The 58877-nt window shown below is 37.5% G+C and overlaps 4 protein-coding genes across 4 annotated transcripts; 3 read left to right on the plus strand and 1 right to left on the minus strand.

Annotated features, from left to right (window-relative positions):
* The first annotated feature begins 12396 nt into the window (after positions 1 to 12396).
* On the plus strand, positions 12397 to 20186 carry LOC136241331 (solute carrier family 35 member F6-like). The gene is made up of 3 exons (XM_066032524.1): positions 12397 to 12670; positions 18958 to 19030; positions 19090 to 20186. The coding sequence occupies exons 1-3, from the start codon at positions 12477 to 12479 to the stop codon at positions 20026 to 20028; spliced, it is 1206 nt and encodes a 401-aa protein (XP_065888596.1). The 5' UTR covers positions 12397 to 12476; the 3' UTR covers positions 20029 to 20186.
* Positions 20187 to 22027: 1841 nt separating this feature from the next.
* Positions 22028 to 49018, plus strand: LOC136240921 (uncharacterized). The gene is made up of 10 exons (XM_066031986.1): positions 22028 to 22209; positions 25527 to 25709; positions 37520 to 37641; positions 38476 to 38589; positions 38862 to 38933; positions 38986 to 39054; positions 39852 to 40002; positions 40835 to 41020; positions 41077 to 41181; positions 47722 to 49018. Exons 2-10 carry the CDS (start codon positions 25550 to 25552, stop codon positions 48690 to 48692), a joined length of 1950 nt encoding a protein of 649 aa, XP_065888058.1. The 5' UTR covers positions 22028 to 22209; positions 25527 to 25549; the 3' UTR covers positions 48693 to 49018.
* A 1735-nt stretch (positions 49019 to 50753) lies between these two features.
* Positions 50754 to 54363, minus strand: LOC136241542 (protein NLRC5-like). Its single transcript, XM_066032770.1, has 3 exons — positions 54239 to 54363; positions 53920 to 54171; positions 50754 to 53156 (listed from the first exon to the last, which is right to left on the minus strand). The coding sequence occupies exons 1-3, from the start codon at positions 54288 to 54290 to the stop codon at positions 50839 to 50841; spliced, it is 2622 nt and encodes an 873-aa protein (XP_065888842.1). The 5' UTR covers positions 54291 to 54363; the 3' UTR covers positions 50754 to 50838.
* A 2667-nt stretch (positions 54364 to 57030) lies between these two features.
* On the plus strand, positions 57031 to 57903 carry LOC136241115 (ficolin-1-like). The gene has a single exon (XM_066032287.1). It carries the CDS (start codon positions 57079 to 57081, stop codon positions 57814 to 57816), a length of 738 nt encoding a protein of 245 aa, XP_065888359.1. The 5' UTR covers positions 57031 to 57078; the 3' UTR covers positions 57817 to 57903.
* Positions 57904 to 58877: the final 974 nt, after the last annotated feature.

A 58877-nucleotide genomic window follows, 5' to 3' on the forward strand; every position in this document is an offset into this window, starting at 1 on the left:
GAGTAAGTGGTGGCCAAAATCGACTGAGCTAAGTAAGCTATGCATTTTTAATGTTTTAAGGCACAGATGCACCAATTTAATACCAATTATATTGGTGCACGGCTGTGAGCACTGGTCACTTTCAAGCAGTGGTGACCACTTTGGCCACTGCTGACCAATGTGGGCAGAATAATTATACTTTTCTAGTCTTTTGGTTCAGACAAATGCAATCAATTTTAGCTACATGCTGAACAACAGCAACATACTAACAATTTTAAAGGATAGCCAAATTACCTTTTTTTTGTTTAACTCAGCAAGTTTGATACAGCCATTGTGTCTGTGGCTGATACATTCTGTTAGCTTTTATGAACAGGAAATGCTAATTGTGTCTAGAAGTTAATAACCCACAAAAGTGATGCATTCTGTTAGCTTTTGTGAACAGGAATTGTTAATTTGTCTAGAAGTTCATAACCCACACAAGACTGCATGAGGAAACATGATGGTGCAATTCTATACATTATTATAGGTAGCAGAGACAGAAATTCTGGAGCCTTAACCTTCTCCCATATTTATAATAAAAAATATGTAAAGTTCATAATAATTTTCATAACGTATGTTACGTATGTTTGTAGCAATACCAACAATGGCTCTAACTCAATACATATTGGTCTATATAGCCGAAATTTAATCATTGAAGCAATTTCTTGGTGATTTACTTCACAGTTTGGCTATTCTGTCTGCAGCTTGGTTATTTTGGCATGGATCCCACCATATACTACTTTACATGTGCTCTATTCAAGGCAGAAAGTCAAGCTGATGTTGAAAACAGAACTTATAAAATTTACTAAAACTATAGTTAATGTTACATTAATTTAACTAGTATAATCGCTCAGCATAAAAGTAATAGTGAACTTATAGTTTGTGCCCGCAGACCCAATGACAGTTGTTGAGACATATGTAACTACGGTATGCATATTGCATAGTGATGCCTTCAAGGATTTATAGGATTATTGTTTAATTGTTCAGTTTTTTTCTGACATTAATTGTAATACCTCAGATTTGTTAAATGGTCAGGTTATCAAGCAATTTTGGGTAAAACTGAAACCCACAGAAGCTATTTTGTGAAATTTGTATGGTTGCTATGCAGGTAATTAGACTTTGGTTGCTATGGCAAAATTCCCAAAGCTGACACCTGTCCAGCAGGTGGAATATTGTTTTAGGTATACAGGACAATCCAAAAGTGCATTAAAATAAACTATATATAGACCATTTTGCAAACTTCACCCTGCTGTCTGCCAGACTACCATAGGCGGATCTAGGAGGCACTGTCAGGGGGGCCAAGGGGGGTAAGAAGTTTTAGTGTATAACAGTGTTTACTCCACTAAAAGGAATTCTAGTACACAAGTTATAATTCAGTTACATAACTTTATTCAGTATAGCTGGATGAATGATAGACATACAGTTTTAAGACTGTAGTTAGAGGAAAATTTTAAAATTTAGACTTCCTAGGTTTGAATTTAGGAGCATTTTTGATAGCATGTAGCTAAAAATGTGTATACTTGCAATGCATATAAAGATTAGTTAGCCTATCCGAGACAAAACCTGTTTGATGGTAAAGCAGGGGCATAGGGAGGGGGGGTTCAGGAACCTCCCCTGTAAAATTTTGACTTCTGCAAGCAGGATCCTACACTGTAAAAAATGGGTTCTTACATAAGCACCTTTTGGGGTACTATACCTGCCATTTCAACTGGGCTCCCCACAGGTGTTCAGTTACACCCTTATGGGGTGTTCCATTACACTCATGGGGTTTTTCTGTACACCCATAAGGTGTTTAAGAACACGTCTCTTTTTAAGAAAAACTTCACTGAATGCTCTGTGCCACACAGTTCTTGGATAATGCTATGTGAGAACTGTACAATACAGCAAACATAGATCTACAGCTGACATAGATCTACAGCTGACTCAGTACAATGCATTAAGTGTGTAATACCATATAACTTACATACTACAATTCTCTCCACCAGCGATGACTTCCTTGTCTTTTAAAGATTCTGGATTTGTATATATAACGTAACCAACAAATACCACTTTCGATTGTGGGTTTAAATATAAGAAGACAAATTTACTGAAGGAGTGAAGTAACACAAATAATGTCATAGGAGCATAATTCCTATGTTATGTTTACTCTTATCTCACAATAATTAACACCAAAGTGTACGAGGGCCTACTTCAGATTACACCCCAACAGTGCCTATTAAACAACTCCTATAGGACAATTTTTTACAAAACACCCTTGGATGTAACTAAACACTCTGTGAGTGTACACAAGCACTTTTTGAGGTGTGGGTGTATATATAACGTCTCCAGTGGGGTGTAATGGAACACCCCATTTTTTACAGTGTAACACACCATTTAGTGTGGCAGGACAAAATGAGTGAGTAATATAGTGTAATGGCACAGCACAACAATTGATAAAGCTTGCATTCATCTCTCAGGGAAGGATTTACAGAGGTAACATGAGCCCTAGGCCTCTTCAAAACTTGTTAAAAAGATCGATATACTCTAATAGAGCAGTCAGGTTTATACTCTAATAGAGCAGTCAGGTATTCTCTAATAGAACATGCATGTAAATATATCCATGTCCATATGAAGTTTTTCAGACATTCTAGCATTAAATGCAAAACTTAGCATGACCTTATACTGCTATAGCTTTGGTGTGCAGTGTTTAAAGATACAGAGCTCCAGTAATTTATCACTTGTGTTATGCAAAATGAATTCATGCTATGCATATTTGTATAGTTATATTGTTTTGATTGTAAGTCATTCCATTTGTATCAGTGGATTCATGGCTCTTATATATACCACAGTGAGATAACTATCACTTACAGATTACTATGTGTCTCTATGTGTTATGCTGTCTGTTTCCACTAGGTGGCTTTATCTAGTACTACCTTCATCACGGGGCACTTATATGCATCACAATTAATGTACTTTTTGCATAAAATATAGCAATTTGCTGAGTTTTGATTCATTAAAATATTGAAAGTCTCTCAGTGGTTGGGGTCAGACCCCTGCTTCTGGTAACTCAATGCTGGTGCTGGAACCCCCTTCAAAAAATCCTGGCTACGCCCCTGCATGTAAAGTGTACTAAATCAAAATAATATAAAGGTGCGTTGGTATAATGACATTAGAAATGTGACCATTCTATTAGAGTAGTGACTGCTCTATTAGAGTATCTCGATCTTGGCACAAAAATTTTAACTTATTTGCCTCACTTTCTTTACAATGTACAGTATAACTGTATAAAGTGCATTTATAACTGTTGTCTTCTATTTGCCCATTGGCTTTCTATACTTCTGAATACAGTATGAATGCATGATTCCAGTTCTGGTAACAATAGTACTGTGAGTCCAAGGGGGGCAAGAGAAGGGCTAAGGGGGGGCACAGCACACCTTGGCCCCCCCTCAGATCCGCCTATGCGGACTACTATGAAAATTTGACAATTCATGGCCACTGCAACCATGAAATAATTTGTCAATTCTATAAAATTACCATGAAATCTCCACTTTTTATTTCATGGCATGGATATTACCATGAAATATCCATCAAAAGGCTTTATGGCACTTTTATGGGGTCTATTTTCTATTCCATAGGTGTTTTATGGCAATGTTCTCTGGTAGTGCTAAACGGTGACTTCATTCTATCTGATCTCTCTACAGGGTGACTTTTTCCTAACTGATATTTAACAGAGTGACTTGTTTCAAGCTGATCTGCAGGGTGGTTTGTTTCTAGCTGACCTCTCTAGAGGGCTGCTTGCTTCTACTGAGCTCTTTACAGGGTTACTTGAAACGTAGCTGAACTCTCTACAGGGTCATTTGTTTGCAGCTGAACTGATTATCTAGGAAACCAGGCCTAACACCATTGATATGCAAGACTGAGCCTTCTGAAATATAATTGCCATAAACTATGTACTAACTACAAGTACACTTGAGTTTGATGATCTTATAGTGACTGACTAACAGGGGCGTAGCTAGCCAGAAGGTGATGGAGGGGCAGGCATGCCCCCACGAAACATTCAAAATCATTCATGATTGCAAAAAAAGGCTAATAACTCAATGGTGGGCTAGCCAACATACGGTGTTGTATTATTACAGCTTAAATAACTAGCTACGTAACTATTTCAGTACTGACTGCTTCCAATCGAGGTAGCTACATTCGTCGAGCATCATCGCACGTGCCACAACTGTACTCCAACAAATTCATCCACAGTCCGGTAGAGCTAATACTTTAGTGCAAATACAAACGTTAGCCACAGCCGGTGCTGCAGTCCTAGCACACTGCTGACAGGATGACGTATTCACTCACTTCACTCGGCGAAATTCAAATGCCATGTATTGCATGAAATCCCACCTGTCTTGCTAGCAGAACTTGTAAGTTTGACTGATCCACCTGACTGACTGACAAAGTAAAAACAGACTGCACTGCCGTACGTACAAAGGTCCAGTGTGATCGACTCGATAATGGTACATTTATTTAGCTAACGCTTTGACCTCGTAGGTAGTAGGTTTATAGCCTCATCTGGTCTCCTTTGTCACTTGTGAGTTGTGACTCCTGCCGAGGAGAAACGGGTCACTCTTTTTAGATTCAAAAATGTTCTATCACGCGAGTAATCTAGGCTAAATATAGAAGTATGTCTCTAATATTTTCGTTCGATGGATTCACGAGCGAGTTGAATGATGTGTGTGCGCATTCACTAGCAACCCCTGGTGATACCGCGTAGTAGTGTACATAATTTACAGGCATTTGCGTGTCGGTTTAATACTGGTAAACTTGTGACAAAGGTTTAAAAAAAAATCATTTAGTGATGGGGGGGCAAATGCCCCCCCTTGCCCCCCCTTAGCTACGCCTCTGCTGACTAAAAACTTCTCTTTCCTAGCTAGTATTACCAGGAAACTTTTAGATAGCACTGACTGTCAAAGATGAGTTATTAATGTGTGAGCCTAGGTTTTGGGTTTCAAAACATTAAGCAAATTGACTGTATATCATAATTACTTAGTCCACTCTCTTTTTACCTTCTCAATTTAGCCTGTACAGAACCAATATTTTTTTCTAAGTCAATAGAAATCCTAGATGGTAGTCTTACAAGAGAGAGTTATATTTATATTTACACACAGTACCTATATTGTATGACAGTACAACTTTACAAATGAAGAAAATCATACAGACAAATTAATAAAATTAGTACAATTCAATAGGGTAAATTATATTAAAATATTGATGTGAATTTGAGTATTTGGCTAGGTTAGATATATAGTTCAAAACTGAAATTGTAGATGGAAAAAAAATGAAGAGACTAGTATATGAGCCAGGTCTTGGATGATGGTAGGGGTGAGAGATTACACTGTAAAAGGGTGGTATTACCGTGGTAATTTCTTGTTCTTGAATATACATGTTGCAAAGTGGGTGTACAAATCAAATATGATATCAATTTCATCATGTTGTGTACAACATAGATAATCTTAAATTTTTTCACCTATTTTTCCAGTCCAGCTGGTCCAGTGGGATCACAAGTTCATGTATTTGTTACAAAGTGCACTGCTCTGTGTTGGATCTGCTGTACTTGAGATTTCAAGGTAGACTGCTAGGATAGTAAGGGTATCCACACAGGCCACACTGTTGCAGCATATTCAAGTGGGGGACAAATGAATACAGTACTTGCTAGCTTCTTTGTATGAAGAAAAGCATGTGAAATATTATGCTAAAGAAATCCTACGGATCTTGGTAAAAATCAAGGGATGGTGGCTATGTGCATGGTACATGCATGAGAGGCTAAAGAGATCGGTTAATCTTGTGGTGATTCAGGGCTAGCAGTCAAAGATAGACTCAGCAGAAAAATTTCAACTCACTGCTGGCATTAGTTCACTGCATTTGTTAATGAATCTATGCACTTTATTGACGTTCACAGAATATAGCCTCTTTGTGCATGGCACACAGCCCAGTCTGCCAGTATGTTTGCTCATCACACATGTACTGAACAAAATTCCTTATATTTTTGACTGAGTTAATTCAGCTGGCTCTTTCTTGTCACCATTGCATTCCTGCTTTCTTTCTTTGTAGTATACATTCATTGTACTGATTTATGATTGAAATGCTGGCCCCAGGCTGTATTCTAAAGTCAAAGTAAGCATAAACAACTCACATACTATTATCCTTAGTGAAAAACAAGCAATGAATTAAATGCCCTTCCCAGAGACAAACATCACTGAGACAGCTAATCTCACAATTAGTACTTTGTTACGAATGACAACTAACAAGAACCCACAATCAATCCTTTAATCGTCTCTATCTTTCTTGGAGGCCAAAAGTAAGTGTTCCTATTATGGGACACTTAAGGATGATTGAATATTACTGCACACAGATAACTCATAGGGACTTAAATTTTGGACCAAAGACTCATCAATTAGTCTATTAAATTCAGTCAAAAACTTAGTCATACAGCACAATCCAATGATGAGAACTTGTAAGGTGTCTCAATGTTGTCAGTGTACATAATTACGAGACAGTGTACATTACGAGACAGAAAAAATGTGCAAACTATTTCAATATCCTCTAACTTGGAGCAGAAAGCATGTAAAGCAATAAAATTTGGACCAGGTATGCACCAGTATGAATATTGAAATTTGACAGATATTGCTTACAAGAAAGCAGAATTTCTTTGTATGGCTTCCTGACATGTAAATATCCATAAATATGAGACAGCTGATCATGCTATGAGACGGTTCTACTTTCAGACACTGACAGTTGCAAATAGCTTCCAATTTATACTAAAACATTTACTAATACATCTCTTAATAAAAACAAAGTATATTGACAGTCAGTGCAGTACAATTCCAATGCAGAGGCAGATATAACCACTGTGTGTGCTTCCTTCACTTCAGGTGTTACTGGAACATGCCGAAACTAATTCCTTAGTTGAGTGATTACTTTTTCTACCTTTTGGATAATAGATAATGTTTCAAACAACATGTTATGAAGATGAAATGCTACACACGATTGCATTTCATCATCTTCTAAGCATTAATTTACCAGCTTTTTACAGAGTCATCATTAGACAGCAAAATTAAGTTTGATTTATGCGGTTTTAAGCTATATCAACATCTTCAATAACTATGCACTATTTAGCTAATTTTTTACACACTTGGCATGTCAAAACACCTTTGTAGCATGCTACACACAGTGAAGTAAGTACCTAATAATATTATAGTATGAATTATCAAAGTGTCCCATAATACATCTACTTATACCTTATGTTTGATCACCCACTTGAGGTACGTCCATAGCTTGTAAGGGCAGCTTCAGCAATGGTAAACTGCAGGCTTTAATTTGAGAAAGCATTCTGTTCCGTAGTTTAGTCCATCATTCCATTCCATTCCGTTCTGTAGAATAGACCCCACCAGTGCAATTCCTGGTGACTTGGCTGTTGGTAAACTGCATCATATGAAATCACAGAAATACCCGACTGCTATTACTACTAAACTTTTTGGAGCGTCATTTATCATCCTTCTAAACAAAATTAGGTGACCAGTGTGGCATAAGAAGTACTGGAAAAGACTTTGACACTATTGCAAGAATACCAGGGAATGATAACCAAAAATTTTGACACTCTTCACCCAGGTAGTGAGAAGTTTTAGATCCTTTCCAGACTAACAGCATAGACAGACTATGCATCCAACCATTTCACATCACTATGAGGAAGAGTTGGCTTTCTTGTCTTGGCTGGTAGGGCAGTTTGAATTCGAAAATTCGTATTTCGTTTCTGATTTTTGAAAGAAACTAGAGCAACCTGTGCCAGGAACCCAGTGAATCATTTGCTTATTGCTGTGAAGTATCTTGGTGTTATTATTAACTCGAAACTTAAGTGGAATGATCATTGTCAATATGTTGTCAGTAAACTGAGCTACCAAGTGTCTGAATCGTATACGCCGTGCTATGTTTGGTTGTACACAAGCTGCTAAAATTGGTGCCTACAAAGCTCTAGTTAGACCTCATTTAGAGTACGTTTGTGCCGTATGGTCTCCATACGCGGCTCAAGATATTAGTTTACTGGAGTCTGTACAACATAGGGCTGCACGCTGGATCAAAAGTTTTTGGGATTCATCTACTAATAAATGGTCCAAATCTTCAATTATTTGTGTCAATGAACTGGGATGGCCCTCACTCAAAGCACGTCGTGACTATATATCTATTTGGACTCTGTATTCCATCTTCCATAAGAGAACAGCCATTGATTTCTCTAAATATTTTCAATTTAACACACTATCTACTAGATCTCATTCCTTAACTTTAAACCTTGTGTGTTCTACGATCAACGCATTTAGGCACTCATTCTTTGTGGCTGTGCCATTTCTATGGAACTTCTTACCTCCAACAATTTTGTCACAGCCAACTGCAGGCAGTTTTAAGCATAAGCTTAAACATTTTTTGTTTTGTAAATAGCTATATCATTTCTTTTGTAATTTGTTTTGATTGTGTATATGCATGTATGTTCTGTGTATGTATGTATGCTCTGTATGTGTACATGTATGTATGTTCTGTGTTGGGGACCACCTAGTACAGGCTAACTAGCCTTTTGTGGAACCCTTCTTTTAATAAATAAATAAATACATTCTTTTAACTACAATAACTCTAGATAAGGCCAGCATTTATTAATTCCTTGTTTCCCGTCACCCGCCCGCATACCACTTTACTTTCCGCATTGGTAATTATTATTGTAATTAGTATTTAGAAATACGAAATATTTCCGTGTTCTTACGGTGATTTCTGTTATATGTTCGAGAATATTCTTTGCCACGTGGCTATGTTTAGTAAGATTGTTTACACAAGAAGCTGTACAAATGTACAAAAGCGTGCAAATTGTATTAGGAAGGGGTGATAGTTCCGTGGACTATTGTGGATTTCCACCAGAGGCGTAGCTAAGGGGGGGAATTTGCCCCCCCATCACTACATGATTTTTTTAAAACCTTCGTCACACGTTTACCAGTATTAAACTGACACGCAAATGACTGTAAATTATGTACACTACTACGCGGTATCACCAGGTGTTGCTAGTGAATGCGCACACACCAACATTCAACTCGCTCGTGAATCCATCGAACGAAAATGTTAGAGACATACTTCTATATTTAGCCTAGATTACTCGCGTGATAGAACATTTTTGAATCTAAAAAGAGTAACCCGCTTCTCCGCGGCAGGAGTCACAACTCACAAGCGACAAAGGAGGCCAGATGACGCTACGAACGTACTGCCTACGAGGTGATAAAGTGTTAGCTAAATAAATGTACCAAGTTTATTTTATCGAGTCGATCACACTGGACCTTTGTACGTACGTACGGCAGTGCAGTCTTTTTTACTTTGTCAGTCAGTCAGGTGGATCAGTCAAGCTTACAAGTTCTGCTAGCAGGATTTCGTGCAATACATGGCATTTGAATTTCGCCGAGTGAAGTGAGTGAATACGTCATCTTGTCAGCAGTGTGCTAGGACTGCAGCACAGGCTGTGGCTAACGTAAAGTAACTTGTATTTGCACTAAAGTATTAACTTTACCGGACTGTGGATGAATTTGTTGGAGTACAGTTGTGGTACGTGCGATGATGCTCGACGAATATAGCTACCTCGATTGGAAGCAGTCAGTACTGAAATAGTTACGTAGCTAGTTATTTAAGCTGTAATAATACAACACCGTATGTTGGCTAGCCCACCATTGGGTCATTAGCCTTTTTTTGCAATCGTGAATGATTTTGAGTGTTTCGTGGGGGGGGGGCATGCTTGCCCCTCCATCACCTTCTGGCTAGCTACGCCCCTGATTTCCGCTAAGAAAACGTGACATTCAGTGAGTTCTTTTCTTGTATAAAGGCTGGACAATACCATATCGAAGTAACAGGAATTAAAGAGAGCGAGGTTATTAAAAACGTTTGTAGGGAACAAGATAGACGCTCTGATAGTATCTGGAATTGACCAGTGTGTTATACCAGTTTGCTCACAATTTGGTATTTATTTTAAGTTTGCTGTAGAGTTAATATCGCCCAGCACCTCAGAAGAAATGATGTCAGTTTAATATTCTTGTGGATTTGAACTGATATGTTGCTACTGTGCAAAAGAGGTCATGTCAGAAGACGTTGTTAATCTTCCAATGTGTGCAGACTGTAAGGAAGAAGGGAAAACACCCATCAAGAGACCCAAGACTAAGGAACATACTTAAACTTGAGGAGAGAATTCTGTATAGTTTATTGTGTGTAAGTAAAAAGGTGTGTCACGGTTATAGAGATGTATTTGAAACTTATTACTTTTCAGTGTATTGTATTGTAGATACACTAACTTGTGTTTTACCGCAGTTTTTTTATAAGTATCATTTTCTAAGCTTTGACAGTAGCTAGTTGTTAATTAAAAGTACAAAATAATAAAATTTTAGTTATTAATAATAACCGCGCCCTCACTAGTTGTTTGGTTTCAAGGTGACAGGAAACAAGGAATCTTATTATGTTGGCCTAATATCTATCTAAGTGGCAAGTTTTATCCGGTCCTTTGTGTGGAGCATAAAATTTAAAAAATAAATTTGTATCGTGAAATACTGAAAAGACAACAGTCGTGCCTCCGGTTTCATGGTGGATCTAGCAGTGGGATACTACAATTGATTTGTAAAAGTCGATTTTTTGGATTGCTGACCTGCAGCGTGTGCCGACGTGACATCACACCCCCCCCCCCCGAAAAGCGCTAGGCCTTTCAGTATGGTTGTATACAATCACTGGACTGGACTAGTGGACTCAGTTTTTTGTTGTTGTTTTGTTTTGTTTTTCATTTTAGCACATATTTGGGCAATTGATTATAGCAAGAGTTAATAATTGAGAGGAGAACAATACAGAGCCTCTACAAATGATTCAGTGTGATTCAAAGGGATTCCTCTGTAAAATTCTAGTGTATTCTATATGTGAAGATTGCTTTAATCATCACATTTCCTTGTTCTTCCCATGTGCAATCATTACATTTCCTTTTTCTGGCAGTGTGCACTTGTTAACATGTCTGAGAGAATCCCTTTGAATCACGCTGAATCATTTGTAGAGGCTCTGTATTGTGTTAGACACTCTCCTTTCCACTATTATTAACTCTTGATTATAGCTATTGCTACATTAATTGAATGTAAAATATGCAGGTGGACCTGTCTACTTGACACTATCTCTTATCTTAGGATTGTGTGCAATTCTCTTTCTTGACATAATCTCTATTGTACGACTACCATTCGTCTTATCATGAAGTACAACCATACAGCACATGTGTAACTATGTAGTGTTGTAGTAACCATGTATCCTACAAGTTATAGTCATGGAGTCGGCTAAATTAAGTGGTGACAGTTAACTGTCTTGCTATTCCATAGCTGATAAAAAGGTTCTATAGTTTTTGCATGACAGCAACAAGTGAAATCATGTGCACAAGATTTCAACCAATCAAGTTGGTTCGATTTGAATTTTAAACTATAGTTACCACATGTGACTTCTGTTTTAGATTTGTTGACGTGCAAGATCTATTAGAACCTCTATACATAGCTGAAGTTAATAAGTCTGGCATGATCACAGCTTTCTTTAGTTTGTGTGTGGGTTTCTTTAAATGTGGGGGAGTGGTCTAACTACATGAGACTAGCATACTTACAACCAGTTTCCCAAATATTTGATTTAAAAAGGGAAAATACCTAAGTCCAGTCCAGTCCAGTAATTGTATACAACCCTTTCAGTATTTCACGAGATGCAAAATTTTATTTTTTTAATTTTAGGCAAGTTATATAGTGCCGGCAGTCACATGCATTAAAAAAAAAACTTAGACAAAAAACCTAAGAAAGCGAAAAAAAAAGTCTCAGCAGGGGCTCGAACCCAGGCACCCGTGCTCATAGGCAATGCTCGTAACCATTATACCACCGGTGCTGCAGCTAATCATCTCCCTTAGTTTCTACCTTATAAACTGACATCCGACTGAAGTGACTTCTATATAATAACAAGAGTGAAGAAGCTCGTGAAGAAGAAACCAAAGCTGAACCCTAGCCTACCCTAACCGGCGCTAAGGAACTAGCTACTTTTTGCATCCCCTAAAGTTGAATGCTCAGGGCAACCTACTAGACGCCGGCGTGCCCTAAAGTCAAATGCTCGGGGCATAGCTATTGGACGCGTACCACACTGAACTCTAGCTCGCCTAGAGACAACTGGTTTGTTTGATAGTCCAGTAAATGATGGACTTCTGCCGGTAAAATAGCCGTTCACGTTCGTAACCGGTGCCGGTACTATATCCACTTTGAAAATTTTATGCTCCACACAAAGGACCGGATAAAACTTTCACGATTCACGAGATGCAAAATTTATTTTTAAAATCCTAGGGAAATCACCGTGAGCCTACGGTTTTGGTGTTGACTTGGGATTAATCACCCATAGTTGTACAGACTAACAGAGGTTGATTTGTGATGGATGGAAACCTAAAATTAGGATCCTATGGATATACCGGTAGTAATGCTGTGAACCTCCAGCGAGACCTCCAGGTATTTCAGAAAGGTGGAATATTAAGAGCAGACAGGTGGCATATTAAGAGGAATCTGTTTGTTATATTTGTGTCAGTGTTAATGGTCGTTTCGGGAACAATCAACACTTTATCCACAAAGTAAGTTAGCTCGTAGATTATATAGACCATGTGCGATCTAGGGAGTGGTTCTCTATTAATTCACATGCACACAATAAGACGCCATTTTAGGACAAAAATATTGTAGTGTGGCCTCGAGTGTGGCGCTGGCCACCCCTTCTATAATTATTATGATTATTAATGCAGGGAAAAGAGGCATAAAGCCTGTGAGTTCTGCTCATTGCAATTAAAATTATCTAATCTAATTTTACAGAGTTCATCTACACTACTTCATTAGGTAAATGGTTTCATTCATTATAGCAAAAAGGTTTCTGCAGTCTTCTGTGCATGTGGCTTAAATATCTTGTAACAGTGCCCCCTTGTCACACTTCGCAATTGATGGAAAAATTGATCTAGTATTTTGATGGAAAATATTGTAAACCATTAACTTATCAGCTTGATGACAGCTTTACAATTTTACCAGACATGAAGTTTTTTGCAGACTAGCTAACCTTATAGTGCTGGTGATAAGGTCCAATGTTATTTTGCAAATCAAAGATTCTGCTGGCTAACTGAATTTCTTATATATTTTTGAGTTTGCCAAGTGCTTATACCTGTTATTCTTGAGTTTTTGTAAATAGTACCAAAAGAGATGGGTAGATTTACTGAGAAATCGTTCCTGTCTCTGCACAGATTTCACAATTGCAAGAATTAATGCTGAAGGCTAAGAATTTGGACCTTGTAACAATCATCCGAGCCTGTTATATGGTATGTGCGCTATGCTGGATATAATGCTAATGTGTGAATGTGAAGGAATCATACTGGAAGTTAGAGTATTTTCATGTTACTAAGTGAAAAGTGTACAACATACTTAATGAATTATGACAGTGTTTGCAGTAGAGCAATCAATACTATTTGTCTTCACTTTTCCTGTAGAACATGAAACCCGAAACTGTAGCAACTTTTTGCAAGATCATGCCAGAGATTGCACATGGTCTATAGACTCTACACACGTGTATGCATGGTCTATAATCTGCAGTTAGCTCAACATCACAGTGTGATGCCTGGTACCTTTTACGTATAAAAAGTTACATCATGTGTCAAATTAAAGATGTTGTAAGGATTAGTCAAATAAAATGATCAAAATAAAATTTTAACTCAACGAGTTTTACCCATATTGTTCACTTAAGTCCCACCCCCTTATACTGACTATGAATGACATCTGCAACAACAGTTTGTAAAAAAACCACATGTAGTGTGTGCCTTTACGAGTATACATGTAATAGTTGTAACACAAGCATGAGTGCTTCGCCTGAAATGTATGCCTGACTATCCGAGAGCAGTGGGCAATCATTTATGGAAAAATCCCAAATACTCCGTGTTACAGCTAATATGTAACACTTCCCATCTGTGTCAGACTGATAGCCTGCACAGCAGGGGTGGATCCAGGGGGGTTCAAAGGGTTCCATGGAATCCCCCTTTTGAAAGAGCCTCTCTTACTCAAGATACTCTAATAGAGCAGTCTAATCGAGATACTCTAATAGAGCAGTCACAGTAGTCTTTTGAGCAACAGTGTAGCAAGCTATGTATCTAGTTATAAATCAGGAAATATAGTTGGTAAGGGCATCCATGGTGAGGGGCAGCTATTGTCAGCAGGTGGTGACCTTTTTTTCTTCTTCAACTTACAGCTAGGCTGAAGTTGCAATTCCAAAGTGGAACCCCCCTTTTCAAAAGTCTGGATCCACCCCTGCACAGGGCAATCAATCACCCAAGCCAATATGAGTGCAACCACTAGATATATTATATATGCATGCCTAAAAATTTCGATTATGGGTCAGCAGCTAGTACGTTCTGGTTACGTTTCGTTATGATGAACAGACAAATCCTAAAAATATCACGGAAAATTTTGGTTACGCAAGTTTAATGTTTTAATCAGTGCTGTTGAATCATTTATGAAATAATTATAGAGTTTACTAAAGGCCTAGATAAGTAAGCTTGCTTGTAGAGTGGTTACTTTGTGTAGAGTGGTAACTTCATGATGGGGGGCGTGTCTGCCAAATATAATGTACAGAAACGATAGGTAAATAAGCTATAGCACTAGTTCTCACCTTACCCCCAATGTTTTTCAACTCGTAGGATGGCGAAAATAACTAAACACTCTCCGTATGAGTGGTTTTCATGGCAAAATCCAAGTCGTGCATCCTAATTATGTGAGTATTAATCGACCCCACAATCAATTTTGGCCTTGATGTCTATATAAGCAATGCCCAGTTGTAGCCCGATCTACATTCAGATGTAGCCTGACTAGCTAGGCTACATAATAAATGTAGCCTGGGCGGCTCCTTTGATCTGAAAGTGTTACATTTTACTAATGTATTGTGACCTGTTAGAGTGTATATACTCATATGGCAGGTGCATCATTAGTATGTACCTCCATGTGTAGTGTATATCTCATGTGTACAATGCCTATTTTCAGTCTATATAATATTTAGACATCAAAACACAGGATTCTACGGAATTTAGAAACCTGAAAGGCCCTGTGTTGTGGCACACGAGCAAAGTGAGGGCGATACTACAGGGCCTACAGGTTTCTAAATTCCATAGAACCCTGTGTTTCAATGTACAATGAAACCTCAGTAATAGGGCCAGCTCTGGGATAAAAAAATTTGGCCTGAATAACAAGGTGGCCTTATTAATGAGGTCATAAAGTACTGCTTAGCTATATTTGGGACCTACTAGAGGTGGCCAATATAACAAGGTGGTCTTATTAAAGAGGTGGCTGCTAAGTGAGGTTTCACTGTATAATTAATTTAGACCACAGCCCATTGTCATACCTTCACTGCTGCTTCACAACTGCTTGTTACATGAGAAATGTAGCCCAACACACCTCCCTGTAACTTGTAATGCATGTTACGGCACTTTGCTATCCAGTTAAATGCCCATGCGCTGCCAATGTTACAGGTGCATAATTTCCATGTTTTGTATCACCCCAGAGATATGGATCTATTGAGACATAAACAAAGGATCTAGAGGATCAGTTTAGATACCTGTAAGTAGCCAATGACATTCATCTTGCTGTGGTCTAAACCCCTACAGAAACTCCACTTGGAGGTCAGGACATAATAGGGATTGACATGCTTCTTTGACCCAATACTAGGAAATTTGACACTGGAATTTTTTGAATCCTTTATGTTGCCCCATGTGACCCAGACCTAGCTAAGGGTGCTGGCACCTTGGCAGTATTGGTTAGGTATAACCAAGCCCAAAAGTGCCTTTGGTACTACCCTAAACACTTCCAATAAAGTGCTATGAAATTTTTGAAAAATTATTCAATAGAATTTTCAACTGACTAACTGCCTTCAGTGTAACTTGATAATGGCTAAGGATACTGGCTTGATTTTTTTTCACTGTTAGATGTTGCTTTGTCCCGACACATTCCTTTGGCATACCGCAGTACGTACAATACACTCATAATGGACTTACTCCTTTGTGTCCCATTTCTTTCTGCTGAATTCCCAAGGTGTCAAGTTGAGGTAGCGTGATTCATGGCTTGCCATTTGTAAACGAGGATCATCTCTATTTTCCGTGGTGGCTGGTTTGTAACAGGCTAAACATAGCAGATAGCGAAGTGTAATGGCTACTTCACTTTCAAGTCAGTAATTGATAACTGGGGTGCACATTCAGACGAAAACATTAACTCTGGTGCCATCCTCTTCTTTGATGTGGTATGCATGGGTTCACCGGTCATAATAATGTTACCAAGAATGTTAACAAACAAGTAATGAAGAAAATTTAGTTCAATTAGAGATCATAGACACAAAAGGTAGGGAGGTTGCCTACACCTGCAGATATACTATAGTGAACATTTTAATCCCTAATTCAGTCATGATTGCTGACTGAAGTAGGATTAAATTTTCACTAGTGTATCTGCAGGTGTAGGCAACCTCCATTGTTTCCCTACTCGTTTCTATGATCCCTAATCAAACATAAAATTCCTAGTTTTTCCTTATACTTGTAGCTCTTAGGAATAGTACATAATTACAAATACTGTAAAGTTTACTCTTATTAGTGGAAATCAATGTGGTATGTTCATAGCCTTAGCTTAGTTGAATTAGTTGATTAAAAGACATCACCAACACTACAGTCACCATTATTTCTTGCCATACAGTTAATAACCTTTCCTTTCTTTCCTTTGATGCATGATAGAAAAATAGTTAACAAACAAATAAACTACATACGTACGTACACATATGAAAAGTAATCATATCATACAATGTGTACCATCGTCTAGTTGTTGACTGCAGCTTATACATGCTCTTTCCACACGTAGCAGGCTGCTCATGGATGTTTTTCTCCTTTCTGCACCTTTTCAAACATACTTATAGAACTTTGCGTGGGCAAGATCAAAGGAAAAGGTGTACTTTGAATTCCATAAAGTACACTTTAGGGCAAACAGTGCTTTATCTAGTGCAGGCTAATAACCCGCGGCGCTCACACCAGTACGACTAATCACCCAAGCCGGTGAAGGCTGATAGCATGCACCACACTGTGTGGTCAATCACCCCACAGCCAACATGAGTGCTACCAGAATGTGCTACCACTGGATTGCTTTTATAGACATACCTAAAAATGGGTGGGAGAAGGTAACGTTGCTGTTATGCTTGTTAATGTAAACGGAAAGTCCTGGAGATATCATGGAATACTTCACCATGTGTCACAATAGAATCAATTGTGGGTTGTGACCAAGACCTGCCAAAATACATGATGAATGTCTACCATGCCAAACCATGGTGAACTACACATGGGTTACTTTGTTAAACCAGTTTTTGTGCATTCGGGCTGCTAATATTTCATGCAACGTGTGTTAATTATGAGTCCTAGTGTATAGTAAAGCTACACATATGAAAAATAAAGCACTCGGCTTCATGCTTATTTTTCATATAGCACTCGTGGCAGTGCTTTAACTTAATATAACATCTTTAAACAGGCTATAGGGCCTATAGACCTTCGGCACTTGTGCTGTATAGCCTTAATAAAAAGTGTAAGGAAGCATTATTTATACAAACAATAAAAAGTGCTTGAACAAGGGGATCATCACCTCAAATACCTTCTTTAGGCATGCTACAAATTATTTGGGCTAAAGTAGAACTTAAATTGTACAGCAGATTATGTTCCCCCTTGTTTAAACGTAACAAGTATAACGGAAAAGGTTTAACACATTTTGGTAGGGTGTAAGGAATCATAGAAAAGTTAAAAAGCTGTATGACCAACGCAACCAATGTTAACTTCCTAGTGTGCGGGGTTCATAAATCCTTCTACCTAATTATCTAAGGTGTAGTGCGGTAAAGAGGGTTCATTTCAATTTTGTTTTCGAACTTACAATTAAGCTGTCTTTTCCAAAATTATAACTTTTCAAAAATTTCCCGCTATACAGTATATGTCTGGTCAGCACTATTGATTCCTTTGAGACAGTATGCATTGGTTCAGCAGTCATAAATTGTGACAAAACCGGGCTTATAGCCTATTTAAAAGTATGGAGAAATGCCGGTTTTAAGTATTTAGTGTGTTGTAGCTGCTGCTGCAGTTGACGAAAAGGTGTCAAAGCAATGTCGAACAGTGAAGAAATCAAGGCCATAAAGGTTGGAAGCATGCATGCAAGCCCAATGGCTTTAAAAAGCATACTGAACCTCTTTGGGTGCTGAAATACTTCCCAATTGATGAAATACTGGCATTGGAACATTATAAGTGCCGTTAATCCTAACTGAATAAATTTTTTAAAACTTGGCCTATATACCTAAAACTCATGCAATGTCTCATGCCAGGCTACGGTTACCGTAAATGTCTTCATTGCATAATTATGGTGAGTGAGAAAGACATAGAGAAAGGAGGCTACTGTATACTGTATGATCTTTCCTACCAGCTTGTAAATTCATTACACTTTAAGTAAAAGGATATACATGTCCATATAATGGAGTCCAATGCTTCCACCAAAGCAGAGAAATGGTGTATCGTAAGAAATCAAGTGTAATAAGGATTGTAAAATTGATCCTATATAATTATATCACATCATTAGACTTGTAGAGAAAAGTTTGCTATCATAATTCTGTTCCCTTCATATGACATTTAGGAATAGTCTGTTGGTGGTTTGCATTATTCAGCAATTTTACCATGACTTACATATTTAGTGTTTATTAAACACAGTTGTAATGAATAACAATGGTTCCAATCTATACATTTATTATGTTGTGTTACTTTAATTGTTCTAGCATAGTGAAATAGTGTATCCCATTCAGTTTCTCTGTGATTCTTTACACTTAAAATTTTACTAGATGGGCTGATACTATAACAGCTAAAGGTACTAATCCAAAACCTGAACATCCTTTTTTACACCCTTATGTGCAGGTAAGTTAGTGATATTATAATATAGATTATAGCTAATAATATGTGTGTTGTCTTTTCAGACACTTGGGATGTTTATTGGAGAAGCAAGCTGTATAGTTGTGTTTGAAATCCTGTACTACTATTATAAATGGGTCAAAAAGGATGTGACCAGATTTGGGAGTCAAAAGTTTTCTCCACTTATATTTGCTATTCCTGCTTTTTGTGATGTTATAGGAACATCCACAATGTATGTTGGTCTCACTTTAACATTTGCTTCAAGTTTTCAAATGTTACGAGGGGCAGTCATTATTTTTACAGCTCTACTATCGGTAGCATTTTTTGGAAGCAAACTTCGAATGTACCACTGGGTGGGTATGTCAGCTGTTGTTATCGGTTTAATAGTAGTTGGGTTAGGTGATGTGATAGGAGGGGACAATTCAGGTGATTCACGTTCAGTCCTGACAGGAGATTTACTAATTGTGGCTGCCCAGATAATTGCAGCCATTCAGATGACTGTAGAACAGTACTTTGTACAAGGATTAAACGTACCTCCATTACAAGGAGTAGGTTGGGAGGGGATTTTCGGACTTTGCTTTGTTGGAATTGGACTTGTTCCAATGTACTTCATTCCATGGCATCTACCAGCTGTACCAGATTTCTGGCAAGATCATACTCGTTTTGAAGACACAATTGATGCTTTCCATCAGATATTTTATTCTCCCACTTTAACTGTGGCATTCCTTGGTACTGTTGTTAGTATTGTCTTTTTTAATTATGCTGGATTGAGTGTAACAAAAGAAGCAAGTGCTACTACCAGAATGGTCCTCGATAGTGTCCGTACTCTTTTCATTTGGATATTTGGATTGATTGTTGTGTGGCAAAAATTTAATATTTTCCAGCCAATTGGCTTTTCATTTCTTGTCATTGGAGCATTTATTTACTATGATGTGATATTTTGGCTGATGAAGAAGTTGCATGTTTGGCCATCATTTTGTGGTGTACCTGATGGTGAAGAATAGGGATAGTTGCACCACTGAACACAACAACAATAGTTTATCACTAACATTGTTTTCATATACATGCAGCTATGGTATAATGTTATAATTGACTTTTTGCTAGTTACTACTTATAAATGCAGTATGGTATAAAAGTGTTTTGATAATAATATTTTCCTATACCAGCGTAAAAACTAAACTTAAATTTGGTGGTTCTGTAAAAAAGAAACAATAAAAAAAAGGTTGCAAATGCAGCATGCACAACCGCACATACAGTCTTTGTTTACTCCAGGACAATGAAAAAATAAAAGTTCAAGTAATACACTTGCACAAATTGTCTTCTGTCTTATACAAACTAAACACTATTATTTTAAGAGAATAATTGTAGTTTACAAAGCTAATCCTTAATGATACAATTTGACATAATCAAACATGTACAGTGACGTATTTAAGTATATAGTTATGCAGATAAAATACTATGGCAACATTTCCATTTCAAGAACATGAAGGTTAAAGGTTACATTTGTGAATACGCTTGCATGTGACCATCAATGGCTAAAGGTCTACTATACATGGTGTAGTCTCTAACTATCTGATATATCAGTGTGCATATGGGCCACTGCAGACCTACCTATATATGTTGAATGCCACAAACTTGTTGGCCTAAACAAATGAGTTAAAAGAGCCATGATTGTGCATCTTGATACTGCTACTTGCATGACATTCAATGTAGTCTACAGTACACACTAACTCAGTTTGATTGGAGTGACAAAATCAGTACTAGTCCCACTTGTGTCCAGCCTAAGACATACAAATTTGGCTATACATATTACACCACTGTATTGCCCCAATTTTAGTGTATCTGCTTTGCTAACTTCATGCACTTGTTTGTTCTAACAATTTTATGTCCACTCATATATTTTCCCATCAGTTCACCATATGCCTGTGTCACATTGGTGTCACATGAAATAGCTATTAAGTATGTAAATTGAAGCCATATGTGAAGAGAACTATAAAGCCTGTTGGGTATTTACCTTATATCCAATATGTATCAAATAAGGATACAACATAGTGTGGTATGTCATGAGATAATGTAACTTGCTGTTCACGCAGTAATCAACCAATCAAATAAATGATTGTGAGGAAATAATGCTTGGTGATAATGACACATATGCAGACATGTTTCTTTACTTACAAGACAATTTTAATTTTAGTCAAGTATGCATGCAATTTCTGTGTCACAGAATGTATACAAACATGTGCGACTACTATCATGGTTTCTCTAACACCAGCCAATACAAAAAATGTCCATAGTTCAATATGAAAATTTCCACAGCAGTTTGCTGGATTTGCAGTTATACACACCCATGCAAATCTCAGGTGATTCAACACTTATATATATACAATCATGTTTGAACGAACATTAATAAACAAAGGCATTGTGGCAGTTATATAAGCTGTTCTAGTGATCAACTATCAACCAACCCTTATAGAGTCTTTCAACTTGACTGCATGTACATGTAAGGTGAGTATTACTAAAGGCAAAAGCCTATAGGGGTATCACCTACAAAAGTACAAGAAACACTGAAACAAAACAATCAACTACTGCATGACACATGCACATCATGCAGTGAATACAAAACAAGTTAAATCTTATAATTATAATACCGTCTTATTACTTAAATCTTATACAATACATAGATGTCACATACATGCATGCAGAGAGTAGACTATTAGGAATAAAATTCCAGAAATAAATACCATTAACAAAACATATGAGTAGAACGCTTGTACAGTAAAGAGGATCTTGTAGAAGAACTAGAAAATGTAAGGTATGTAGCTGAAAAAGTCCAAGGAAATGTGACAATGAAACATATCGTACATGGTCAGATGCTTCCAGCTAGTACGTATATGCATGGTTAAACTGTAGAGTAGAGTAGCAGTACCACAAATTACTTACCTTATTACTGTTTTGTCATGTGATCACGGGTGTCATCATCAATTTAGTTTATGATGTAACAAGTTAGTTGCAGTGACATGCGATCATAACTTCTCCTCTTTAAAAGTGAATGAATGGCTGGGTAGCCGCAGAATAAGCAAGGTGTCACATTTAATCACTGTCCAAAATCACCAATCATAGCTACTAGTAGCATTTGGGATATCTTCACTGAAGTAGCTACTTCTGCAGCTATACCGGCAGTGTAGGTAAGTTCATGTACTGTACACGTTTGCATGTAGTGCCACTTCATAGTTATCTGTCTTCATTTCTTTGAAGTTTTCACACAAATTCACAGTGCTGATAATAATAATAATAGGGCTTACACTCTAAGCCTAAGGCATCGAAAGTTTACTCACCTAGTTAGTAGCTAGCTAACTTCGTTGAAAACCCGATAGAAACGTAGGGTACCGGGAAAATGCCGGAAAAGAAAACCGGCGTTAAAGTATTAGCAGTATCGTGTCGGACTCAGCAAACAACTTGACACATCGTTTAAGAACAGAACACGAAACAAAAGGTAGTCTGCAGGGGCGGATCCAGGAGGATTCCTGAAACAGGTCAAGTATATGCAAGCAATTTTGCATTGACCTCAACTCTAATAGAGCAGTCAACTATAATTTTTTATATACTTATAATTGTAGCCACCCGAGAGCTACCAACAGTGTAAAACCATATCTCAGAGTTCCTAAGACCTGAACATTTTCGTGGCATCTATGTGTGTTATACTGTATGCTTCAAACTTTACGTATCTCCACCTCTTATTAATTCTTAGACTGCTCCTGATACTATGCCAGTACAAGCAAGCATATAGCAATTTCTAACATATTTTTTAAATGCAAACTTTGATTTTTTGGTGAAAAATTGCTACCAGATTCGACCTCAGAATACTCGAAATTATTTTCAAAAGTTTCCTGGGGGGAGCATACCCCAGACCCCCTAGAGTTAAGTGTACATGCAACAGACTTATCATCAAAATTCCAGGAGCCACCCTTCTAGTTCACAATCACAAGTGCCACAGATATGGAGTGTCTATTATCTAAACATGCAGGTACATAATAATAGCAATAATAATATTCTTAAGGCTCTTAACTCATAATACCTATCATACAACAGGAAATTGAGAATCACTCTAGTCTCTTTTCACTACCTTTGGTGTCCCTATTGTGTAGTCACTGTCACATCACTGTTAGATAGGGTCATAAAATATGGTGAAAATATGTTTCCCATGGGAAATGTGACTGAAGGGAAAGTTTAAAAATTCACTCTTCATCAACTTTAAATGTTCACAAGAAATCGTAGATCAAAGCATGTACTTTTGATACACAGGTGGGACTTTATGGGACACAAAATCGTTGAGATTATTGCCCAACCATAGGGAATTTGACATTCACTAAGCGCTCAAGTACATTTTGTTGCTATATGTACCTTCTAAACCATTGTTGCAACTGGGGCTTATGGTGGGGATTTAACACTCTAGATTCAGTGGTGGATACAGGGGGTTGCAATGGTTTCAGCTGAAACACCTCTAAAAATAGCGTGCACCCCTAATTTATTTTTTATAACTTGTCGTGTGGGTGATAAAATCACCACGAGTTATATATACATAGTGTATTATATTAGGACCTTTTCTATTGGTGAAACTTCATACCTTTGCCTTTGAAATCATCATTACGGTATTCAACAGCAGGTAGCTAGTAACCTTTTTTTTGGTCTTAAACTTACAACTAGGCTGAAGTTGAGTGGAACCTGAAACCCCCTCTGAAAATTTCTAGATCCGCCACTGAGATTTGCCCTACTGCATGTGGGGCATTCAGTTGACATTTCCTGTGTCAAATCTTGAGGGGGATGGTGGGGCAATGGGTGCATAATGGTCTCATTCCTAACAAATCACAAAAATATTGATGGGAAACTGTGATGTTGGTGTGGTTTAGGTACAGTAAATTTTGATGAAAGAAAAGTTGAAAACTCAGCCCCCACAGAAGTGGCTCTTCTAATGTCCTGTGAACGTCAATGCATGCTGAGGCTTTGAATAGCACCAGAAAGCAGTAGGATACACCGGTCACTGGTAGCTATTGACTTCCGTAGTCGCATACAGCTCATAGTACTTGGAGTTGCTTCTGGCCATCCATTCTTTGTGTCACTGCTTATTATACTGTATAACTATGTTCAATTAATTTTACTTTTCACCTATTTTTTCAGAGTAGGATATATGCTGCATGGGGGATGGTGGAGCAGGCCAAAAAGTGAGGGGCCAACTTATAAGTGGTAAGAATTTAGTCTTTTGTGACAGACAGTTTGTGTGAGGGTGGCAAACAAACCATCTGGTCACTGTTGTACACATTCTGTGACCTCTGCCGGAATGTTGGCAGAGCCAATCAGATTGTTTCATGCACTCTATGATGAAACAAACACTAATTTAGTGTAACAATAAAGGGTTAAATCTAGTTACAGACAGTTTTACAAAACTTTAAAGCCATAGAGTTAGGCTCTTGTTCCCCTAGTACTGAACTCTTAAAACCGCTAGTAAATTAAGGAAGGAGTAAACGATGGCCATGGTTTGCTATGGATTTGTGAAACAGCAGAATTATCAAGGAAGACTTTCAAGAATTTTGATTGAAAGAATCATTAAAAATGAAAAGGAAACAGCAATGTGAGCATTAAATATATGTGTGATAACTTTGGTCACATGCAACCACAAAAACTGGCTCAAAAAATGAAACCAGCATGCAGAGGTGATACATCTAATTATGCACTAACCCATGACTGTTCTATTAGAGTAGTTGACTGCTTTATTAGTGTATTTTGATCTTTTGGTACGAGGCTTCCCTGGCCTCCTGTTTCTACTGCTTATTATACTGCATAACTATGTTCAATCAATTTTACTCTTCACCAATTTTTTCAGAGTAGTATCACATAATTAGATGTACCACCTCTGCATGCTGGTTTCATTTTTTGAGCCAGTTTTTGTGGTTGCATGTGATCAAAGTTATCACACATATATTTAATGCTCACATTGCTTTCATTTTTAATGATTCTTTCTATCAAGATTGTTGAAAGTCTTCCTTGATAATTCTGCTGTTTCACAAATCCATAGCAAACCATGGCCATCGTTTACTCCTTACTTTCAGTACTAGGGGAACAAAGAGAAAGAGCCTAACTCTATGGAATTAAAGTTTTGTAAAACTGTCTGTAACTAGATTTAGCTAACTCTTTATTGTTACACTAATAAGATTAATAGTTAGTGTTTGTTTCATCATAGAGTGCATGAAGCAATCTGATTGGCTCTGCCAACTTTCCGGCAGAGGTCACAGAATGTGTACAACAGTGACCAGATGGTTTATTTGCCACCCTCACACAAACTTTCTGTCACAAAAGACTAAATTTTTACTACTTATAAGTTGGCCCCTCACTTTTTGGCCTGCTCCACCATCCCCCATGCAGAATTATATATAGATATGTGGCATGCCTCGTGTGATCATATATGCTATAGAGAGACGTTAATGTTACAGTATTAAATTCTCAATAGTGCCATTTTATAGCACAATTACAATGAATCACCATTTGGGAAAGAGCAGGACCTTTGCGAAGCAGGTCAAACACAGGATGAGGTCATGGAGTGGTGGGGGTAATACTGCTCTCTGGAAAGCAATACAAGCAGAGGAAAATGTAATCAAGTCAGCTAACAAGTTTGCTACTGCCACAGGCAAAGGTGAGTAATACTATAGGCATTGACATCAAAGGAGCCTTTCAATGGCCAGTGCACATACTCTATAAATCTGTATAAAACTGCCGAATTAACTCAGACATTTGAGTTCTGATATCAGTAAAGTAGTCTACAATTATTGTATACTGCATGTACAGTATATCAGTTTCAGCAGATTGAAATCAGGTTATACCTTTTACATTTAACTATATATTGCACCGATAAGAGATTGTGCCAATTATATTAACCAACTATATTGTTGATAGTGAAATTTATATAATGGCCAATAACTGATGTGATGTTTATGTTTACCAAAATTTCTTTGTATAAAATTACAATTTTAAACTATATTTTTGTCTTATTTTATTAAAACAGTAGCATCAGGTTCAGTAAAATTAATTGGCTAAATAATTTGCTACTAATTCAGTACCGATACTGATATTGCTAAAATTTGGCCAATTAACTGATTTTAAATATTTTTTTAACCGATTAATCGGTGCATTATTTATTGGTTGTATGCATAATGTTGAGTCCTCCCATTAATAAATTGATCATTGATGGCATACATGTGGTCGTTGAGCTTTTTACAGTATTTATAATGATTAAAAATGTCAGTTTATCATACTGAAATGTTTCTCTTTTAAACTTACCAATTACAATACTGTAGTATAAATACAAATGTACTCATTTGTATCACACAGTGTAGTAGTGCTGTATATTATGAGGTTTGTACTTTCTCGCAAAAATAAGCATGTATTGACTAGAGACCAGTCTCACAATATGCCTTGGCAGTATTGGTCAGGTATAATCAAGCCTAAAAGTGCCTTCATTGTTACCCAAAATGCTTCCAATAGGTTGTTACAAAGTTTTTTTTGTTCAGTGGAATTTTCTGTTAACTGACTGCATGACTGACTAACTAACTAAATGATGCCTTCAGACTAGCATAACTCAATAAAAACTAGGGATATGGGCTTGAATTTTCAATGTTAGATGTCACTTCACCTTGACAGGTGCCTTTTGGCATACTGTATGCAGAACATACAATGCAAGCATCATGGACATACCTTTGTCTTTCTTGTGTCCCATTTCCTTTCAATGAGATTGCAAGGTGTATATTTGTGGTTTGTGGTAACACATAATGGCTTCCCTGCTGACTATAAAGTTTATATCATCCAAATTTTCCATAATGACTGGATTGATTGCAAAGACGTCACTGTTCTTCATTTGTAATGCTGTGTAACAGGCTGAACATATATATATATATATATATATATATATATGATATTATATATAATCAGTGTTGGGCAAGTTACTTCGTAAAAGTAACTAGTTACATATTACATATTACTTGCAACTGAACTATTTAGTTACAGTTACATATTACCCATAAAATAAAGTAACTGTAATAATATTACATATTATATTACTTTGTGTCCACAGCCTTAAGCTGCCACGTGTGAAACTACCACCTTATCACGTGACATGATTGCGTTGTTGGACAATATGCAAATCTTGGTTATAAGTAAGAAGCTGTTCATTCAGTAGGCCTCGTTACTTCATTGTGGCTAGGCGTTACTCAGAGGATAACTAACGAGATTAGTAACTTCGTTACTTGTAGTAATAATATTACGTAATATTAGACTCGTTACAGTAACTATATTACTTAGGTAACGCGTTACATTTGTAAGTAAAGTAACTTGAGTTATATTACCTGTTTTTATAGCGTATTTCGTTATATTACTTTGTTACCACAAAAGTAATAATATTACGTAACGCGTTACTCCCAACACTGTATCAAGACACAAGGTAGTATGTCGTGCGGCCCAAGAAGCCGGCGCGCCACACCCGTGAGTATATTGACAGGAAGAACGAAAACGTCATTTTCACACCTTTGTATCTCGGTGATCACTTATCTGATTGGAACCAAATTTGCTACACAGTTGCCCGCCAGCAAGGGGAGACTACATTCCAAATTTGAAGGAAATCGCTCTAGCCATTTCCGAGATACGAGCTGCCAAAGTTTCTTTTTTTTTCTTCTTCGTTTTTTTTTACTTCGTCTTTTCGCACACTTGCAAACATTTCTATAACAAGCAAACGCGTACTCCGATCGTGAAATTTGGCACACAGAAAGGGAGACCAATGGCGAATCCTAGCATCAAATTTGATACAAATCCGATGAATGGTTCACTAGTTATGACCGATTATTCGCGTAAAACAAGATCGATTTGTTGTCACGCCTACAGGGTAAACCGCTTCATGGAATGAGTTGAAAATTGCTATGTAGATGGAGTAACCATCGTAGGAGTGCCTTTTGGTGGTTTGAAAGGAATCGAGATAAAGACCATGGAGATATGACACAAAACCCAACCTGTGTCACAATTGCACGATCGATTTTTATGGATAAGAAAAGTATTAGTTTTCACGCCTACTAGGCAAACCGCTTAGAGCAATGAGCTGAAAATCGGTGTATAGCTGGAATAATCTTAATAGAAAGTCCTTGCAGTAGTACAGAAGAATCAGATTACAAACCACTGAGTTATGATTCGAAAGCCAACTCCGTGTAGCAAATGCGAGATCGAGATACTCTAATAGAACAGTCACCCTAATAGAGCATTCGGCTAATTTATTTACTCCATTATAGAATTTTATTGCATCACAAGTTATTCTGTAGGGAGTTCAGCTGCAAACAGTTAATCTTATAGACAGTTCAGCAAGAAGCAAGTCACCAAGTGGAGAGTTAAGCAAATATATCACTATAGAGATTCAGAACATTACAAGTCACACTGAAGAAAGTTCAGCTATAAACAAGTCATGCACCCTGTAGAGAATTCAGCTACAATTAAGTCACTCTCTAGAGAATTCAGCTACACAGAATTCAGCTACACACAAGTCACTGTGGAGAGAGTTCAGCTACAAACAAATTACCCTTAAGAGAGATCAGCTACAAACAAAACACTTTGCAGAGTGTTCAGCTGCAACAAATCAACCTTTAGAGCGATCAGCAATGAACAAATCAACACAAATCTACCTGTAGAGAGATAAGCTAGAAACAAATCACCCTGTAGAGAGTTCAGCTACAAAAAATCACCCTGTAGAGACATCAACTAGAAACTAGACACAATGTAAGGAGTTCAGCTACAAGCAATCACCCTGTAGAGAGTTCAGCTAAAATAAATCAACCTGCAGAGAGATCAGCTACAAACAAATCACCTTATAGACAGTTCAGCTACTAACAAATTACCTTGTAGAGAGATCAGCTACAAACAAATCAACCTGCAGAGAGATCAGCTACACACAATTCAACTTGTAGAGAGATCAGTTACACACAAATCAACCTGTAGAGAGATATGCTAGAAACAAATCACCCTGTAGAGAGTTCAGCTAAAACAAATCAATCTGCAGAGAGATCAGCTACAAACAAATCACCCTGTAGAGAGATCAGCTACAAACAAATCACCTTATAGACAGTTCAGCTACTAACAAATTACCTTGTAGAGAGATCAGCTACAAACAAATCAACCTGCAGAGAGATCAGCTACACACAATTCAACTTGTAGAGAGATCAGCTACAAACAAATCACCCTGTAGAGAGATCAGCTAGAAACTAGACACAATGTAAGGAGTTCAGCTACAAGCAAATTACCCTGTAGAGAGTTCATCTACAAACAAATCAACCTGTAGAGCAATCAGCTAGAAACAAATCACCCTGAAGAGAGGTCAGCTACAAAAAATCACCCTGTAGAGAGATCAGCTAGAAACAAATCACCCTGAAGAGAGGTCAGCTACAAACAAATCACCCTGTAGAAAGATCAGCTGCAAACAAATCAACTTTTAGAGCGATCAGCAACAAATAAATCAACTTGTAGAGAGATCAGCTACAAACAAATCAACCTGCAGAGAGATCAGCTACAAACAAATCAGCTTATAAAGAGATCAGTTACACACAAATCAACCTGTAGAGAGATAAGCTAGAAACAAATCACCCTGTAGAGAGTTCAGCTACAAGCAAAACACGCTGTGGAGAGATCAGCTAGAAACCAATCACCCTGAAGAGAGGTCAGCTACAAAAAAAATCACCCTGTGGAGAGATCAGCTAGAAACAAATCACCCTGAAGAGAGGTCAGCTAGAAACAAAACACTTTGCAGAGAGTTCAGCTACAAACAAATCAACTTTTAGAGCGATCAGCAACAAACAAATCAACTTGTAGAGAGATCAGCTAGAAACAAATCAGCTTGCAGAGAGATCAGTTACACACAAATCAACCTGTAGAGAGATAAGCTAGAAACAAATCACCCGGTAGAGAGTTCAGATACAAGCAAAACACCCTGTAGAGAGTTCAGCAACAAAGAAACCACAATGTAGAGAGTTCAGCTGCAAACAAATCACCTTATAGAGAGTTCAGCTACAAACAAATTACCCTGTAGAGAGATCAGCTAGAAACAAACCACCTTGTAGAGAATTCAACTACAACAAATCACCCTGTAGAGAAGAAGTTACCTTGTAGAGAGTTCAGCTACAAAGAAACCATCATGTAGAGAGTTCGGTTACAAACAAATCACCCTGTAGAGAGATCAGCTAGAAGAAGTTACCTTGTAGATAGTTCAGCTACAAACAATTCACCCTGTGGAAAGATCGTGCTAGAAGAAGTCACCTTGTAGAGTGTTCAGTTACAAAGAAACCATCATGTAGAGAGTTCAGCTGCAAACAAATCACTTTGTAGAGAGTTCAGCTACAAAAAAACCGCCATGTAGAGAGTTCAGCCTCACCTTGTAGAGAATTCAACTACAACAAATCACCCTGTAGAGAAGAAGTTACCTTGTAGAAAATTCAGCTACAAAGAAACCATCATGTAGAGAGTTCAGCTGCAAACAAATCAGCCTGTAGAGAATTCAGCTGCAAACAAATCAGCCTGTAGAGAGTTCAGCTACAAAAAAATCACCCTGTAGAGAGTTCAGCTAGACGAAATCACCTTACAGAGAGTTCAGCTACAAAGAAACCATCATGTAGAGAGTTCAGCTACAACGAAACCACCATGTAGAGAGTTTAGCTTCAAATAAATTACCTGTAGAGAGTTCAGCTAGAAACAAATCACCCTGTAGAGAGACCAGCTAGAAGAGGTCACCTTGTAGAGAGTTCAGCTACAAAGAAACCATCCTGTATATAGTTCAGCTACATTTCAAATCACCCAGTAGAGAGATCAGCTGCAAAAAAATATCCTGTGGGGAATAATGGGCATGTAATAAATATATGTATATAATTTGTATAATGACTAATAAAATCAAAAATAATTGAAGTATTATATATCTTCTTTAAGTTCTTTTCTTCTTCCTGTAGTAAAGAAAAAAACACATGGGTTAAAAAAGCCCCAAAGCCAGCCATAGGCCGGCTTTGCATACAAAAAGAAGTGATATCTAATCAAAAACAGCCAAGCTGTAAAAAAGGTGCAGCCCCCAAAAAGGCCATGGTGAAAAAAGGTGTGAAATCCAAGGTGGCGGCCAAGAAATGGCTGTGATGGTAGGTTAATGGTTACATTTTAATAACGACAATTCAGGTGAATTTTGTGCCGCTTGGTCTTGGCACCAAATTCACCTGAATTGTTGTTATTAAAATGTAACCATTAACCTACCATTACAGCCATTTCTTGGCCGCCATCTTGGATTTCACATCTTTTATCACCATGGCCTTTTTGGGGGCCGCACCTTTTTTTACAGCTTGGCTGTTTTTGATTAGATATATATATCAAGACACACGGTAGTGTGTCGTGCGGCCCAAGAAGTCGGCGCGCCACACCGTGAGTATATTAACAGGAAGAAAGAAAACGCAGTTTGCACACCTATATAGCTCTGTGATCCCTTATCCGATTGGAACCAAATTTGCTGGAGACGTGCCGCCCAGTTCGGGGAGTCTACATACTAAAGTTGAAGAAAATCGCTCCAGCCATGTCCGAGATACGAGCGAACAAACTTTCGTTTTAATTTCTTCTTCTTCATCTTCATTTCGCACACTTCGCAAAATTCGCCATAAAACACGAATTCGTGCTCGGATTGGGCTGAAATTTGGCACACTTAAAGGGCTCATTAAGGCGGATCTCCGTACCAACTTTGGTAGGAATCCGATGAACATTCACGGAGTTATGACCGATTATTTGCATAAAATAAGGTCGAAGGTCTGTCACGCCTACAGGGTAAACCCCTTGGAGGAATCAGTTAAAAATTGATATGTAGATGGAGCAACCATCGTAGGAGTGCCTTTTGGTGGTTTGGAAGGAATCGGGATAAAGACCATGGAGATATGACACGAAACCCAACCTGTCTCAAAATTACGCGATCGATTTTTATGAATAAAAAACTATTAGTAGGCATTCCAGTATCCGAGATTTTTAAATAAAAAAATTCTCCGTATATTCCCCAATAGAACCCTGGCACAAAATAACAACTCGTGTTTAACTTGGGATTGCTCCGTCGTCCGAGCTCCAATGAGGATGAAAATCGCTGTGGGGTTTGTCCACACGCTGATCATCATGACAATCTTAGTTTTATCGTGCGCGTTACATATAAGTAAGTTTTGTGTTGTTTTGTAATCTTTTCAAGCCTTGTAATGTATGTAGAATACTTTAAAACTTTAAAAAACGTACTGTCGGGTGGAAGGTAGTCACTGGTGCTTACTTTAAAGTGCGTAGTTACTTCGCTCTGGTTAGCGATTTTCAGCTCCAGAGCAATTTTCTGATGGCTGTGTCGTCATCTCAAAAGTATAAACCACTTCAAAGTCGGCATAACAATGCCATAATTAAAACCGCAACTCCACCTTAGGTACTGTTGCATCATTGTGACACCTCCACTTTAGTTGTTTACCTTTATAAGTTGTTAACTTGATGTTTTTGCTTACTTGACATAGCCTCTTGCCTATAGGCATGCACCATTGTATTGAAGAAGTGTGCAGTAGGTGAAACATATTTGCTCACCACAAAGCATACAAAGATCGCTGAGATCTGATACAATCTGAAGTAACTCTCATTACATGTACAAACTTGCAGCTAGAAGCAACTGCAGTTTCAAGATAGTCCAGATTGCTAGATGGCTTCCTGATTTAATTGTGCCATTTTTCCCTTTAAATGTATGGGGAGCCCCGGAGAAAAAATGTACCTTTTTTCAGTTTTTAAGCACTATGCATGCCAAAGTAGCTAATTCCAGCCCAACAAACTATATATTTCTGAGATCAGCAATCAATACTCTATCTATTGAGCATATAAAAAGCCCATTTTTCCAAAATTTAAAAATTGGGCTGGAATGCCTACTATTAGTTTTCGTATCTACCAGGCAAACCGCTTAGAGCAACGAGCTGAAAATCAATATGTAGCTGGAATAATCATCATAGAAAGTCCTTGCAGTAGTACAGAAGAATCGGAGTACAAATCACTGAGTTATGATTCGAAAGGCAACTTTTTTTTTTTCCCGGGCTGGATGGACTGCCCTTGCCTACCACCCCCAGCATTCGAAAGGCAACTACATGCAGCAAATGCGATATCGAGATACTTTAATAGAACAGTCACCCTAATAAAGCATTCAGCTGCATTTATAATTTACTCAGTTATATTACATTGTAAGTTATTCTGTAGGGAATTCAGCTACAAACAAGTCACCCTGTAGTCAGATGACTCAGATCAGCTAGAAGAAGGTACCTAATAGAGAGTTCAGCTACAAAGAAGCCATCATGTAGAGAGTTCAGCTCAAATAAATCACCCTGTAGAGAATTCAGCTACAAACAAATTGCCCTGTAGAGAGATCAGCTAGAAGAAGTTACCTTGTAGAGAGTTCAGTTACAAAGAAACAATCATGCAAAGAGTTTAGCTGCAAACAAATCACCCAGTAGAAAGTTCCGTTATGAACAGATCACACTGTAGAGAGTTCAGTTAGAAAAAAGTCGTCCTGTAGAGAGATCAGCTAGAAGAAGTCACCTTGTAGAGAGTTCAGTTACAAAGAAACAATCATGCAAAGAGTTTAGCTGCAAACAAATCAGCCAGTAGAAAGTTCCGCTATGAACAGAACACACTGTAGAGAGTTCAGTTAGAAACAAATCATCCTGTAGATAGATCAGCTAGAAGAAGTCACTTTGTAGAGAGTTCAGCTACAAAGAAACCACCATGTAAAAGAGATCAGCTGCAAACAAATCACCTGTAGAGAATTCAGCTACAAACAAATCACCCTGTAGAAAGATCAGCTAGAAGAAGTTACCTTGTAGAGAGTTCAGCTACAAACAAATCACCCTGCATGTAGAGAGTTCAGCTACAAACAAGTCACCCTGTAGAGAGATCAGCTAGAAACAAGTCATCCTGTAGAGAGTTCAGCTAGAAAAAGTTACATTGTAGAGAGTTCAGCTACAAAGAAACTGCCATGTAGAGAGTTCAGCTGCAAATAAATCGCCCTGTAGAGAATTCAGCTACAAACAAATTACCCTGTAGAAAGATCAGCTAGAAGAAGTTACCTTGTAGAAAGTTCAGCTACAAACAAATCATCCTGTAGAGAGTTCAGCTAGAAACAAGTCACCCTGTAGAGAGGTCAACTAGAAACAAGCCACCTGTAGAGAGTTCAGCTAGAAAACGTTACACTGTAAAGAGTTCAGCTAGAAAACGTTACACTGTAAAGAGTTCAGCTACAAAGAAACTACCATGTAGAGAGTTCAGCTGCAAACAAATCGCCCTGTAGAGAATTCAGCTACAAACAAATCACCCTGTAGAAAGATCAGCTAGTCTTAGAAGAAGTTACCTTGTAGAGAGTTCAGCTACAAACAAATCACCCTGTAGAGAGTTCAGCTTGAAACAAGTCACCCTGTAGAGAGATCAGCTAGAAACAAGCCACCCATAGAGAGTTCAGCTAGAAGAAGTTACATTGTAGAGAGTTCAGCAGTTTAGCTGCAAACAAATCGCCCTGTAGAGAATTCAGCTACAAACAAATCACCCTGTAGAAAGATCAGCTAGAAGAAGTTACCTTGTAGAGAGTTCAGCTACAAACAAATCACCCTGTAGAGAGTTCAGCTACAAACAAGCCATCCGGTAAAGAGATCAGCTAGAAGGATCGCCTTGCAGAGAGGTCAGCTACAAAGAAATCACCCTGCTTCATCTTTTCTTCTTCCTGTAGTAAAGAAAAAAATGACAGGTTAAAAAGCCCTAAAGCCAGCCATAGGCCAGCTTTGGGGTAATACAAATACAAAAAGAAGTGAAATCTAATCCAAAACAGCCAAGCTGTAAAAAAAGAGTGCGGCCCTGAGAAAGGCTATGGTGAAAAAAGATGTGAAATCCAAGGTGGCGGCCAAGAAATGGCTGTGATGGTAGGTTAATGGTAAAAATTTTAATAACGACAATTCAACCAAGCGGCACCAAATTCACTGAATTGTTGCTATTAAACTTTTTAACATTAACCTACCATCACAGCCATTTCTTGGCCGCCATCTTGGATTTCACATCTTTTTTCACCATAGCCTTTCTCAGGGCCGCACTATTATTTTACAGCTTGGCTGTTTTGGATTAGATATATATATCAAGACACACGGTAGTGTGTCGTGCGGCCAAGAAAGCCGGCGACCACATATTTACAGGAAGAAAGAATACAGCTTTTTCACGCATGCATAGCTCCATGGCCCCTTCTCCAAAGCACACTATTTTTGCATTATAGCTGTCCCCCACTGAGGTAGGGTACGCCACACAGTAAATTTGATTAAATTCGCAACAGCCATTTGTGAGATATGGGCGTCCAAAATTTCGTTTTAATTTCTTCGTTTTTTTTTCTTCTTCATATGCCGTACGGGGGCTTCGATTTATTTTCGCACACTTTGCAAAAATTGCTATAAAATGTAAACGTGTAACTCGATTGCCTCGATCTTTCGCACAAATGAAGAAGGTGTAACGATGGATTCACGTACCAAGTGTGTTGTAAATCTGAGTAATATTCAAGGAGTTATGGACGTTTATTCACGTAAAAATAGATCAAACTTCTGTCACGGCTACAGGGTAAACCAAGTATAGAAATAACTTGAAAATTGGTGTGTAGATGGGCTGATCATCGTAGCAGTGCCTTTTGATAGTTTGAATAGCAATAGAGTTACAGCGACAAAGTTATAAAGCAAAAACTAAGCAAGTGTAAAATCGCGGGATCGAGATACTCTAATAGAGCAGTCACCACGGGGTAAAAAAGGTGTGCAAAAAATGTCGAAAAAAGAACCTCCCAGGGTTCGAACTAGGGACCTCCAGACCTAACACCTGCACCCTTAACCACTGAACCACTGCTACCTTGGGTAATCATCTCACTTATTTCTGCTTTATAAATGAAATATCTAGTTGAAATCTGCTTATAATCAAACATTTGTAATTTCATAGATCTACCAATAGAAGTACTAGATTGTTCTAGAACATTCTATATATATGTTCTATCTATTAGAAGTCCTCAAAAAAATGTGCACTCTATTAGAGTATTACCATAATATTATCAAATATTGAATTAAATCATGCAATGAAATACATTTATAAGTCTGTCTTCATTGTGTCTACATAGAAAAGAAGAAATGTGAGTGAAAACAAACCTCAAAGTCAGCCATAGGCTGGTTTTGGGACCTTGTAAAGAAGTGAAATCCACACAAAAACAGCCAAGCTGTGAAAAGATGGTGCGGCCTTAAACAGCCTGAGTGAAAAAAGTTGTGAAATCAAAGGTGGCGGCCAAGAAATGGCTGCAATGATGTTAATGCTAAAAATTTTAATAATGGCTGTGTGCATTGTTAAAATTTATTAGCATTAACATCATTGCAGCCATTTCTTGGCCGCCACCTTTGATTTCACAACTTTTTTCACCCAGGCTTTTTTAAGGCCGCACCATTTTTTCACAGCTTGGCTGTTTTTGTGTGGATATATATATATATATATACACAGGGGTGGATCCAGAGTTTGGAGTTGAAGAGCAAAAAAAAAAAAAAAAAAAAAGGTCACAGCAATAATGACTGCCCTTTACCAAATGTATTTACTATAAAGTATATAAAATCCTTATTCATAACTTCGTAAGTTAAGCTACACTGCCTCATGAATACTGTGACTGCTTTATTAGAGTGACTGCTCTCGATCTTGTATGAAATTTATTTTAAAGGGATGAAGGAAGGGGAGGGGGACACATGCCCCCTGCTCCCCCCACAATCCACCACTGATATATATATATATATATATATATAAACTGCATAATGGACGCTTTTTTCAGTAATTGATGTGGTTGGGTGTGCATTCAGATGCAAATTAACTTTATGTCTAGCACAATTCTTTCGGTATGGCCACTCCAAATAAACTCTCTCCTTCCCATCCACCACCCACATATGTTTACTGTCAGCACTAAGTTGTTCCATTATTTTCCAGTGTTTCTTTCATACTGTACAGGAACAATCTTCTAAGGGTGTCAGTATAGCTTGAAAAGCTGCCAGTGTTATAATAATGGAAATGGACCACACCCAAATGCAATATACATGAATTGAGGAAAGAAAACAGAGAATTAACACGAGTGGTTCACTGGTCATTGTTATGTTCCAAAAATAAATAAATAAATAGGTAAAAGGAAAAATAGTTTTTGATTAGGAAATATAGAGAATAAAAAATAAAACAAGGGAGATTGCCTACACCTGCAGAAAGTGCAGATATACCAGTGAACATTTAATTCCCATGGCTATAGATTGAAGCAGCACATAGAAATTAGTAGATCTGCAGGTAAAAGCGACCTCCCTTGTTTCAGTTTTATTTCTATGATCTCTAAGCAAACATATATAAGAGTTATGGACTTATTATTTGCAGCAACAGCCAGTCTTTTAAACTGGAGCAAACAGGAGGAGAACAATCTACTTGGTCACATATTTGGTAGAGTGGCAGAGTTGAACTGGATGTGGAAGAAAACCATTGATGAGTTTAATGATCAGGTACAGAGTATTAATTTAAGTTCATATTAAACAACAGTAAAGTCGAGGTACCATTACTTTGAATGCACATAATTTTGAAAGAGTGATTTATTATGCATGTATAGACATGCAACCAACCTTCAAATACAAGCAAATGCTTTATATTGTCAGTATTTCAAATAATATCAAGAGTAAACCATTATCTACTCTTGATAATATGTATAACTCTTCTGCTGGTAGAAGATAATTATAGCCATATACGTACTTAATGTTGATTTCATTATGACGCTTTAATAGTATCAGAGACCTTACAGGAGAGCTTTGACATAGTAAAATAATTTTATTGGCCATCACAAAGTTTCTTCTGTGAAACACTGACACTTGTCAATATTCAATAACTTGTATTGCCTTATAATTACAACTTAACAGTTGACTTGGTGCGCCTATACAATTATATAGTTTCATTAATCAATGTGCATTAATATGCTAGTAAAGCCATACATCAAAGAGTTTACAGGGACTGACAGTATGTAGCTATACGATGCAGTCCATTAAGATGTTGATATGATATCAGTGTCAAATACATGTATGATGTAAAAAGATTGAACCACTGTATTATAACAGTCAGCTTGCTAATAGAATAATTATTGTGCAGAAAGTTAAAATTTTCTGAGAGCGCATGCATGCTCAATGTGCTTCCAATACACTATTTACATCATCTGGGCCAGGATCCCAGTATATTTTATATCAGTTTTTGAATTTAAATTCATAACACTTTCCTCCAGTTTCATTTCAGACTCATGTTAATAATTAAGATATTACAACTGACTATAACATATGTTCATTATGTTGTAGTATTTGAACTATCTGCATCAACTTGAGACAATGTTTGAAAGAGAGAAGCAAGTGGAAGAGTACAAGACAGATGTCAAAATTTTGCATTCAAGATTAGAAAAAACTAGAAAACAGGTCAGTATGGAACTCCTGTACATTATAGGTATACAGTGATACCTGTGTATTAAGGACACCTTGAGACTGACCAAAGTGTCCTGATTTTTCAGGTCAGTTTTTCTTGGCTAAAAGATACTCTGGGACCTTACTAAATGTCCAAATTATCCTCAATCCTCATTTTCAAGTGTCCCAATAATCAGGTTCCACTAGTACTGTATAGACAATCTGCTATATGACAGGTGTACAACTATATTAACCAAGTTTACAATGTGCTACTGTTCTATGTACAGTTGCAAAATAGCAGTAAAAAATCAAAAGGAGACTCATCCTACATCACAGCACTAGAACGTGAACTAGAAACAGTTTAGTATGACATTATTGGCTAAGTTTCCTTGTCATCAAATTTTTTTATAGTTAACATCACACTACGATATTATGCAGAGAAGTCTGGTATCAACTCTTAATAAACTGGAGATAGAAAAGGTATGCCATAGTTATGTAGTAGACTAGTAGCTATGTGCCTTGCCAACTGTGAATAGAGTCATTCTACTGTGAATTGTGCGTTAAACTAGGAACTGAAGTATTGTATTGTTAACTCACTTGATATATTGAATTATTTAAATATTTTGATTGCAATTGGCATTGTGAAATTATATATGTGCCATAAACTTAAGCAACAAGATATGCCAAAACCAGAATGAAAGTGAAATATAATACTAGAATAGTTACAGTACTTGACTACTCTAATAAAGTAGATACATCTTGAGAGTTGTGAGGTGAAAAGTAAAATGTTGACAAGGGTTTAATAGCTATAATGGATGTCAATTACATGCATATAATACTGCTGAATATAGGTTTTTCTATAACATATTGTCAATATAGCAATAACAGAGCTGGCTAGACTGCCACTGAGCTAAAGAGGTTTCAACTGAAATCACAGAAATTTTTCTTTAGACCTGCCACTGATTTACGATAGTATGTTTGCCGTAGCTTTGCACATACAGTGAAACCTCAGTTATCCAAACCCCTTGGGATGAGGGGTGATCCATAAGTTTGAAAATTCTGAATTGTATATAAATAACATAAAGATAAATTTTTAAAAATTATCAGTATTTTCAACTATTCTAATAGAACAGTCACTACTCTAATAGAGCAGTCATTTCCGTAGTTTGGTTAACTGAGGTTTCACTGTAGTTAGCTAAATGTTACTCCAAAACGTACTGAAGTCATTGTTCATGCATTGAAGTGACAAAATATAGAATGCATTGTACATTCCTTAGGTGACTTATGTGAGGACAGCATTAAAGGAACAAGCACTTGCTTTTGTGGAATTAGCTGAAAAATGTCAGTCAATCTACTGTGGCCAACTAGCCATGGTGGCAACTATCCCAAAGGATATTGATATGAATTTCCTCACTAAAAATTATCGTAGTAAGTTAAGTTATGTAATAGTTGTAACATGGGTACAGGTGATTTGCCTGATATAATTATACATACAAACACAAGAACTGCAGGCCTGAAATTGAGTGCATAATGTTATATCAGGCAAATCGCAAGTGCCCATGTGGCCATGTCACAACTAATATGTAATTATATGTTCCATTTGGGAGACTCACCTAGAAAACTACAGGTATGCTTTGCAAGTTCATTTATATTAGGCCTTGTGAATTTTGATCATGGATAACCTACTGTATACAAATAACAAAAGGTGTTTATGTTACTGGTAGCTGTAATGACAGGATTATAAAGAAAGCTTTGATGGCAGAAAACTAATCCACAAGCTCAATGTTCAAAGTTTTTACTTTTATAAGCCATGGATAAACTAGTCATGAATATGTTTACAAAACTAATTGCTGAATTACATATAATTGTTGGCTTAGTAGGTTTTGGAAGAACTCTAGTGCCTGAGATTGAGATAGTAAAAACAATTCAATACTTTAATAGAGCAGTCATGATATTCTAAGAAGTGCGGCAACCTAGCTCTATGTAAAACTAGTTCATTTGTATGCACTTTTGATACATAATTGGGCTATCAAATTTGACTACTTGAGATTTATGCTACATATCCTCAGATCCCCTACCTTTGGTAGTTACTCTGTGCCCCACCTAATTAGAGAGTCTAGGTTTTCCCAACATGAATAAAGGGATAATTATTGAGGCAATGTCTGAAATTAGCACTTGGAGAATACTATACTTTGTTGCAAGGCAACCATGCACATGGCTAGCTATTTGCATTTCATTACTGTAATTCTGTGCTTTATAGCCTTACTCAGTGGCATTTACAACAGTGTCAGCTCAGTGAGTAGAAATCTAGAGTCAGTACCACCACCTGATGGAGGAATTGGTGCACCTGAAGTAATCATGGCCCAACAGTACCATGGTTACCATGAATCACAAGATTATGGATCACCCAAGGAATTTTACTCTACCACCACCACCACTAAAACAGGTGAAGGATGACTGAGTGTGAAATTTTAGACTTTCATTTTGGCATGCATGATGCAGGAGATAAGAAGATATCAGTTCCTCCAAGGAGCCCACAATCACTAGAAAGTGCCTTAACCGCTTCATATGTAACTCCAGATGAACTGTTTGTACTGAAATCGTCTTGTAAGTTGTAGGTATCAAGACACACGGTAGTGTGTCGTGCGGCCCAAGAAGCCGGCGCGCCACACCGTGAGTATATTGACAGGAAGAACGAAAACGTCATTTTCACACCTTTGTATCTCGGTGATCACTTATCTGATTGGAACCAAATTTGCTACACAGTTGCCCGCCAGCCAAGGGAGTCTACATTCCAAATTTGAAGGAAATCGCTCTAGCCATTTCCGAGATACGAGCTGCCAACGTTTCGTTTTTTTTTTCTTCGTTTTTTTTTTCTTCTTCGTCTTTTCGCACACTTGCAAAAATTGTTATAACAAGCAAACGCGTACTCCGATCGCCTTGAAATTTTACACACAGAAAGGGAGTCCAAAGGCGAATCCTAGCATCCAATTTGGTACAATTCCGATGAATGGTTCAGGAGTTATGACCGATTATTCGCGTACAACAAGATCGATTTATTGTCACGCCTACAGGGTAAACCGCTTCATGGAATGAGTTTAAAATTGCTATGTAGATGGAGTAACCATCGTAGGAGTGCCTTTTGGTGGTTTGAAAGGAATCGAGATAAAGACCACGAAGATATGACACAAAACCCAACCTGTGTCACAATTACGCGATCGATTTTTATGAATAAGAAAAGTATTAGTTTTCACGCCTACTAGGCAAACCGCTTAGAGCAATGAGCTGAAAATCGGTGTATAGCTGGAATACTCTTCATAGAAAGTCCTTGCAGTAGTACAGAAGAATCGGGTTACAAACCACTGAGTTATGATTCGAAAGCCAACTCCGTGTAGCAAATGCGAGATCGAGATACTCTAATAGAACAGTCACCCTAATAGAGCATTCGGCTAATTTATTTACTCCATTATAGAATTTTATTGCATCACAAGTTATTCTGTAGGGAGTTCAGCTGCAAACAGTTAATCTTATAGACAGTTCAGCAAGAAGACAGTCACCATGTGGAGAGTTAAGCAAATATACCACTATAGAGATTCAGAACATTACAAGTCACACTGAAGAAAGTTCAGCTATAAACAAGTCATGCACTGTGTAGAGAATTCAGCTACAATTAAGTCACTCTCTAGAGAATTCAGTTACACAGAATTCTGCTACACACAAGTCACTGTGGAGAGAGTTCAGCTACAAACAAATTACCCTTTAGAGTGATCAGCTACAAACAAAACACTTTGCAGGGTGTTCAACTGCAACAAATCAATTACCTTTAGAGCGATCAGCAATGAACAAATCAACACAAATCTACCTGTAGAGAGATCAGCTAGAAACAAATCACCCTGAAGAGAGTTCAACTACAAAAAATCACCCTGTAGAGACATCAGCTAGAAACTAGACACAATGTAAGGAGTTCAGCTACAAGCAATCACCCTGTACAATCACCCTGTAGAGAGTTCAGCGAAAACAAATCAACCTGCAGAGAGATCAGCTACAAACAAATCACCTTATAGAGAGTTCAGCTACAAACAGATTACCTGTAGAGAGATCGGCTACACACAAATCAACTTGTAGAGAGATCAGCTACAAACAAATCACCCTGTAGAGAGATCAGCTAGAAACTACACACAATGTAAGGAGTTCAGCTACAAACATATTACCCTGTAGAGAGTTTATCTACAAACAAATCAACCTGTAGAGCAATCAGCTAGAAACAAATCACCCTGAAGAGAGGTCAGCTACAAAAAATCACCCTGTAGAGAGATCAGCTAGAAACAAATCACCCTGAAGAGAGGTCAGCTACAAAAAAATCACCCTGTAGAGAGATCAGCTACAAACAAATTACCCTGTAGAGAGATCGGCTACAAACAAATCAGCCTGTAGAGAGTTCAGCTAAAACAAATCAACCTGCAGAGAGATCAACTACAAACAAATCACCTTATAGAGAGTTCAGCTACAAACAAATTACCCTATAGAGAGATCGGCTACAAACAAATCAACCTGCAGAGAGATCAGCTACACACAAATCAACTTGTAGAGAGATCAATTACAAACAAATCACCCTGTAGAGAGATCAGCTAGAAACTACACACAATGTAAGGAGTTCAGCTACAAATAAATCACCTTATAGAGAGTTCAGCTACAAACAAATCACTCTGTAGAGAGATCAGCTAGAAACTGGACACAATGTAAGGAGTTCAGCTACAAGCAAATCACCCTTTAGTGAGTTCAGCTACAAACAAATCAACCTGCAGTGAGATCACCTACAAAAAAGCACCTTGTACAGAATTCAGCTACAAACAAATTACCCTGTAGAGAGATCGGCTACAAACAAATCAACCTGTAGAAAGATCAGCTACACACAAATCAACTTGTAGAGAGATCAGCTACAAACAAATCACCCTGTAGAGAGATCAGCTAGAAACTAGTCACAATGTAAGGAGTCAAGTAAATCACCCTGTAGAGAGTTCAGCTAAAACAAATCAACCTGCAGAGAGATCAGCTACAAATAAATCACTTTATAGACAGTTCAGCTACAAACAAATTACCTTGTAGAGAGATCGGCTGCAAATTAATCAACCTGCAGAGAGATCAGCTACAAACAAATCAACTTGTAGAGAGATCAGCTACAAACAAATCACCCTGTAGAGAGATCAGCTAGAAACTAGATACAATGCAAGGAGTTCTGCTACAAGCAAAATCACCCTTTAATGAGTTCAGCTACAAACAAATCAACCTGCAGTGAGATCACCCACAAAAACGCACTTGTACAGAGTTCAGTTACAAACAAATCACCCTGTAGAGAGATCAGGTAGAAGAATTCACCTTGTAGAGAGTTCATTTACAAAGAAACAATCATATAGAGAGTTCAGCTACAAAGAAATTATCCCGTAGAGAGTTCAGCTAGAAGAAGTTACCTTGTAAAGAGTTTAGCTACAAAGAAACCATCATGTACAGAGTTCAGCTACAAAGAAACCACCTGTACAGAATTCAACTACAAACAAATCACCCTGTATAGAGATCAGCTAGAAGAAGTTACCTTGTAGATAGTTCAGCTACAACAATTCACCCTGTAGAAAGATCGTGCTAGAAAAAGTCACCTTGTAGAGTGTTCAGTTACAAAGAAACCATCATGTAGAGAGTTCAGCTGCAAACAAATCACTCTGTAGAGAGTTCAGCTACAAAGAAACCGCCATGTAGAGAGTTCAGCCTCATACAAACCACCTAGTAGAGAATTCAACTACAACAAATCACCCTGTAGAGAAGAAGTTACCTTGTAGAGAGTTCAGCTACAAAGAAACCACCATGTAGAGAGTTTAGCTGCAAACAATTCACCTGTAGAGAGTTCAGCTAGAAACAAATCACCCCGTAGAGAGATCAACTGGACGAAGTCACCTTGTAGAGAGTTCAGCTACAAAGAAACCATCATGTAGAGAGTTCAGCTGCAAACAAATCACCCTGCAGAGAGTTCAGCTACAAAGAAACCATCATGTAGGGAGTTCAGCTACAAAGAAACCACCATGTAGAGAGTTTAGCTGCAAACAAATCACCTGTAGAGAGTTCAGCTAGAAACAAATCACCCCGTAGAGAGATCAGCTGGACGAAGTCACCTTGTAGAGAGTTCAGCTACAAAGAAACCATCATGTAGAGAGTTCAGCTGCAAACAAATCACCCTGCAGAGAGTTCAGCTACAAAAAAATCACCCTGTAGAGAGTTCAGCTAGACGAAGTCACCTTATAGAGAGTTCAGCTACAAATAAACCATCATGTAGAGAGTTCGGCTATAAAGACACCACCATGTAGAGAGTTTAGCTGCAAACAAATCACCTGTTACAGAGAGTTCAGCTACAAAGAAACCATCCTGTATATAGTTCAGCTACATTTCAAGTCACCCAGTAGAGAGATCAACTGCAAAAAAAATCCTGTGGGGAATAATGAGCATGTAATAAATATATGTTTATAATTTGTACAATTACTAATAAAATCAAAAATAATTGAAGTACTAAAATTCTTCTTTAAGTTCTTTTCTTCTTCCTGTGGTAAAGAAAAAAACACATGGGTTAAAAAAGCCCCAAAGCCAGCCATAGGCTGGCTTTGCAGTATACAAATACAAAAAGAAGTGATATCTAATCAAAAACAGCCAAGCTGTAAAAAAAGGTGCGGCCCCCATAAAGGCCATGGTGAAAAAAGATGTGAAATCCAAGGTGGCGGCCAAGAAATGGCTGTGATGGTAGGTTAATGGTTACATTTTAATAACGGCAATTCAGGTGAATTTTGTGCCGCTTGGTCTTGGCACCAAATTCACCTGAATTGTTGTTATTAAAATGTAACCATTAACCTACCATCACAACCATTTCTTGGCCGCCACCTTGGATTTCACATCTTTTTTCACCATGGCCTTTATGGGGGCTGCACCTTTTTTTACAGCTTGGCTGTTTTTGATTAGATACTTTTAACTGCAGCATTTTAATTATCACCAAACAGTGTTACTGCTATCAATATATCCATGCAAAAGCAGCCAAACTGTGTGGCCTTTAAAGCCCAGGCAAAAAAGTTGTGAAATACAGCCATTTCTTGGTCACAACCTTTTATTTCACAACATTTTACCCACATTTTTGTAGGCTTTGCATTGCATTGCAAACTTTATTTGACTATGTTAAAATGGTTAACAGAGTGCACATATTTTTGTGGACTTCTACATAAAGTTTCATTCTTCATTGGTAGCTAGATCTATGAAATTATATAAACTTTTACTAATTTGCTAGAATTTTTATTTATAAGGTAGAAATTAAGTGAGCTGATCAGCTGTTTACTGATAAAGGGTTTGGGAAATGGGTATGGAAGTCCCTGGTTTGAAAGCACAATTTGTTTTTAAATTCACATTGACTGTTCTATTAGAGTATTTCAACCCCACAAATTTGGTTTTCTTCTTATACCTCTGTAGCTATTTGTTTTAATTCACAAAATTTTTGAACCGTGATTCTGTGCACAGACTGATTTTCAAGTTAGTGATTTACCCTGCAAATGTGACAAAATATTGACCTTTTTAATACAAAGAATCATCCATAGCTCCATGGACATCCCATCAGATTTGCTAGTATGTGAATTATCTTTAATGTGTCAAATTTCAAGATGATCAAACTATGCAAATGCTTTTCATAAGGGTTTTTGAGTATGCAGCAAAAGAATCTAAGTCCCCCAAAAAATAAAGAAATTAAGTCATCCTTTGAGGGCTTGCATTAATTTTCATGAACGCATATTGCAATCTTGTGCAAATGTAGTATGTGGGATGCTTGCTGAAGGAGGAGGGCATTGCAGCATAAAATCTTGTATTTAGAGAAGAGACAACAAAGCTATACGTACACGCCTGTATGCATGAAAATCACACATTTTTTCTTCCTATCATTGGTTGTCATGTGATGTGCTGGCTTTTTTGGCTGCATGACACACTACCATGTGTCTTGATATGTATTGTATATTGAATACAAGTACACAGAAAAATTTGGAATTTTCAACTAGGGTAGGGACCATAGCACATCGATAAAAAGTACTGAAACAAGCTGGAGTAGTGCACGATGTTAAATCACAGTAAAACAATAAAAAGTGTTACATCACTACTGTGTTCAAGATACCATAATGGAAATGTACAGTAGGGATATAACACTTCTTATTGTTTTACTGTGATTTAATATCGTGCACTACTCCAGCTTGTTTCAGTACTCTTTATCAATGTGTTGTGGTCCCTACTCTAGTTGAAAATTTCAAATTTTTCTGTGTACTTGTACAATTACTATCATACTGTACGATAGCGCTGAGAACAAATGAGTAGAGGTGTACCGATAATCGGATCGGCTATAATATCGGCCACCAATATGGCAATTTTTACCAATATCGGTATCGGTACAGAACAGCAGGAGGCCGATATCGATACCGATATTTATACAGTAGCAATAGTTTGTACATAAACGGATTGTGCATTGGTTTTCTACATTATTCATGTGGCTCTTTAGTGCCAGTGGCTTATTGTTCACTCTGAAACAAGCGCTACGCTACGAGAAGCCATATAAATACACGCGATTCTACTGTCTGTTGCTGGAAAGCTTATCACAGACACAGTCTTTATAAATGAAGCAGTTATAGAGTAGCTACCTTGTAATAAAAAGAAGGGTCACAGGATAACCAAGGAAACTTGCTGTCACAGTACCAGCTTTCTCACAAACCATTAGAATGCAGAAATATCCGTATAAGGCTTCATGGGAGTATACATAAAAATGTTTGTGGGTGCCTAATTGTCTGGATTGCACAATAGAAACCCAAGCTGTGTACCACCACAGACAGAGTATAGCAATGAATACATGCACATGTTGTTGTAGGGTAGGTAAATGTACACTTTTAACTATAATGCAAATATCGGATCGACTATCGGTTATCGGCCTCTTTTGGTGGCACCAATATCGGATATCGGTACATGCCAAAAACCCATATCGGTACACCTCTAGAAATGAGAGTTCCTATAACATTAGGAACTCTCATTTTTTACTTTATACATGCAGTGAAACTTTCATTGTGCTTACTCCCACTGTTTTACTGCATGCAGTGAAAAAGACAAATGATGCTCATGACTATGAAGGAGTATACCTCTCTGTTACATTTGATGCACAAGCTGATAAAAGTGAGGAACTCCTGAAATCAAATTTAGTGAAAAGTTACTCTGACAATGAGATACATTATTACAGCAGTAGTTCAAAAACAAAACCACTGGAGTCAGAGGACAACAGTTTGTCTGGAGCTTTAACAGCATCCCAATATTCTTGTGCATTCCATACCCTTGAAGACCAATCACTACCACCTATACCTACCAATGGAAATTATGTACCAATGGCTGGTACAATAGTAGAGGAAGCCCTGCAAGAAGGTGAAAATAAAACATTTGCAAGTGCAGCATCTAACATCGATGTGAAGTTTTGTAAAGAAAACAACCCTGAAGACTTCCTACCAAAGACACCTTTCCACCTGGTAACTTATAGTTTACAAGAATCTGATTATGAAAGCATTTATTGCAAGCCTTCACAGCTTAATTCATCTTTGTCTCTGTCAAGCTCAATGTTAGAAGTTTCCAATAAGTGGAAACTGTCTGAAGATTATTCTAATCCTGATGGCTGTTACTACACAGCACTTCAATCTATCGGGATGAACTCATACCAACCAAACAACCCAGACACACAAGACCACAATCACCAGGAATACAAAGAAGACTATTCACCTAAAATCAACTCACCATTGCAGCAGAGAAGAAGGTTTAGTCTTGATTCATCCATTGATAATTTTGGTAAGGACTTTCAGCAAACACAACATCTAGTGAAGTCTGGATCATTCAATAATTTGCTACACTCTCCTATTGGTATACAATCAATTACACCATACCAATCAAGTAATCCACTATCAATTAATGATGATTGCAAACAAAAGAACTTGAAAAAACACAATAGAGGTAAACGTTATCTCAAAATGTTTAATTCGCTGCCACCTACTTTGTTCAAGAAGAAAGCTCCAAAACACTTTACTTAGTTATGGGTTAGACCCATGTGTATTTTCATTTTAATGTTATTTTGACTAGTACTGCATAATATAAGAGTGCTGTGGTGTAAACTGTGTGCTTTTTATTACTTACTTTAAACAGTGTTTTGGCCCACTTTATTAATTGTATGTGTGTGTCATTGTTTGTTCTGTTTTGTAATTGTGTTGTAGCTACAGTAGCTATATTTTTGGTTGTTTTTGTATTTTTTTTATTTACTTACGTGTATGTACTGTGTTCCTCTAGGCAAGGAAGAATGGCTGTAGCTTATAATATAAATCAAATCAAACCTATGTATTACAACTGTATATATTTACTAACTACTAAGGTACTATTTCTTGTTTATCATCAGTTGGGTAGTAGCTATTTATAGGTTGCATGTAATATATATATTATAAGATGTTACAGCTATTTGCATGCACATGCGTGTACCACAAAGTGAGAAGCCTTTATCTTAAGAGAAAACTGTCTCATTTTTAGTATACTGTCTCATGTGTGTGGTCAATGAACTTCAAAGCTGTCCTATATGAAACGTATCACTACATAACTGAATTGCCATTTACAAATTAATGTAAAATTTGTATATATGGTGGGTACAAACTAGATGATTGGTAGCTATGACACAATACTGTACAGCTTATCACCATAATAATTTTATTATGGGGTGTAATCATGACGATGTATCTTCATTGCTTTATATTTGAAAAGCAACCACAGGTGCTGGGTTGTGAGTCTTGTGATTATGGTTATACTGTACCACCATCCGTTGTCATAAATAGATGCGTACAGTTGCTACAATATTATGTTGTTGTCTGTTGTAAATCTTGAGCCATTTAATGGATGAGGATTGGTAGGAATGAAGCCAGTAAACACTCCAATAGTCAGTACGTACCCTATAGCTTCATTAGCACTGCCAACTCTGAAGTCGTTGTAGTGGAGATAGGGCCATCTCAAACTGATACTCAATCCCTAACTCCCATTGTCCAGTCTGTGTGTGACAATGTAATGCCTTGAGTCTGTACCATAGTTCTCCACCATTAAGGTCTCCAAATCCTTCTTCATAATCTTTCCATTACTTGTTACGCACACTTTTAACAGTGGCAAGTGGAACATATATATATATTTATATAGTAACAAATGTATTATTCTAGCTGACACAAAAGGTTAGGGACATACATAGAGTATCAACAAGCTACCATACATAATTCTCAGATACTTTGATCATAGTCAGATAAAAGCATCAAGACTCAGCATATAAAATATGCATGTAAAAATTTCATTTTCATAATCAAAAAACATGTTGAACCTTTTTTATACTAGCCATGCTCAAGCAGTAAAATTCCAAAGAACTATACAAGCTATGGCCAGCTGCAGTACTAGTAGAAAACAATTCCAGCTTGGCCTGTGTATAGTGATTTATAGCCAGAATGTAGATATCATAATATGCAACCATGCCTACAATAGGACATGTGGGCACAAACTACACCCATCACACAACAGGTCATATCTTACTACATGGAGTATAATATCTGCATTCTATACTTTGCTTTATACAGCCAAGTAAATTGGTAATACATGCTGAAATTTCATGGTCACAATGTAATTGTATCAAAAGTTATGAACCATGAGAGCTTGAAAAATTAGGCAAGTTTTATGTGTGTCCACATGCCCTATTTTTGCAGGTCTGGTCACATATAGCATATAGCAGCAGTTCTAATACATCAGCTGATCTTATTTATCACTACATGATCGTAACATAATTAATTTGATTGCTCTTATAGAATATTGAGTATAGCTTCATATGTAGTATAGTTATCACAGTGATTGAGGGTAAAGCAAATGATTATAACAGCTACATGTCATCCAAATGTTATAATGTGGCTTGGAAAAGAAATCTAATCAAAGAATATTATTTTTACATATAAAAGGTTGCACTAATGACCACATGCACCTTTTTGATATCTTCTTTCTTCACTCTACACCTTTCCAAGCAGCTGACTTATTTGATGGAAGGATATCTAGTCCATGGTTTAGGTACTTGGTTAAGAGGTGTATATGATAAGCTTTGCCAATAACAAATTTGCATTAGTGGATAAAATAGAGTGCATACATTATTTAATTAAACCGCTACATACATTACTATCCATAGTTAACTGTTAACTTCTCTTGTACCCTTTGATTCTTTCGCTTAGTATTAATTTCTTGCACTATTGATTTGATCATTTCCTTAGTTGCAGAGTGGTACCAGGGAACACTTAGCCATTGTAATGTACTACTAATCCCCAGAGCTTTTAGTATTGTTAGTATGCCTTCTCCACTAATAGGATTGCCATACATCCATAGTGTTTCTAGTGACTTGTTAGTGGCTAGAGCAGTGGCAATCTGAGTAACTGCATCATCAGTAATGATATTGTGATTAATGTAGAGACACTTTAAGCTGTTAGAATCCTTCACTGCAGTAAAGAGCATTTCTGCTGCAAAGGAGGACAATGTGATATCGATCATGTAGAGTATCGTTAGTTTAGAGCAGGGGTCAGTCAACATTGTATACAGCTTTGGACTTTCCCCAATTGTGTGGTTACCATAGATAGACAAATCTTCTATTTTGCAGCTAAGGACAATGTCACTAATGAAGGATGAAGATGATCTGGTGAGGCCATTATAATTCAACCACAACCTGCTAATGGTAACATCACTTTGATTAAGGTATCTATGAATAATGTGGAGGCCATGATCTTGGATATAGCAGCGCTGTAAGTTAAGCCGCACCCACTGCTTCCGGTGAGAGCAGGAAGTGAGGAAAAGTGACAAATGCTCCAGATCAGTAGGTGATAAGCTGGTGCCACGAAGGTCAATTTCTTTATTATCAAATACTGCTGCCTCTTCAATTAATTCACACATGGTCTCATCTCCAGCTTCATGAAAGCAGCAAAAGAGGCGAATACATTTTAGTTGGTCACTAAGAAATTTACTGGCAATGGCAATCTTGTCATCTCCGTCTGACAAGAATTTCTTAAAAGTCCACCTTTGTCCCATGGTACATGTAAGTGTGACATAAATGGCAAACATGTTGGCATGAAGATCACTCCAAAAATGTTTTTGAAGAAGATGAAGCTCCTCACCTTGTTGAAGATTAGTTATAATATAGTGAGCTGCTAGGTATTCCTGAATTGTTAGGTGGAGGAAGTTAAATGTCATTGTTTTCCCAGTGAGGCCAAAGTGTTGAACAGCCTGTAATAGCCCAAAGCCATTAATTGCCTTTTGGGTAGCTACAATGTCTGGACATGCTGCTTCAATGTCTTCAGATGTAAATACAAATTTGTTATTGTTAAGGGCCTCAAGGGAAAGTTTACCTAGTTGCTTTAATATCTTGTTGTAGGGTTCTGGTAAGGTTGTTAGGTCAGTGATAGTGTTTTTTTTGAGTGAATGACCTGATTTTATGAAATGTCGACAGATGGTTTGACAAATAAAGTGATGACAAAATTGAGCAGAATTTTCAGGAAGGGGAATTTGCAGTTGATAAAGAAATAATAGGATTGCCATGTTGAGTGGAGTAAAGCAAATATTACTGATATCTGGGTGTTGTTGGAGATATTTAGTGAGCTCTTTCATTTGGCGTGGGTTTCCCTTAACTGACTGTTCGATGTAGCATTGTCTTTCTTGTTCAGTGAAGCCCAAAATTTCAACTCTACTAGCTGCTCGTTTCCGAAGATTCACTGAAGCATGAGGGCGAGATGACACTATTAAACCACAAAGAGGTAGAGTTTTTCTATTCAGAATATCAGCAATTAAACTGTTCTTCTTTAGGTTGTCTGGAAATTCATCATAACCGTCAAATAGAAAGGTTATATCTTTGCCACCATTTGAAAGAATATAATGACTGCAAGCTGTAGCTATGCCTGCAGCGCTTTCTTTTGTATCGCCTTTGCAAAATAGTTTGAGCAGATCAAACAGTGATGTAACCTGCCAAATATTTGGATCACGAAGACACACTAGCAACACTATTTTGAATGGTGACAGATATAATTTCTTTGCCCACTGAAACGCGATGTATTTTAGTAAAGCTGTTTTGCCTATGCCAGGTGCACCCTCAATTATAACAAACTTTTGGCTGTCATTTTTTTCTAGTGGAGTTATGATTTCTGCAATTTCTTTAGTGACAATACTAGTGTTGAGGACATGTTGCAAGACTTTGTGGTTACCTAGTTTGCATTGTATGTGTGCCAACCGACCACTAGCCACTGAGTCAATGTCACCTGTTTGAATCAGTTTAGCCATTTCACAATCTTGTTCTTTAGTACGTTGCTCTTGATGACAGATGAGAACTAGTGGTGTATAATCCTTTGGTAAATCTGGTGGCCATGTGTCCTCGTCAACACAGTGTTGTGCCTGTGCATTAATCATAATAATTCTATCAATTAACGTAGAGACTGCCTCAGTTCCTACAACGTGATTAGCTGTGATGGTACAACAATACTTCATGTGGATGCCTGTATTTTCAGTAGTTATAGCTGCTGTATATACAATTAAAGCTATGCTTTATGTTTCATGGATGAGGTGGGTTGACTGTTATATAAGCATGATCTTTCATAATGAATGTTAAGGCAGCTGTATACTCTTGTGTAGCCTAGAATGTAATTGAAGCTCTTATTTTAGAAGGGACTTATATTAGCCAGGGGAATCTCCTGAGGGGTTTCTGAGGTTTCCAGAAACCGATCAAGTGCATTCAAGTAATATTATTTTGCATCAATTTACAAGATGTTCAGATTGAGATACTCTAATAGAGCAGTCACAGCATTAGAGCAGTCACAGCATTAGAGAAGCAGTGTAGCAAGTTATGTAGCTAAAAAATAAGGATTTTTATGTACTTTATCAGTGATATTAATATATAGTTAGTGATTTCCCAGCAGGGAGCTACACCTTTCTTTTGTCTTCACCAAAAGTCTAGCTATGCTCCTCCTAATCAGAAACCAGTTACCAAAAATCCTGGAGCTACCTATGTTAGCTCTCTACACTTGCAAAATTAATACTAATAGAGCAGCCAGAAATGTCTCTCAAGTGCAGCCTGCTTTAATTTCCCCAATCTGCTGGGTCACTATGCAGGGTAAAATCCATGTAACATAGATTAATCTGGTATGGCCTAACTATAACACAACAAAGTGGTCATGCACACCAACTAACACAATACTACATACACACAGTAACAGACAAGTCAATCACCTTTCTCAGGAGTAGATACAGCAGGTGAGTGGATCACAGTTAACAGCTTATTCCAAGTGGCACTTTTGTCCACTTCTAGCCATTTCTTCAACATGGCATTACAACTGGATGAGGCTTTGTGACAGTTGTCATGTTCTATGATGTCAAGTGCTCCACTAGGTAGATCCAATTGTGTTCCTATCACTCCCCAATAAGCAGCATAGTGTGGAGTGATGTGGTTTTGGAGGTCCTTCAGCGATGGAATTGTGTTCTCTGTGGTTTAAGAAATAAAACACCAAATTTTCAGAGATAAATATTTTCAGTCTTTTTATACACGTACCATACTCTTCTGTTTTGAACTGTTCTAACACTGTTCGATAAGTTTGGTCCATGTCTCATAGCGCTAGCATTGTATCGATGATCATGAAGAGCTTTTGGGGACTGGGCGTGGTTGCAACGTGTTCTGATATACGGTACAATCTACGGAATTCTGGTCTCCGAAAACTCAAGTGACGTCGGCGGGGCATCTTATGATAGGGCATAGGGTCAGCGGTGCCGGAGTTAGACTAGTTGGCATCAGGGATAGATTTCATTTGGGATGCTGAAGCACTCCTCAGCAAGTGGAAGGATGGGCTCTCTGTTCTGGCTAATTAAAATTCGACTTCATATTAAACACTTAACTACGTCAATTACTCTAATAGAGCATTCATGCATTGAGTAAGATTTCAAATTCTACTGTGTTGACCTCTGCACTGTTATTTCATCATTGTGATATTCTGCCTTACCAAATTTGGCTACACCTTAATTCTCATGACCTTTAACAAAAAAAAACAACTGTTGGACAGTGATTCAGCTGGTCACTGTAAAGTGCTAATAATAATAATAATAATAAACTACAAACCGAGCTGCAGCATAGACCATCTAGGCACATAGACTTTGCATAGTTTTTCAACTCCTCATGACAAACTTTTTTTTGCCAATATAGCATTTCCATGCAATTTTTAGTTCCTATTAAACTTTTCCATTGGCTTTATAATGCAAGCTACATATATGCGTAGTAGCTAGAATGTATATACATATTTTATTCCAGTGGTGAGATATGATTTGTGATGTGATGGAGTGTAATAGACAAATTTCATAATAAGGCTTTATAGCACATAATAATAACCATTGCCCCTAGCAACCTGAATTTCCCATTATTTTTAGGTAATAACATCTGAAATAACTTCTGAAAGGATAGCATATATATTATGACATTTTGAAATTTGTGGTTTCCCAACATATCTATGTAAGGGGGCAACAGTTGCCCCTTCTGCACAATCACATAAATGAAGTATTTCAACATAATAATAGCTATTATGGAGAAGTCAAATTTATATAACATTATTTGTATAGGTGTGAATGTCAACAATAATCTCTTCAAGTTTTAGACCTTAAGATATGACATTCTTTGAATCCCATGATTTGTGTGATTACCGAGAAGGGGCAACTGGTGTCCATCTCATAGAAAATGTATGGGAAAATTACAAGTTCATAATGTCATATCTCATGGCTTATATGTGCTATCCTTTTAAAACTTGGAGAGGTTACTTGAGACATTGACACCTACAATATAAATGTAAAACTTTGGCTGCTAGGGGTAACAGTTAATTTTTCCTTATGAAATTTGTCTATTTGTACCCACATGCCTGATTTTCGCAGACCCAGTTACAAGTACGTGTATTTATGAAATGCTTCCATTTATGTATATAACTACAACTGTAATGTAAATTTTGAGGCACTGAAAGGCTAGCCACAACATTTGGGAGGCACACCTCACCACACATGTACATATCAAAATTTTATTTTGTAAACTATATCAGATTCCCTTATTCTAGTAATGTCAGTGGCGGATACAGGGGGGTTGCAATGGTTTCAGCTGAAACCCCCTCTGAAAAGTGCGTGCGCCCCTAATTTATTTATGATTCGTGTGAGTACTAAAATCACCAACAATTATGCATAATGTATCACATTGGGACCTTTTCTACTGGTCAAACTTTATACTTTTACTTTTGAAATCACTAAAGATGGCATTACGGCATTAAAGCGTGTTAAGCGCCTCTAAAAAAATTATCATTTTAGTGCTGTTTCACTTCACCACCACCCCTTCCATTTTGAGATTCCGTTTGCTAGAACAGATCATTATAAATTCAGCTATTACCCCAAATCTATCCGCGATTGGAACAATTTACCAACTGACACAATAGAATCCCAATCTCTACAAGTATTTTAGATAAATTATAACTGACTCTTATCTATGTGATTTGTAATGTTTTTCCTTACCTGAACATATCAGTTTGTAACTGTGTTGTTTTCAGTAATCATAATCATAATAATCATAATCACTTTAAAACTTTCTGCGGAGGCCTGGATCAACTAAGAATCAATGTTTTAGAGTGATTTTTATGATTCACTATAGACCGGATCTATGTAGCTATAGGCCACTGAGCTATAAGACTGAGTTAACCGGCAACTCCAGCTGGATTATAGCTAAGCCGGTGGGACACGGTTATTGAAGACTTCCTGAACCTGAAACCACCTCTGAAAATTCCTAAATCCGCCACTGAATGTTGCTAGGTTGTGCCACATAATTATTTTTCATATCTTTAAAAATCACTTACAGTTGCAATCAGTTAGCTACTGTATATACGTACAGTTTCACTTGCAGCTTCAGTTGCAATATTTCATAGTAAAAACTCCAATTGTGTCCACAGCTTTCAGCATGATAAATATAATTACTATTGTGTTTGTTTTGCTACGATATGCATATATACAGCTATACACAAAACAGCTATTTTCCTTGTAAGGAAGTCAAGGTTTTTGTTATATATATCCATGCACTGGTCCAAACCAACAGTTTTATGCACAGCTATTTATAGTATATTACAACACTGCATGGACTTTCCTGATTAGTGCAGGTGCAACTATTACACAGTATCATTAGTGCCTCATCATCAGAGAGTTAGTCAGCAGGTACGTATAGTGGTTTGGACTAGTGCATGGATATATATATATATAACAAAAACCTTGACTTCCTCACAAGGAAAATAGTGTCAGCTCCACTCTGGTCATCACTAATGATTCAGCACTATTAATAGTATAAATAGATCACATTGTAAAGGTGATCACTATAGCTATACAATGACTACTACAGTAATACTACTACTACTACTACTGGCTACAGCAATTATAGCTGGATGTCCCAAATACAATGCTCCTATTGAAAATTGCTGTTGCCTTGGCTTCAACACTAGTGTCTTCAAGAAGAGGAAATCAGGAGTGTACACCATGGTCAATTTCTGTGGAGTGAAATGTTATGATGCAGAAGTGTATTGTGACAATGTCAATGGAGGAGGAGGATGGTTAGTGGTACAGAGGAGACAGGATGGATCTGAAGACTTTAACAGGACCTGGGCTGAGTATGAAGATGGATTTGGAAGGTTGACAGGTGAGTTTTGGTATGGGCTGAGAGCCCTCCACTGTCTCACTGGTCAAGGTGGTTGGGAAATGAGAATGGACATCAAGTTAGCTGATGGTACCAAAGTGTTCCTCCATTATGAACAGTTTCAAGTTGCATCAGCTCAAGACAAGTACAAACTAACTGTTGGAGGATTTCAGGGGACAACTTCTGATCCAATGGCAGGCCATAATGGAAGAGATTTTAGCACTAAAGATATTGACAATGATCAGCACCCGTCACATAACTGTGCCTTAAATGGTGGACCTACCGTTCCATCTGGAGGATGGTGGTACACTGCCTGCTGGAATATTAACCCCAACAACTTATACAAAGGGTACTATGGAGTTTTCATTTATGATAGATGGAACATTCTACCATTTGTGGAGATGAAGATCAGACCAATAAACTGTACTATTTAACACCCACACACACTCATGTACAATGTGTATTCATCTCTGTAGTCTATGGTGTGACATTGTTATTGTACTGACACTCACATTGTTTTATTTGGCTTTACTAAGGCAATCTTTGAATATAAATACCAGTGACTCTTCAACTAGAAAGGTGCATGTTCTACTACCAGCTTTTGTGATTCAATTACATGGTGATGTGCACAATAGCTAGACTTAATGATAGAGCGCTACACATTACAGTGCATTTTAGAGGGTAGACCAAACCATACAAAACAGCCTTAACAGCTGATACAAATTACCCTAGCTAGGGTGATGATTACCTAGTTATTTGCATAGTCACCAATAAACATTGCTTAACACCTATAGCTACCGTCATTACTACTTACCATAAGTTTCCTGCATGTCTGTAAAGTTTAATCTGTCTTACTTGAATTCTTGGAACACATATAGCCTGCTACAGCTACTTCAATTGCTTCATGAAAAGATGTTATAACTAAAATATGATGTTTCCAGTGCAAACAAATTTTTAGCAAAATTTAGCTATATAAAATAGTTGCAGGTAAACATTAACTTGAACTAACCATTGACGCATTAGTGCACTCAGTGTATACGTATCATAAAATAGAAAGTTATGTATTACCATGCATTAATAACTAGCAGCAGATGAACAAAGATTCAACTAGTTTGCTAGGTAAGTACGTACATATAGGACCTAATTAAGGAACCAAGAATTCAACTTTAATCATATGACATTCAGATTCAGTTACATGAATCCTCAGAGACTGCTAGACTCAGTGGTTTAGTTAAAAACTTAGTATGCAAGCCTGAGGGAACTTTCCCAGGCACAACTAAATTACAGATCCAAATCAGTGTGAATCAGACAGTGATGATCACTGCACCATTTCATTTCTAAACGATCAACTAAATATTCTGGAGCATGGTGGTCAGTATGAACACACACACACACACACACACACACACACACACACACACACACACACACACACACACACACACACACACACACACACACACACACACACACACACACACACACACACAAACAC

Source organism: Dysidea avara, chromosome 12 (genome assembly GCF_963678975.1).
Source record: "Dysidea avara chromosome 12, odDysAvar1.4, whole genome shotgun sequence".
NCBI classification, from domain to species: domain Eukaryota; kingdom Metazoa; phylum Porifera; class Demospongiae; order Dictyoceratida; family Dysideidae; genus Dysidea; species Dysidea avara.

What these genes read in the sequence shown, in the direction of transcription:
- LOC136241331 (XM_066032524.1), top strand. Translation starts at nt 12,477, where the DNA reads ATGGATGGAAACCTAAAATTAGGATCCTATGGATATACCGGTAGTAAT. An exon ending in ATCAACACTTTATCCACAAA is followed by an intron (nt 12,671 to 18,957) that starts GTAAGTTAGCTC and finishes AAATTTTACTAG; the next exon opens with ATGGGCTGATACTATAACAG. An exon ending in TTTTACACCCTTATGTGCAG is followed by an intron (nt 19,031 to 19,089) that starts GTAAGTTAGTGA and finishes TTGTCTTTTCAG; the next exon opens with ACACTTGGGATGTTTATTGG.
- LOC136240921 (XM_066031986.1), top strand. Translation starts at nt 25,550, where the DNA reads ATGAATCACCATTTGGGAAAGAGCAGGACCTTTGCGAAGCAGGTCAAA. An exon ending in TTGATGAGTTTAATGATCAG is followed by an intron (nt 37,642 to 38,475) that starts GTACAGAGTATT and finishes ATTATGTTGTAG; the next exon opens with TATTTGAACTATCTGCATCA. An exon ending in CACCACCACCACTAAAACAG is followed by an intron (nt 41,021 to 41,076) that starts GTGAAGGATGAC and finishes TGCATGATGCAG; the next exon opens with GAGATAAGAAGATATCAGTT.
- LOC136241542 (XM_066032770.1), bottom strand. Translation starts at nt 54,290, where the DNA reads ATGGACCAAACTTATCGAACAGTGTTAGAACAGTTCAAAACAGAAGAG. An exon ending in GTTCAAAACAGAAGAGTATG is followed by an intron (nt 54,172 to 54,238) that starts GTACGTGTATAA and finishes CTTAAACCACAG; the next exon opens with AGAACACAATTCCATCGCTG. An exon ending in TGTATCTACTCCTGAGAAAG is followed by an intron (nt 53,157 to 53,919) that starts GTGATTGACTTG and finishes GTACCATCACAG; the next exon opens with CTAATCACGTTGTAGGAACT.
- LOC136241115 (XM_066032287.1), top strand. Translation starts at nt 57,079, where the DNA reads ATGACTACTACAGTAATACTACTACTACTACTACTGGCTACAGCAATT.